At 32.9% G+C, this 72,089-nt stretch overlaps 2 protein-coding genes across 2 annotated transcripts; one reads left to right on the top strand and one right to left on the bottom strand.

The window, feature by feature from the left end:
* Positions 1–42,925: 42,925 nt before the first annotated feature.
* LOC131841587 (uncharacterized) lies at positions 42,926–48,124 on the top strand. The gene has a single exon (XM_059189908.1). The coding sequence runs from the start codon at positions 42,926–42,928 to the stop codon at positions 48,122–48,124; it is 5,199 nt and encodes a 1,732-aa protein (XP_059045891.1).
* A 7,750-nt stretch (positions 48,125–55,874) lies between these two features.
* Positions 55,875–56,780, bottom strand: LOC131841586 (uncharacterized). The gene has a single exon (XM_059189907.1). It carries the CDS (start codon positions 56,778–56,780, stop codon positions 55,875–55,877), a length of 906 nt encoding a protein of 301 aa, XP_059045890.1.
* Positions 56,781–72,089: the final 15,309 nt, after the last annotated feature.

The following is a 72,089-nucleotide window of genomic DNA, read 5'->3' as shown; positions in this document are numbered from 1 at the left end:
TACGATGCAATTATTATTTTATTAATGAAATATTTATTAAAATTGTAGGTGGTAGGGAGATATATCCTTTTTGGAGGTATTTATCCCATTTTTAGTTGTATACTACCTACATTTAATAAAATATTCTGCAAGAATTTCATTCTTATATTACCTATATTTAACAAATCCTATCCTTTCTGTAATAATTTCGTCGTAATTCTACCATCTATTTTCACGTGAAAACTTAACACACAAACGGACAATTTTCGTCTCGTTTCCTTGTTATTATATGTATATATTACTTTATAATGAATAAGAAGTAGACATTGGTAATTAGTGAAGGATACAATGGCGTCTATTTACATTATATTTTAGAATATTCTTACATAATTTATATTCTCAGTAATTTTGTTGTTACATTGTAAAGTATTCTTAATGGAACATAGTAGCTCATTACACAAGTACAGATTTTTCTTCTATAGGTACTTGGGTCAGCCTAATTTCTGATTCCTTATTATTTATATAAATATTAAACTCGGCTACATGTACGATTTTTTTTAAGTGGATGAAATGCATTATTTTGACCTCCTATTATTATGTTTAACCGCTTTACTTCCGATGGTCGCGGTTTCGATTCCTCGCTACTGTGCAAACATTTGTATTCATGAGTATGATTGCATATATCGATTTGGGTGTTTTTATGTACATTATATATATTTTTACAAAAAAAGAAAAATATGTAAGTATTTATATCAGCTGCTTACCATGGGACTAGAAGGTGCTGTTTTAATTGTCGAGGGTTATTTATTATAATTATTCAATATTCAATATAGAGGTCTAACCACTACTACTAGAAGTGTTATGACTTTACTTATTAATGATTAATTTCCCGTTATTATTAAATACTAAAATTACTTCTTAATGCAATAACTAGAAAATAGTTCAACATAGATTTGGAGGACGTAAAAATATAATACTGACATGTCAACATTGTAAAGGTTGTAAATATATAAAACATAAGACCTTATATCTCCGGTGCCCTAACTTAATAACTTGAAATTTTACACTGATATTTCACTTATGTTGAAGGCTTCTACTAAGAAAGGATTTTTGAGAATTCTCATGGGAATAGAAGAAAATGGGTCAGCGGAAACATAGCTGTTGAGTAGCTATTAAATTATGAATGTATCTTAATTTGCTCTGAGAATTAAACCAACGTATACACGTTATATAATCAAGATATTTATAATAATAATATTATTAAAGAGTACGGCTCGACTTATGACTAATGACATGAATATAGTTAGTTACCTATTACGCTTTTTATAGTAAACATAATTTCTTTCTTTTTTTATGTGACAACCCTATAATTTAAAAACAGCAGGCAGGCATATTACAAGAAAAAGTCACATTACGAGAAAAAGCAGACCTTTAAACCGCGAGTAAGGACCAAACATAAGTATTTCAACCGGTTATAACATGGCAAAACAAATTATTCGCCCGCTTTTCGAGCGGGTAACGGGGAAATACAAATAGGAAAGTTTACTCTTAATTTTTTTCGCACTTCACTTGCAACCCGCAAATATTTTCAAAGGAGAATTTGCAACGAGGCGGAGTAACGATGTACCGTACCCTTGTCAGCTTAATGAGCTACCCATTATCCTCAACGGATTTGCAAAACTACTGTATTTAGATATTTTTATCTAACCAAATAATGAACAAGGATTACTGTGGGCAGTTAATAATAATATACCTGTTCTGATGAAGAAATACAAACTTAACATAACATTAGAGAAAGATTTGGTTACTTTTTTTTAATTTAAAGTAAATTAAAAGTAAAATTGGAAATAGGAATGTTTCTATTTTTTATTGTCTGTACTAATATTGTAATAATGATGTATCGCCCCTTCTTCGAGTACATTAGAGGTTCCTTCAGAGTGGCCCCTATTGTGGAAAAAGTAAGAGAAAGTCGCTTACGTTAGTACGGCCATATTCAAAGACCCGAAGATGACTACATGGTTAAAAAAGTGCTCAAGATACCAAACCCGACCAGAGGCAGTGACAGGCCACGCGCTACTTGGTGGAATAATATTAAGAAGCAGATGGACCAGAACAACCTTAATATACAGACAACCCAGAACAGAGTTCCCTGACGCAGATGTTCAGGGAGACCCGACCCCAGATAAACTGGGAACATGGGTTGGACAAAGATGTATCGCCCCTTCCATGGCAGATTACCGTTGACAGAGCTATGATCACGAGATCAATTTCAATATATCAATATATTAGTTTTATAATATTCATTAACATGTATGTTAGTCTATACGGTATTTATAATATACCCATATTATAAATACCGTGGTAAAATAAATAAAAATAAAATAAAAAATAATGATATATTTTTTTAGAATTGTAACGACAATCAAGCAGAACTCCTGATGACCAGGTCGTACCACTCACACATTTCCGTTCTGCAGGACACAAAGCTGTAATTTCACGATCTAATCCTTACCTAAATCAGAACACAACTTACAAAGCAAGCTGCTTTGCGGCTGAAATATGTGAGACAGAGATACATATGTAAACGATTTTGTATAAAGTTTGTATGTTTTTATAGTATAAGGGACAAACTAGCTCGGTAAATGATTACTGACATCCATGAACACCCGCAGCAACGGGAGAATTGCAAGTACTTTGTCGGTCTTTTAAGAAGGAATAAGCTCTTTTCTTGAAGGTTTCAATATCGTACTGGATTAGAAATGCCATTTCTGAAAGGTGATTCCACAATGTGGTTGTGTATGGCAGAAAAACGCATAGTGGAGGACCGCTCAGAATTAGATGGTATTTTAGTTTCTGGCGGATAGTGCGTTGTTGAAATTCAGCAGCTAGTATTAAGCGTAATAATTCTTCATGATATTTGCGGTGAAAATAAAATATATGATGTGCTTATAATGGATATAAAATAGAAATTATAGAAATTATAGAAATTATAATGGTCATAACTACACGACCGATTAAAAAAATATTTTTCGTATACAAACTTACATTACACGCAAGTATCATTTCAACGCGGAAGGTGTCCACTGCTGAACAAAGGCCTATCCCAAAAATCTTCACAACGCGACGATCTGTCTTGCGATGCTCCCATCTAACGCTTTCCAGCGATCATGACCAGTTCGGCCTTCCCATAATCTTAATTTTAATTTTATATTATAAACGTAAGTTTGTAAGTATGGATATATGTTACTCTTTCACGCAAAAACTACTGAACGAATTTTGATGAAACTTTACAGTAATGTTGCTTATATGTCAGAATAACACATAGGCTATATTTTATATTAAAATTTAGGTATTGAAATTTATCGCAGATGAGACTGCAGGCACAGTTAGTATAATAATAGAATAGGCGAGAAAAATTGACAGTATTTATTTTCTTTACTGTCCATAAATCATAGATTTTATCCGTATTAGCACATGTGACGTCATGCGCTTGTAATGTCGACACTTTTAAATTTTTTTATGTGTCTACTCATTTCTGCCTAAAATATGAATAGCGGAAAAAACTGGGCGGCCCCGAACGTTTGCGAAGCAATTTGCCCATATAATCTCACAAAAAGATAAAACTGTGCAATATGTTGGCGTAGTACACGACCGTCCACGGCCGTGACAAGGGTAACGGTCGATGGTGGATCTAATAGAAAATGATTTATATCTAAGAGCTTTGGGTCTTGGATTTGTACTGATATCCTGTTTCGTGAGTATTACTTTTTTTCTATCGCGATAATTTAATCGGAAAAATTTTGCATAATCGTGTAATTTAATAACCTAATTATTTCAGTATTCCGTACATTTTTTTTTATATTTTCATTCTTATTCACTACTTTGTCCTGGCAATTACAAATTTACAAACAAACAAAGGAGTTAAATATGTGCCACAGTTAAGTGATGTGCTTATCTACTTACTGTGAAATGAGCGAGATGAATATATTATTCAAGAAAGTAAAAGAAAAATATGTATGAAAATGAAATAGATGTTCCCATCATTCTTAGAAATCTGCCAGTGACACTTACAGCAATGTTTCAATTATTAGTAATGGGGGCTAGTGACTTTGTAATTATATATGTATAGTCCACACAGTACAGCGGTACTGCGTGGACGACTAGTATAGTTTTCTAGGGAGAAAACAGTATGTTTCTGGGAAATAAAGAATCATGGGTTATAAATTTATATTGAAAGATAAGATTATAAATAGAACAACACTTAAATATGAATTGAAAAAATAAATAACTATAGACCGACGAAATCTATTTTGAGCGTAGTATTAATTAGTTAATTGCTTTTATCTGTGCAACTGTTTAATAGTAAACATCTATACTATACTTTGTAACGTTACTTACGTTAAACAAAACAAAGTAATTAATTAAAAGTTATTCATTAGTTAGTGGAAATGTTAAGTATTTCCTACTAATCAACTGGTGTTTGCAATGGAGGAATATATAAACTTAAATGAGTATAAATGTAATTGTTAGAGTTGTGCCTTTTTCCTTTTCTAACACCCAACACAAAATAGGGTGTAATAAGTTTGTGACTGTTTGTGTATCTGTCTGTGGAATCGTATTTACCAAACAAATATATCGATTATGGGGGAAAGGGATTGTTAGTAATGTAGACTAATAACCCCATTGCTAGCAATGTACCATGTCAGGTTGACCTTCACTTCTCCTCCTTGGAAACCATAGCGGTAAATTGACATTTGCCAAGATGGACTATCTGATCTCATTTCTTTATAATCTTCCACTCTTCAAAATCTTCTTCATTTCACACATCCGTTTAATTGCTAATAAAAAGCAAGATACTGCAAATCCAATCTTTTCCAGAGCTATTAATTCAAGATTTAAAATTTCACCAACACAAAAGAATACGTGTTTACTGCTGTTGTTTTATAAGGACAGCCAAAAGCAACTTTGATTGCATAAGTTAACATTAACATTCGCCATAAAATCGACATTAACGTGTCAGGTAGAAATGCACTAAAAACCGGACAAGTGTGATTCGGAAGATAAAGAAGGCCCAGTAGAAAAAGAGTAGTAAAAAAATTAATATGACTATTTTTAAATATAGTTACACTGCTAAATCTTGCTCTGTACTATTTTTATAATGTTAATAAAATGATAAGATGAATACTATAATAATGAAACTGAAGTTACCTATTGTAACAATTTCATACGTAAAATTGTTACCAAAATTAGGTCACGTGGCAATACCACGTGATACATGTTATACGTATATTTTTACAGAAGACTTTTCGATCAAAATATATTTATTAAGTGTCTATTAGGTTATAAATGGCGTTGAAATTATTATAAACGCCTGTTATCAATATAGAAAGTAACCGAAACAATCCGCTTTTATGGGTTTAAAAATAATAAATAAATTTCTTTAAAAATTAGAGGAAAGCCCTAATGTAATTTTGAGCTTGATAATTTTAGACATTTTGTAACGGTTTCTCTTTACGTATAGTATTACATGGATTGATCGAACAAAACATAATATCGGATGGTCTGTACAATGTTTTTTTAATGAAATGATTGGTTGCCCGCTTGGGCTAATGGTCTACGTAGGCGGGGCACCAGTAGAGGATGATAAGATGAGCATGAAGTCAGGTCAATTAGCTGACAAATTTGCGACAAGCAATTTATCACGTTAATTTCCAGAGGGAACCGGGTGGAGGTCAGCCTGATATAGTATATTGCCTACCCCAACTGTACTACTATATGTATGTAGTTTTTTCATTATTGGTACGGAACCCCAAAAGTAAACAACTTAAAGTGAATCACTACCATTCGGTATTGGTATAACACGAATTTATGGCAGGAAATCGTACTTACAGTTACAAATTGTCGTTAAGCCACCGTTCGAGTGTTTCGCACAAGTTAAACCATATTATAGTACCCGGCTTAAGTTTTGCACCCCTGCGTGTGAATATGTACTAGGTACAGTCTGTTGCAATATTATTGGAGAGATTTCCTATTTTTCATTTTTTTACCCGACTACGGCGCAGCAAAAATATTGTTATGATCTTTTAATTTGATTGTTTTTTATTCTTATTATATTATTTATGTATATATCTTGGTAAGATCAGTGGAAAGAGGTGTATGCGAATAGCGCAGGACCGATCGTTGTGGAGATTTTTACGCGAGTCCTTTGGTCAGCAGTGCACGTCTTCCAGGTTGAAATGATGTTGGTTGTTGATGACCAGGTTGATGATCTGATTTCTTTTAGATAAAATATAGCTAATGTTTATATTCCTAATATATACACTAGCTATATTTTATCTAAAGATAACAAGGAATACTTTGTAAAGAGTCGTCTATATGTGTATCAGAGTCTTACCTATTTCAGGCACAAAGCAGATTTTTTTAAGATAATATTTTATCAAAAACACATCTACTTTTACTGCCACCAAGACAGTAACGTATATTCTATACCTTTGCAAAAGACTTTTGTAAAAGTCTACGTCAGTAATGCACTAATCATTACTCGTCCCATAATTGGGGACAAATAAACTATGTAAAAACAATCAACTGATTAGAATATGAGTGGAATTTTACAGTCAATGAATAATATTCTTTTCTCACGAGACTACAGAATGGGGCTCTTCAAGAAGGGTATATTAAGGTTTCTTAAGGGTCGGCAATGGGCACTTTACACTCCTGGTGTCTCAGGCTTATATAGGCTATGGTAACCGTTTACCACCAGTGGTCTGTATGCTTGTTTGCCACCACCATAGTAATAAAAAAAAAACATTATTATAAATTATCAAAATCATTGCATGGAAGCAATTAACAATATATTTCCGAAACGATTCTCTAATGTCGAGTTTCCTTTTTTTTATCTTGACATTTTCACTAATTACTTCTTTATAATGAGTCTTGTTTTGCGACTCATTCTATGAATTTAACGTTGAAAATGTATATTTTTCTTTTTCACATTATCTAGATGAGATGTTAAAATATTGGAAAGATTTTTCTTGGCTAATATTGTAAAGATGATTTTTTTTAAATACATATAACTAAAAGTGCCAGCGACTTCTTTCGAGAGTTATAGTGACCTTGACCAAATAGAGAAGAAAGTTTCATCGTTCTAGCTTCAAAAATGACGAATTTGTATACAAACCATCCCCTATTCATCCCCTATTTTATTTTACCATCTTAAGGGTCACAGTTTTACAAACGTTGAATGTCATAATATGTACATGAGCACCACACACCACCGCTCGTTGGTGCTACGTACTGTTGCCATTCCTGAAGACTAAGACGATATAGACGCATCTGTTTCTTATAATTCCACTGCCTTATCTCACACTTCAATAAAAACTCAATTTGCAAAGCAAACTCTTTGTTGACATAAATATGTAGGACAGAGAAACATATGCAGACAATCATATCCAATAGTACTGGTACTCTATATATGTTGTCAGAATCCTCTATATATTACGAAATTTATGCCAGAAACCTATCAGTAAATATTAATTCTTCAACCGCCTGTTAAACGTTACTAAGCCGATGTAATAGTCCAATTTCGCTACGTATAGCTTAACCTGCCACTGTCGCTTCTTAAGGAAACAATTATTCAATATTACAAGTTTATGTTTGACCCTTCATTTACATTTGGGATATACGGTCCTTTAATGTGATCGTACACGCTTCGATTAATCATTATAACTGTCTATATAATTTAATAAAAGTTTAAAATAAAAATAATTACCTTTTAACTTATATTATGAGGTTTTTCAAGAAGGATTAAGGTTTCTTAAGGGTCGGCAATGCGCACGTAACACCCCTGATATTTCAGGCGTCCATAGGCTACGGTAACCGTCTACCATCAGATAGGCCTTAAGCTTATTTGCTACTATCGCAGTATTAAAAAATGCTCTTTCTTGTAAGTGCATCTGAATTTCTTTTTTATTTCGGACTATTCGAATGCTGTTGGCCGCAGCTGGCCTTTACAGCTTTACCGGACGATAGGGGGCTGAAGGCTGAACGGCTGAAGGCCAACTCTCGCATGACGGATACGACTTTAGCCTGAGAGCACAGCTAGGAGTTCGATCCTTGGCTCAGGACGTCGTAATTTCGATCCCCGTTTGAATTGGACGGATGATCTATTTGAGGGTCTTAATTTCTTACCAGGTACACGAGAAAAATCTTTAGCTAGTAGCTGATCACGGATGCATAAAATTTAGTCAGCAGTTTATATTCCACATGATGACAGCTGAGGTCACTTAAGTGAGTTATAAATCATTACACTACGAGTCTAGTTTTTAATTTTTCAAAGATATTAAAACTTAACATTAAAATTTTCTTACGACACCATTATACAATTTACATATTATGCACATCAAGCGACACGTGACACCTAAGTTATATGCAAAGTGATGGTACGATGCGAGTGTAGGATAAAAAATATTTTCGGACGTCCGTGATATATTCATGATAATCGGACGGGGGCCGGCGAATAAAACTTTATGTGTATTGTTCATTCTGTCGGATAGACATCATAAACGACAGTTTGTTTTGCAATAACTTGTGGGTAATATTATTTTATTAAATCTCTAGTGTTTGAGAACGTCATCTAGTGGTGAATTATATGAATTATATTCAACGTTATAATTATATTAAATGGTATATAAAGACTAAAGAGATTATCAGGATACTAATCTACGAAGTAATATGACTACCTATATATTTTAATATATATCTATATACTTTAGGACACTGTCATCTGAGCCGAACTTCATAGTTTTGTAATTTACATAAAATTTTGTTCATTTGTCTATTCAATAAATAAGTAATATATTGTAATTCATATAAAATTTTACTAATAATTTATTTATTTTTATTTATTTATTTATATGTTTATAAACACAATATGAATCCGTGTGTTTGCTAACCCTTCATTACTAACACGATAAATATCGATCTATCACACAGTAACAGGTTATTTGCTTAATTACTTTATCTGATTTCTTTACCTCTGTAATTTCTCTAATTTGGGTGTTTCTCAAGGATTTCTTAATAATACGGTTTATTTTGAATGTAAAAAATTAAGTCATTTTCTAAACAATACAAAACCTTTTTTAGAATTGTGACTTGCGGAATTAGAGTTAGGTGAAATAACTGATATTTAATTACTACTACGATATTACTTTTTTTATATAATAAAGGTATAACATATGAATGTGGATGGTTATAGAGGAAGTCCAAAAAACAGATGGATGGACTGTGTGAAAGGTGATATGGTAAGAAAGTGAGTAAATAACGAGATGACTGCGAACAGGGATGAATGGAAGAGAAAAACATATTACTACGACCACAAATAAATGGGATAAGGAAGAAGCAGACGATGATGATGATGATATAGCATAATGAACAAATGAGCTTACAGCATACGTGATTATAAGTGATAATTTAACCCCTTTTGTTATGTTTGTTACTTTTTCACGCACAAACAACTGTATTGATTTTAATGAGACTGTAGAGTAATATATCTTATATATCAGAATGACATAGACTATAAATTTCATGCAGGTAAAACCGCGGTCACAATTTGTTTAAAATACAAAACTTTATTATTGTGCTGGTATCAAACCCGCGACTACCGCAATATATAAAACTGTTAAACCACTAAGGACTTTATACATTGAGAGTACGTATTTATTATCTAGTCTTAAGTAGAAGAATCTCATTTTAAGATGAGGGCAAATAGAATATAGCGAGATTAACGTTTAAGTTGCTTTTTTATATCATTATAGCATCTCTACAAGGGATTATTAACTGCTCAGGGAGTAATGCTTGCCTGTCTTATTTATGTCAAACGCAAGGAAAAAAACATAGTTTAACGACACTTGGTATGTTTCCTTGAAGATTTATTGTATTCTCGGCCTAGATGGTCTAGTGGTTAAGCACGCCGTCTTACACTCCGATGGCGGAGATTCGGTTCCTCGCACGATACAAACGTTTGAATTCATGAATACGATTGTTTGTATTGATTTGATTGTTTTCTATGTAATCAACAAAATATTTACATCAGTTGTTTAGTATCCATAAAACAAGCTATGTTTAGCTTGGGACTAAATATCTGTGTAACTTGTTCTGAGTTATTACATTTAAAAAAGTCTCATTACATATCTATTTCAAAATTGTCATGAATACTAATGCAAAGCAGGTATTCAAAGGAAAAATACTTGCTTTGAATATCTGTTTTGCATTAACGTTACGTCTCATTTATGAGTATCCACTAGTAGTAGAATTCTGCGATATTGAATAAAAAATACAAGTTAAGTTTTAAAATAAACTCTACGAAAATTTTCGCATTTTCTTTTGATGCAATATTACATTTTTTTTTTAATTTAAATTAAAATCGCTGTTTTCATATATCTTTTTCTTAGCTTACTTCCTCCAAAATTCGTTACGGATTATAATGCAGTTTTTACTGTATTTTACCTAACTTATTTTTCATGTAGGTCAGTTTAGCCGCTTATAACGTGACGTATATTGTTTTTATTACATTTTTTTTCTCCCATTTTCAGATAGTTTACGTGTATAACATATGTACATTGTAAGACATGGATATTCTATACATATAGCGTCATGTATTAAATATATACATGCAGATAAGCCGTGCAAAGTTAGTCCGAGTCACTAATACGCTAATAAATTGAGAAAAGTATATAAAACTTGTAAAATTACCCGATATAATGGCCGAGAAAAATGGCAAATATTCGAGAAGATCGAAGTTCAGTAACTTTCGATAGTGGTGTCCATCGTGACATAGTGTCGTGATCGACAAATGGCTCGCTAGTTCCGCTCACACGGAAAATCTGCTTTTAACTCCCCCGGGGAAAGGGTTAACCGTATTTGTCTTTGTATCTTTTTCAATACTTTTATATCTTTAAAAGGTGAACGATAATCTATGCTATTAGATCCATGGATACTCTTGATCATTATGCATAGAAGCAGTTAATAAACGAGTTTAGTAATTAATATAACAATACTTATTTCTTATACTTTAATAATAAAAGATCTCATATTCGTCGTACAAATATATTCGTTCCTTTTTTTTGAGGAGTATCGTCTGAAGAATTTGAACTTGAAACGCTAATAACAAAAAGAGTTAACCTTATTTGTTTTTGTATCTTTTTCAATACTTTTATATCTTTAAAAGGTGAACGATAATCTATGCTATTAGACCGATGGATACTCATATGATCTTTATGCATAGAAGCAGTTAATAAACGCGTTTAGTAATTAATATAACAATACTTATTTCTTATACTTTAATAATAAAAGATCTCATATTCGTCGTACAAATATATTCGTTCCTTTTTTTTGAGGAATATCGTCTGAAGAGTTTCGACTTGAAACGCTAAAAACGGAATGGCTTGAATGAAAACAAGCTGACAGTGCATGTGATGGTAAGTGATAACTGCCGTCTTTATGAACAATCATTCATGCGTTGCCATATTGGAGTATTTTTTTTATTGGGGTTTTCAGACTATTGTCAGGTACTAAGACCTGTGAAACTGCGACCTATATAGATTTATTGTGCTCGTTCTTTTTTCAAAGTTTGCTGCCTAGACCCGTAAGGGACAAGAATTGAAGAAATTCTTAGGACCAATAGTTTTCTTCTTCTTCTCCTCAACTTAGAGTGTATGCTTTCCAAAGGAGATATTCCGTTTATGCATGAGTGGGCTACAACTACATAGGATGTGTAGTGTCGTTTCTTCTGCTTGCAAAATCTGCAAATTGTTGTTAAACTAAGGCCTAATTTCGCCATTTTACTAGCTTACGAGATAACCGCGGTCTAGTGATTTAGCAACTGCTTTACTTACAATGGTGGCGGGTTCCATTCCTCACATGGTACAAATTTATATCAATCTGAGTGTTATCTTGTATCTTCTGTATTTACAAAAATATATATATTTATGAATTTATATTAATTAAATAGTACCTGTAAAACAAGGTCTGCTTAGATTGGGATTAGATGGCGCTGTGTATTTTGTCCTGATACACATATCATAGTGCTTCCATATATAAAAATACACAACAAAAAAAGACCGAAGGAATGCCTTCACGGTTTGTTTCACGAAAAATATGTGTTATTGTTTTCGGTGTAGATAGTGCAGACAACTCGACATTGACAAATGCCAATACATTTGTCGTCACGTGTCAATAACTGACGTACCTACATCCTGGTCCTTTGAGGATCACACTCTCATTAATCACACCGCATTAGATATCCACTTAACATCATCAATTATATCACAATTTAAGATCGTAATATAAATATGACGTCTGTACTGTAATATCTTTCAAGTATATGCGTAGTAAAAAGTATCTACATAAGTGAAATAAAAATATTTTATCATTTACCGGAATACATCAAATCACTGGATATAAACTGGAGAATTTAAGAGAGCCCTAAAAATTGGGTATGATGTAAGTGCTTTTATAACTTGTTGAATATTATCTTAGATGAAAAGAATTAGTTAGCAAATTGTTTAATGTAACATTATGAGTTGTTTTTAATTTTGTCGACGACGTGGCAACGGCTAAACTTGTGTACTTTAGCTATTTCCATAGCATTATATCGTATGGTATTTTGTTATGGGGCAAAGCAGCTGATATAAATACAATATTATTACAAAAGAGGGCCATTCGCTCCATTTATAGCATGGGTTCCAGGGAGTCTTTGCGAGAGTGCTTTAAGGATTCAAATATCATCACTGTTGCTTCTCAATATATTTATGAAAACATCATGTATGCCAGGAAGAATATAGACAGTTTCAAAAGAGTTAGTGATTGCACTAATAAAAGCTTACGTAACAATAACGAACTGATTTTACCTAAATGTCGTTTGGCTAAAGTTAGTAATTCGTTTTATGGCAATTGCGTAAGGTTTTACAATAAAATACCAGAGTCTGTTATAAATCTGCCAGAAAAAAGATTTAAATGTCAAAATAAAACACTTCCTTTACAAAAAAGCTTACTATAAAATTGAAGAATTCGTTAACGATAATAATGTTTTTGTAAAAAAAATTTAAAATTAGCACTGACAATATTATCTGATTACACTAATAATGAGTGCGTAGCGATTTCTATGTTGATTGTCGCATGCCTCTTACTTGTTACACTGTAATTATTTATATAAAAAAAACATCTATTAAAAAGAGCAACACACAAGTTTCTTGGTCATTCTTCTTGTGATGAATCTGCATTCCGAATGAGCGGTAGAATCAAAATATGACTATTCAAAAGTGCTTGTAATGAGTTTATTTGAATAAAGATTATTTCTATTTCTATTGTCTTTGAATTGTACTTCCGAAGTGAACAAACTGTATGTAGAGTCTATAATATAACTAGATTTTAAAGAGTAATTTCAATTAATAATTTGATAAACATCTCCATTGATCGTTTTAAATAAAGACTTTATAAACATAATTATAGAACTCAGATAGTAAATAATAAGTTGTAATGGAAGGATTGTATTTTAGTAGAAATATTAATTATAGGATTTTGTTGTTAGCAGTTCTTCACAACTGAGGTAGCTAGCTAAATTGAATCAGTGATAAACATTTAGATATCTAACATGATTAATTGGCAAAAAGTGTCGTGTCTGTATTATACTGATTTTTTTTACTTAGCTAAAATGGAAAACATGCCGACGGTCCACCTGATTGTAAGTGGTAACAGCCTATATTTACGATCAGTAGCACGGTCATCACGTTATCATGCCTAACACCTGTGATACCAGACATCGCTATTCCGGACGACTAATCATTCCATGTCATGCTTCCTTACTCTATAATGCATTTCTTAACCAAAACATATCTTACAATCGTGCTAGAATAAATAATGAATATCACAAACGGTACCCAAGAGTGCGCGTTTAAAATTACCACTGTAATAATACCTTTATATGATTGTGAATGGATCCAATATGAAAGTCGTAACTGAAGTGTCACGTTCAGCGTTCGGCCCTAAACCCCGAGGGCGCTCTCAATATTATCATTGTTTCAGGGCCCCACGGAGTTCCTTCGACATTTCCCTGAGTCACGCAGCCATCTGTAAAGATATTCCAGATATTTGTATTTTGATAATGTCCCAGGGAATTCCGGGCACTTTCAATACTATCTATGCAGATTGGATTGGTACCCCCTTATATCATTCTATGTTACGACGTTGGGTTATTTTGTTTTGCCATTTCTTTAATAAAAGCCGGATATTTGTGTGTTTCGTATCGCTACTATTTCTTTATAAAGCCATTAGTTAACGGTCTACCATTAATATTATTATATCAGCCTATTATTTCCAAACTATTACAGAAGGTGTGGTTTAGCAATTTGAAAGATTTTAGTGTATTTTCGATTAATGAGTTTTAATTATTGTTTACTTCTAAGTTCTAATGGTATTTTAGTTACAATAAAAGTTAATTCGATATGAAAAAATATTTTTTACAAATTTGTATAATAAAAAAAGTTATATGGCTATTCCTAAACTAAATAATGTTTGTTCTATGGACAATGTATAATTTATATAATTTATAGATACATTTATTTCTAAATAAAATATACACATAGTAAATCACTTCTAATAGATATTACATGTACACGCTTATTTTATAAAGTCCAGGAATCAAACCTAATACCATCGATATGTAAAGCAGTGTGTTCAACAGTTAGGTCGCCGAGATAATAATTTTTATATAAATCGATTAAATTAATGATTCTATTCAATCGATTGAACGATTGACGTGACCTTTCCTAATGCTACGATATAAGTCATAAGCAACTGGCTGTACCAACAAACTTGGATATATTCTAAGAACTCAACAATAATACCTAGGAACTTTCTATTTACCGCACAAACTTCTATTCTAAAAGCAACAAAGAAAAGCTGGAACATAAAATAAAGAAACAATTACAAGTCCACTCGCAGTCTATAAGTTCAGCAACATCGGACGCTTGTCAATGGTTATATTTTTCTTTGCAAAAGTTGTTGGGAATCTTCAGCTAGGAGCGAGACAACAGTTATTAACATCAAAATTAGAAACATTGTTTCTGTGTAACTAGAAGGGAAGACAAACTGAGGAACAACATCGAGAATCTCATAAAATATGTTTGACGCTTGTGGTAATAATAAAATCAAAATGACACGGAATTGTTATCATTCCAGAGATAAATAATGTACTCTGTAATATCACTTCCGTATCTGACTGAAGCAGCTTATAAAGCAAGCTGTTTATCTAAATTCGTAAGAATTTTATTTTTAACTGAACCGATATGTCTGTAACATATCGGTTCAGTTACAAATAGTGAGCATTACTCAATATTTTAGTAAACATGATGGAATATATTTAGATAACCTAGTGTGTGTGCCACAGCTTTAAAAAGTCGCTGATAGTTGTGGAGCGAGAGATAGAGAAACAGAGTTTTGCTACTTGAGTGATGGAGCATCACTCAAGGCGCAAAACTCTAATTAAAAATCATCATCATCATCAATATGACCGCGAGGATAAATATACTATATTTAAAATCTGAATGATAAGAATATACAATTAAAAAACAACAAATGAACTTGAAATTTAAGACACTACAATAAATACTTGTTAGATCTTGATCTAATTTGTTTTTTTTATACTACGTAGGTGGCAAATACGGCCCATTTGATGGTAAATGTTATCGTAGTCTACCTGAAACACCAGGAGTCACGTGCGTGTTGCCGACCCTTAAGAAATCTTAATATATCATAGATACATAAAAATTACAATTGAATTGACAAATTCATCCTTTTTTGAAGTCGGTTGTAGGATAATACTTTGTAATATAAATCATAGTTGTACAAAATCCTCTATCGATAGACAGATGTTATTAGCCGGTCCATTATCCAAGAGACAGTGGGACTCCCAATTGTCGCTTAGTTGATTTATTAAGACTCGTCCCCCCATCTGTTTTAAAACTTCATCGGCCTCCCTCGTAAGTCTTAACTAGAAATCTGTAATGGAAGTAGATATTTTCCAGTAACATCTCGTTTAAATCTTTTATTTCCTCCTTTTACTTTATTTTGTTGTAGACTTAGACTGTACGACATGCATTCTTTGTTAAATAAAGTGTGTGTTTATTCCATTGAGTATTAAGTAATTTTATGTTACTGTATTTGTTATTATATATTAGTATTTTGATAAATTTAAAAAAATCGTAATTAGTCTCCCTTACAGATAGTTTCTATAAATCTGAAAATAATGTGAACATTTTCCAACGTCTAGTTTTAAATCCTTTATTTTCTTTGCCTGTATATCTTGCTGCATTACTTTTTTGTTTATGTTCTGTATCAGTCCTTATATTATTCTATTCTATTATTCGAGGCGGTGGATCGTCACTAAAATTCTGATAATAACTCAATCTGTCTGTTAGATTACAAATCCCTATAAAGAATAAATAAATATAGACAGTGGACTGTATTAAAAAAAATATATGGAAGGAGAAATACGATTTCGCCCAAGAAGAACATCTTCCATACTACGAATACTCGAAAGTAAGCAAAATAACACCAAACTTACTCACCTTCGCTTAGGAACGTCCCGATGTATAGTACTGTTTAGTGGCCATGCACTAGACTGTATATTTTAATAAAAACAATTATATTATAATAATTAAATCAATAAAATTCTTGTTTTATATAGTTAAAAATACATCCCTCTCGTCCTTTTTCTTCTAGTTCTTATTTTCAATTGTTTTTTTTTATTCTATATTCGAAATTTAAGTGGCCACATGTTTTTATTGGTGGCCAGTATTATTAAACGTCCTTTGCTCCAGTAAACATGCCGGTGATATAATCCACTTAGACTAAGGATGTTCGGAATACGGAACACTATCGATAAATCATTGTCGGATTTTTATGTTATTAGATAGAACAATAATGGGGAGTCCTATGTCCAGCAGTGGACGTCTTTCGGGCTGCGATGATGATGATGATGATGAGAACAATTATATTAGTAATGTCGTCACCTATATACGTGAACAGCATCATGAACATTGTATATTCATATAACAATTGTGGGAATGGTGATGATGATAAATAATTATAATCTCAGAACAATTCACACAGCGCCATCTAGTCCAAGTATAAGCTAGCTAAAGCTTGTGGTATAGGTTCTAGATAACTGATACAAATATATTATTATATATATACATATATTTTTTTATGAATACACATATTATACATTGAATGTGGATAGATAGATGATAGCATGAAACCTTAGTTTCCAGAAATAACAATGAGGAGTTTCGTTCCCATTTCTCGAAAATAAGGTTTCATGCCTCCCTAATTACAGGTTAATTACAATGTATTTTTTCTTAAGAAAATAAATACTTTCCTTGATATCATTCTTCCAACCATTACTTTTATCTTAAATTTTTCTATATCATCTGCCATCTTCCCGACCTCTTGGAAAGACGCGCTTATAATTCCTCTCTCCAAAACCAAAAACCCGCTGAATTTTTCAGACTATCGACCCATTTCCATTCTTCCATTCCTCTCCAAAGTTTTAGAACGGCTTGTCCATAAACAAATATACTTAACTTATATAATTTCCTTTCTACAAATAATCTTCTAAATCCTCTTCAATCTGGTTTCCGTCCTGGTCATAGCACGACTACAGCTCTGATCAAGATTACCGATGACATTCGACTTGGTATGGACAAATCGCAGCTGACAGTGCTAACATTATTGGATTTCAGTAATGCGTTCAATACCGTAGACTTTGACATCTTACTCAGTTTGCTACGTACTCTTAACATATCTCCAACGGTGATTGAATGGTTTCGTACTTACCTGTATGGGCGCCGGCAGTGTATTCGTATTGATGATATTAGTTCATCCTGGTGTACAACGACTGCGGGCGTACCTCAGGGTGGCGTATTATCTCCTCTTCTCTTCACTTTATTTATCAATTCTATCACACTTCATCTTCGTTCATCCTACCACCTCTATGCAGATGACCTTCAAATTTATTCACAAGCTGATCTGCCTAATATTAGCGATGCTATTCACGATATAAATCTGGATCTCGCCTATATATCTGATTGGAGCAAAGCTTATGGCCTTATATTAAATCCTAAAAAAACACAGTGTATAATTATTGGAAGTTCATATTTTACTTCTAGATTAGACTTCAATCATCTACCACCAGTTACCTTTGATGGCCATGACATTAAATATTCCGTTCAGGTCAAAAATCTTGGAATTCTTTTTGATGAAAATTTGTCTTGGTCACCACAAATTTCACAGTTGAGTCGGAAAACGTTTGCAGCCGTCGGAAGCATTAATAGGTTGCGGAACTTCCTACCAGTGGATACCAAAACTGCGCTCGCAAATTCCTTGTTACTTCCAATCCTAGATTATGCGGATTCCTGCTATGTAAATCTCACTGAAGAACAATTAAATAAACTTGAGCGACTCCAAAATATGTCCATACGATTCATATTTGGTCTCCGTAAGTATGACCACATTTCCAATTTTCGCAATCAACTCAAGTGGCTTCCCATTCGTCTTCGCAGGAATTTTCACATACTATGCCTTCTTTACACCATTCTTTTCCATCCCTCTACTCCAGAATATCTAAAAACAAATTTTTTATTTCACTCTAAATCCCCCGGTTCTGCTTTGCGTAGCACCAGAAGCCTTTGTCTGACGATCCCTGCTCACTCCTCTACATATTATTCCAACTCTTTCACTGTCCAAGCCATTCGCCTTTGGAACTCTCTACCACTCTCCATTCGATCCGCTCAATCTCATACAATATTTAAAAATCGTCTAAGGTCTCATTATCTGTCCCTATAGCAATTTTTTTTTTTTTTCCTATTTAACTTTGAAATCTTCCAATATGTTGAATATATGTATATATGTATATGTATATGTATGTCTATTAATTAGTTTGATAATTATAGTGTCTTGTGTGTGCCATCTACCTCTTCTGTGTATGTTAGTCCTATCTTGCAGGTTGTCTGTAAGAAATTGCTTATAGCGATAAGACCGCCTTTTGTTCATAATTTTCTATTTATTGTTTTTGTTTTCTTATTGTATTTCTTCTATGTGCACAATAAAAAGTTTATTATTATTATTATTTATTACTTTTTTAATACTCATATGCCGATCTTATAAAAAAAAATGCCTATTCTATGTTATTAAAGGTATAACTAGAAAGCTGAATAGAAAAAATAGTTTGCTTGACAAAGCGGAAATGTAACGCGAATGTTTTTTTTATTACCACCACTGTAGTGACTGCATTTTTGTAAAAAACTCTCATATTTCGGTATTCATTACTGGGTTTATTTGACAATGTTTATATATACTTACTGTATGCTATACAGTTAGAAATAATTGCTTATTATTCTTATTAGAATATTGTATTAACTTTCTCAATACTTGTTACTTATTTTTAACGGACTTAAAAAAGGGAAATGTTTTACTTTTCGTTTCTTAACTCACAACCTCATTATTCATAAACTGTTTGAAAAATTCTTTTTTATATATATAAAAGGTTACAGGATACCTAAGTGGTCAGTTTTTCAAATTAAGAAATTGAACAAAATATGTATTTCTTTAGTGCCACTAGAATAATCTTAGGGTCTTCTTTTAAAATCGACATGTAAAACAAGTATTCGATTTTATAAAAAATCGAACTAAACTTATATAAATGTAAAAATAATATTACAAGAATAATCATGTTATTTAAGAAAATAGTGATGGGGTAATCTGTATTGTTCTAAGTATTGCGTACCATGAGATTTGCGAATAAAAGAAATTAGTGAATTTGGATGTGATTTAGATGGATTTCTTATTACATACAATATTTGTAACATTTTTATTGTCCAGTCGACAATTGAATTGATAAATAACAAAGTATAATGTATATTTAGTGTAATTTAAAATTTTGTGTTTAAAAAATGCATTAAAATTGTGATTTTTCTGTATGTTTTCGAACGAAAAAATTGCAAACAAAAAAAAAAAGAAATTTACCTCTCGTGAATAAATCTCCTGTGTCATAGAAATACCCAAACAAACCTATAAAATACGATATCGCAAACCAAACAACCTCATCTGTATTCAATCTATATCTCTACTGCGCGGTAATAAAAACCAATTTCCTCTTGAAGAACCGCAAACGTAACTTTGCCAATGTAAGTTATAAATATGAAACGGCAAACTTGATTTTGCAGTTATGGAGTCTGTATTATTAAGGTATAAAGTTGGTATTCGACTAAATTATCGGTAAGTGGTGAGTTATAAAAGCCTAAAGGGTACCTATAGACATTGTTTCGCGCGTTTTTGTTAGCTTTAATGGGCTTCGATGGATGGACGAGAAGAATATAATACCATAAATATATATAGTACTATGGTGAGCCCATATTGTGCTGTGATGCCTGATTGGAGGGAAAAGTGAGGGGGGACAATTAATTTTCTACCCCTCCCAATTTACCTCTTATGCCATAATAGCCCCCCAAATTTGGACATTATTGGTAGAACATACTAAACAATCTTGGGATGCATACTACCTAAAAAAAATAAGAGTACCTATTGGAATTGCTATTGTTAAATGAGGATTTTTTTTCATAACCTCAATTTTAGGGGATTTTAGGCAAAATTTGAAGAGAAAGGAAGACGATGATATTGTCTACCCAAAGTATGTTTGAAAACTTGTGGATTATATAATTATCTAAATAACAAAATATCTGATGATAACAGATATTTTGTCTAATCTTTATTACCTAAAATTAATTGTTTCATATTCCAAATACTACTAAGAACTAAGGAATTAGGCAACACAAAAATGAATATAATTATGATCATGTCATCATACTAGTTTTGATTGAGTTTGATTTTGAGGTAAAGTAATAGGTGACACAAAAACGGATTTACGATCATGTGATTTTACCAAAAAATCCAACCAAAGCAGAAAACCGTGTTTCCGATAGAAGTTTTAACTTAATTATAGAATAACGAATGAACAAACAAGGATAATTTTGAACACAATAAATCGATACTAAAAGCAAAGTTTTACAGTCAACGCTGAAAACTTTCAAAGTGCCCACTTACTAACCCAAGTTACAAACTGCAGCGATTAGGAACTTGTTGACGTATTGTTGTAATTATACATAAACAATTATAATTTCATTTTTTTATTTTAACTAGAATGAAGACCCACCTAATGAAAAATGTCACCAAGGGTATATACGACCATACGATGATCGTGGTACCTATCTTAGTTCATACTAATCTCACGAACATCTAAGTATGAGATTAGCTTGGGACTGAGTTACCCTGAGGAATATTTCCTGAGAACTATATTGTGTAACACTGTATTTCACAAATAAGAAATCGGTTACAAACCAAGTTACTTGATGTCCTGTAATTTCACTGCCATATTCCCTTCAATTAGGAAATGAGCTCCCAAAGCAATCCAGTTAATGGTAGATAGAGAATTATAGATGAAATAGAGATGCCAAGTATTTTGTACATTACAAACCTCGATCAAAACTAAACAGCAGTCTTTTCTGCATTGTATTGAGAATTACCAGATTTCTGAAATACAACCATGTGAAAACATCTTATTAGCGCCATTTAACATTTTGTAGTAGTATCTAGTAAACAAAGTATGAACTAAAATTCCCCAGAAATATAAATATCCTAAACACTTTGTACAAAGTCATCTACCTGGATATCTTTGTCTCACATATTTCAAGTATTAATCAGATTGCTTATTATTGTAATAATTCAGTGTCCTTCAATACTTCTGGATTGGCATACGCACAAGTGGTTTTAATAGTGTCATACTATGTTGGACTGTTCATAACATCAGCATACTTGCTTGTCATTATATTTGTTAAATAAATATACATACATATGTGATTAAAATAAACTAACTGCGTAACTGGTGCATATTTTAAATCAAGTTTAAATTATATAAAACTGGAAATAGGTCTTAATTTAAACAACATGAAATTTTATAAGGCGATTAAGTATGAACCATTTAATAGTTGCAGAATTAAGGTAAATTTTTTAAGTGGTTAATATCTTTCCTGTTTCACATTACAACAATACAACGTTAATCTGGGTTACAGTTAAATTCTTATGAATTGTCCCATTTTCCCGAAAAGTGGGCCAAGTTGCCTCAAAAGGTTTAAGCGTAGATTTAGCCTTCGCGAAGTCTGGAAATGGAGGTTGGGTCTTCAAAGTACATTACAGCTTTTAGTGCGGTCTATAGAAGGTTGAAATTCCCAAGCAACATGGAATCGGATGAAGTGCCTGACCAAATAAAACCTTGTTAAAAATGCGCGAAGAAAGTAGGCACTACAAATCTAGCAGCTTGGTATAGACGATGGTGTTTTTGACATTTTACTACAGTGGGATCCGATATATGATGCCAGACAACAGTTATTTCAATATATTTATGTACAGACGCGAGTCCTTCACTACTTAATAGATTTGTATTATTTTGTTTTATTCCACTATCATTAGCATGTTTTAGACCACAAATATTCAGTGCAGTGACTTGATATCGCAACTGGAATCTTTACGGTTATCCAATAGAGAAGGTCGTACAGTAGGTAGCGAAATTAAACAAAATATTGTCATATAAATTCATTAAGTAATATTTCTTTTTGAAGTCGGTAAAAAAGCGTTGCCTTCATAATAAATGTGAATATTGTATTAGAAACGTAGGGAACGGAAAATTATCTGAGAAAGAATGATAATAGGTAATACATTTACTCGTTGAAACTTTGTAAATAAAATACAAAGTAAATTAGATTTCTTAGCGCACCCCTTACATTGTTACAGCAATGTAAGGGTGCCCCAAAGAAATATATAAAAAAGAACATGTAGGTGTGTTGGTTACCATGTGTATTTGGTATTCAAAAATATTATAAAAAGCAATTACAATGCAGAGTTATAATTTTTGTTCATTAGTGAGTCTGGTGAGTGGGTGAGGTACACCCACCAGACTTATGAATGAACAAAAAAAGGTTGGAGTAACAAACTTATTTACAAGTAAGAATATTAAGTTTTTAATACTTAAATAAATACTTCTATAATAAAAAAAAATATTCTTCTAGTTCTTTAATTAGAAGATTCTTTAAGAATCCATTTTTACTACTTGAATTGGTAGTGTAATTAATTAAATATCGTATATAATTCATTCATTCAATCATTCATTAATTAAATATTGTATTTAGTCAATTTTTATGTATTTAAGTTTAGTTATTTAAGTTTAATGTATTTAACATTAAGACTGGTAGAATATGCATTTAGCTTGAAAGACCATTTTTTTTATAATATTAAACTTGATATTATTTTTTAAATAATATTGTATGTTTTTATTGTTAAATATTTTATATTAAAAAATACAATTATTATATGTATAACATTTGTTCATCGTTATTATATATGACCTTCAGTACTATATTATTAAGTAAACAAACTCATATCACACAACTAGTGTTGCCGTATATATTGAGAAGGCCCAAAAGGGAATAATACATTTTCATTTGAAAAGATAAAAGGGGCGAACTTTCAAAGTAACCAAAACTTTGTTAACTGGCTAATCTTAACAAAAACAAATGCTTTCTTAGCAAATAAAATGGTACTCGGTCTCTTTTCCAATGTACATTTACAAATATTTATATTTATCGGTTTTTTTTTAATTTAATTAAATATGTAAAGGAAACGAAGGATATTAATCTTTTAGAAGAAAATGAAACAAAACTAAGTTCATCTATATAGAACTGTTACCTATTGTTGTTACATAACTTAAACACTAGGAAATAGAAACAGAAATAATAGTAACAAAAAATCCATTATTCAAATAAACTTATATTAAGTACTTTTTGGTCCTTTTAAAATTACATTTTTGTCCAGTAACCATTAATCCAAACCACTAAGCCATGATACAACAAGCGGAGAGAACAAGAGAGACAGAACAAGCGGAAAGATACAATAAGAGGAGAGACCGCTCAAATATCTGAAAATAAATAAAGAGGTGTGAAATAAGTTAACTGTGGTATCCAAAATGAAATAAAAGATTATGAGATCAACATGATAGTGGCGTCCATTCATAAATTAAGTAACAGAATACCAACAAATAAACTCTTTTATCTTTGAGATGATAAATGTAATTTCTAAAAGGTATATTTTAGATGTTGATAATCAGCTGATTTTATCTGATGTAACATTTTAAATTAACCTTAATAATTTATATTCATCTCAAACTATTACGGGATTTAATACAAGACGGACGATGGTAAACTTGATGGCCTCGGTGGTCTAGCGGTTCATACCGCCTTACGTTCCGATAGTAATGGGTTCGATTCCTTATACAATGAAAACATTCGTATTCATGAGAATTGGTTTGGGTGTTTTCTATGTACATTATTAAAGTATTTACAAAAGCAAAATTAAGTATTTTTGTCAGTTGTCTAACATCCATAACATTAGCTCTGCTTAGAAGCTAAGTCTATATTGGACTGTGGGTTGTTCAGGGTTACTATTAATATTTTGTTTTTTTTAATTAATAATAATAATAACCCTTATAAAAAACAATGTATTTACATACATACAATCAGTACGACGGCAACGAATGAAGATATCTTTAGAGTTATCTGAATTAATCTTTATGAATTAAAATAGTCAATGCAAGTTTGCGTCGGAATACTTGAGCAGTATGGATATATAATTGTAGATATACAAATTATCTATTTTAATATTACTAAAATAATAAAAGTAAGAAAACTAAACTAATAGATCATTACTAAAGAATACAACACTAAATGAGAATATTCTGAATATAATAACTAACTTTTAATCATGATAAAATAATATAAACCAAACAAGGATACCAAACAATAAAACTAAACAATAAAATTATATAAATCTTGTTGTGCTTTATCAACTATTATTGGTGATATTTCTATTAATTGTAAAAGGAATAATCAATCTGCTACGATATACCATAAAAAAAGTACAATAAAAATAGGGACCTCCGCGTTTTTAAACCGGTTGATAATAATGTCAACGATACCTATAACCTCAAAGACCAAACAAATAAAACCGTTCACGAAATGTGATCTTTCATTAACGTACCAAAAAAGAAATCGAATAATAAGTGTTAACACTTAAATTGAATATAAGCTGTATCTGATTAATATCGTTTTACACGAGAAGCGGTCGATAATCGATTTTGGTGCCAATCTAATCGAGTAATCATATCTGGTAGCTTGGGAATAAACGGGTGTCGATAATGAATCAACCATTTTTTTCTGGCATCTATATCAATATATATATAAAGAGTAGTTTATATAATTCACTGTCTTACTTTATTTTATTAAGAACTAGCTGTACTCGCGACTTCGTTCACGTGAAATTTGACAAAAAAAGTTAATTAGAGAATTTTTATAAAATAAAAGTAGCGTAAGTTATTCCTTATTACATCAGCTACCTTCCAAAAAAAGTCCCGTTAAAATCGGTCCAGCCATTTCAGAGATTAGCCGGAACAAACAGACAGACAGACAGACAGACAAAAATTGTAAAAAACGGTTATTTCAATATTATAAACAGACACTCCACTTTTATTTATATGTATAGATGATAAACATGTTTTCAATTTTATATTATTATTATAAACGCAACATTATAAATTATTTGTAATTATCACAATCCCATTCTATTTTCGAAAATTTAGTTAAAACTACTGACTTTCTCTCCGCCTAAAAATCTTTCTGTAATATGTTTTGTTATACATCTATTTATTTATATTTTTTATTTATGTATGTGTATTTTATTTCTTTACTTAGGCATGTTTTATTTATGTATCTTTTAATATTTGTATGTATATTTAGTATATGTATTGTAAATACATATACTAAAGATACATACTACCTACCTTTCCTTCACTCAACATTTCTACATCTCAGGTTGACCGATAGAGATTGCTTCGAGAGAGTCGCCTTTTGTTAGCATTTTTTTTATATTAAGTTCGTTCATTTCTTTCTCTTTTGTATTTTTTTTGTAACTTGAATGGCAAACGAGCACTCTAAACTTATACCCCCCTACTTGATGAAAATAATAATTGTAATTTATAATATATATAATAGGTAAAATAAATATTAGTCAGAAAATAATAATTGTATAATCTATAATAGTATTTTTTTAGAGTCGTTAAATTTTATCATTATTACGATATTTTTTTAACTATTTTAATGCTGTTGACAGCAGCTGGTCTTTACAGCTTCACCTAACGTTTGGGGGCGGGAGATGTCACCCCAAACGCGCGGTAAGCAGAGCATGTGTTATAGGTACTAGACAACTGATATAAATGCAAAATATATAAGTAATATATATAGAAAACACTAGACCGATACAAACGATCATACTCGTGAATACAAATATTTGTACCGTGCAAGGAATCGAACCCGCAACCATAGAAAGTAAAGAGGTGTGCTAAACCACTAGACCACCGAGGCTTTCATGCGTATTAGCATACTGGACGATGGTGTCATTATATTGGAATTCTTTAAATCCAATGAATAGGTATATTATATTGAATACTGTCAATAAACACCCACACACTATGTTGAATTCGCATGTCTCTCATTTCGCAAAATTCTTGCCAAAAATGGCAAATTAACAACTCAGTGTTAATGTTTATTTTCGTTAATCAAAATACTTTTTTTCAATAAACCCAATTAGCAATGTAAATAAAAGAGTTTTACTACTTGTCGGTTCCGTCACATATAGCAGAGGATTTAGCTACATATGAAACGATAATTATCATAAAATAAAGGATGTTGAAGCTAAAATTCTAATTATTTATTTATTTATTTGTTTTAAACAAAGTAACTGTATTTATTTTTATTACTGTTTATTTTTCAGTTTGTGCCAATAACATATTAAAAATAATTAAATACGAGAGTATTTTCCTGGAAATATGAAATGTATTTTTCTATTATTAAGTATATTTTATTTTTTTCTATTTAAAATTTAATAATAATATTTTTTTATACTAAGTTTCTTGCTTATTCTTCTTGTGACAAATCTGCGTTCCGAATAAAAAAAAAAATGTTATTCAAAAGTACTTATATTAGGTTTATTTTAATAAAGAATATTTCTATTCTATTTTCTACCCTATTTACAAAAATAGCATCAAAGATGACATAAAACGACTTATAACCCTATGAACCTATAACTAAGTTGTTACACGTACCCTGTGACTACTGCCATGTCTTTTTAATTGTAACATAGCAAAGAAAGTTACTAGCGACAGAATTAGATGAGATACAAGCACACAGACGACTTTGCACAAAGTCTCTCTCGGGTTAATTCCTAATTGTACAAAGAACATTATCTACTAAGTATAACTAATGCATCACAGTATCAACCATTGTTTCTCTTATATTACAATCCGGCAATGGATTGAAGTATATTTTATTCATGGTACAGTACTCGTAAACAGAGCCATGTGTCGGGTCGCTCACATACTACTACAGTTTTCTCTGTAGGTAACATTTACAAGGATGAACTATTCAAAATAGCAATGCCTACACCTCCCTTTAGAGTAAAAACTGAAAAACTACAAAACTTCTCAGGTTTTATATTTTGAAACTGATACAGTGATATAAAATGCAATAAAAGAGAATGTATTAAAAAATACAAGTATAAAATAAAAAAATAATAAAAAAAAGTTATCAAGGATTTCCCTGCAACGGATATCACGCAACTTATCCAACCCCTCTTTTGGAATAAGTCTATATCCAGCAGTGACCTGCAGTAAGCTGATGATGATGATAATGATGATCCAGCCCCAACAAACATAGTAGTTTAGTTCTGCGCATCACGGTAATTAAATTTTTATTTACTTAGAAGTATATTAATAGAAATGTAGTATTTCAATTTATCATAAGTCGTGGTTGCCTAATCGTCTAAATTCGACCATAAATAATTTTAATTATAAGTTTGAACATTATTAAAGTTTTATTGTACATACAGGGTCATACTATACAGGGTCGGTGGTGAGAGTAAACATACAGTAGTGTTCGAATTGTATATTGTGTATTTTGGTTCTAACTTATTGATACTAACTTATACTAGTCTATTATTACTATATATATTCTACGCAACTTAATTGACGTTAGATAAAATGACTTATTTACAAGTTAGATAAGTCACTCTGTCTAACGTCACGTCACTAGCATAATCTATTATTTTACGTACTGAAATACAACTACTATATCACAGGGGGTTAAAAAGTGCTTCAATAGTCTATTCTTCTATTATATTTTATTGAACAAATGTACGAAATTTTACGCTATATATTTTCTTCCATTGATTATACAATTTATATATATATAATGTAAGAAAATATCATTAATGCTATTTCTTTTTGTCGAGTGGTGGTTTCACTGAAAGTCAGCGCTGCAGTGACACGCTGCGATACCAGCTGAGTGGAGACCCTTTCGGCTCATACCGCGATATTAGCTTTTAAGATTTTCTAAATTTCCCTCTGTATTATGCTACGCTGAATAAATTATTATTATTATTATTATTATTATTATACTCCTTACTCTCTCTAGATATATGACATTCACTAAGACAAATTCACGGCATACAGCTAGTATAATAAATAAGCTACTTACATCCTTATATCAAGAAATAATGAGCAAAAGAGATGGAAACAAGCAAAGATAACTCTCTATTTGGGAATTGTTCAAATCATAACGCGAGAGAGGGATACAGTGACATTGACAAACGTCTCAGGCCTCCTGAGACGTGAATTTGTCGTGGTACAAGTCACAAGAGATGTCCGAATTAAATATTAAATACATACTTTAAACATTTAATTAACTAAATATCTATTTAACAAAAATATATCGATTTTGTATAAAAAGACTAATAGATATACTCAATACAATGTGTAGTTCATACGTATTATCAAAATGATGGTAAAATTACAAAATAAAACCATATACTTAATATAATATATACCTTATATACCATCAAATTATGTATTTTCCTATATTTAGAACATGAATTTTTTATGTATATATGTAAAAAAACATTTCCATAATATATAAATTAAGAAGTTTTGTATTTCACATCTATCTCTAAACAGCTTTGATTTGATTCCCAAGTGAAGTTATGATTTCATTATCACTATTTTGACGTTATACTCTATTAGAATTTCATCTTATTTTGGCATATTTTACAATAAAATAACGAGATTATTTATGTACAGCAATGTTTTTAAGACAACTCTGATATTGTAATATGGTATTCAGATCATGAATTTTTTTTTTATAATTGGTATACTACATTTTTGACCCAAACATATATTTTAAAACCATTTGAGATTTGACTCTCTTAAAATCTTAAGTCGTTGGATATAAAACTATCCAGCATAGTACTTACTCCAAAATTACTAAACACTTTTGGGTTATATTAAAATAACATATTTAATAACACGAGTTCTTCTTGTAACTTGGACCAAATATCAAACCATATTTCTTCGGGAAAACATCTTATGTTTCAAAGGAATCTAGGATATGTTCATAATTTTACATTATCAAGTGATACAATAAAATTTTGCGCGATATTCCAAAAATATACGCAATATTATGACGAGAAAAATATTACGCGCGTGTTCATTTTGTATAGAGGAATAATTTTGTTTGGTCCTATAAATAAGGATACGCGTTAATCCTGTTCGAAATTACCAAAGGAAAATTTATATTAATTTTATTTTTATAGAAACATATAATATTTATTAACTAGCTAGCCGCCACGGTTACGCACGGGTGTACATGTATTATACATATAAACCTTCCTCTTAAATTACTCTATTTACAGATATAAAAACTATGGTAAAGACTAAATATCTAAGCAAACAAACAGCAGAAGCGATTTCATTTCATACTATGTAATGATTTAAACGAGCAATATTTGAGTATAAACATATAACTATCTATATATAAATTAACGATAATTATGTTTTTAAAAAGCACATAGATAATATATTTTCGAATAAACTTTATTCGTACAAAGTGTGTTTCCAAAAAATGTATTGATACTACAATTTTATAGCATAGAATCAATCATTTGATAAAAAAAGCATCAACATTCAATTGTTTACGATAAATAATTATTTGTAAGTAATATAGATAATTTTATCCTAAGTTTTATAACCAATTTTATGTGAAAGGTTAAAAAAACAAACAAACAGACGAAGACTTTTCGCCCATGTTTTATATGTATATATAGTAAAGACAAAGATTGCTTGTATTAATTATTATGACATAATTTTGCTAATATACCTTAAAACGAATTTACTGTAGTACATATATATACATATAGTTAGATATATGTATTCATAATTAACCATTATATTAACTGTATCTTACATATATCTATGAGAAGCTCCTATTTCATCTCTGAGCGAGTAACCTAACCCTAAAACGCTGCGGGTGGTAAACTAATACGAGCATACAGGATCCCACAGGACTAGATGTGACTGTTTGACGTGTCAGGACCCTTTCAGGCTCTCCCAAGCGATTTGAACCTTAACCCTTTATGTTTTCGGAGATATTTCCCGCTTGGGATTCAAATAAACTTTACGCTGCCTAAGTTTGGTATATTATGTGGTAAAGACATTGAAGTAAATGTACCAAAGTAGTAGAGAATGAGGCATCCGTTGGGGAAATGGTGAAAGTTGTTAATTTGATTCGCTTATATTCTTTGATTTATTACAATACATTGTTAAGTTAATATATATATTAGTTTACTAAGTAATACTAAATTAAAACTTAATTTTATTATTTTATTCATTTAACTTTGAACATTATCAAAGCCTTGTTACACCGAATTTTTATGACGTTGGAAGATTCGAATTCTACCTTCTAAGCTTTTTAGGTATAAGTGAAAATTGTAAACCAATAAATCAAGACGCTACGAAATTTCTAAACAAACATTTCGAAATTCATTTCGTTCGTGAAATCGAATCCGCGACCATCGGAAATAGTGCGGTATGCTAAACCGCTAGACCACCGCGGCTGTCTCATATTAAATGTATTCCAATTACCTCCCATTTTCTTTATGTACACGAGTGCAAAGCTGGTTGGGACTGATAGAGTAAAAAATAATAATAAATTGAGGAGTGATTCGATAAACTATGATTAAAAAAAAATAAGTGGCTTTTTATCCGTGTTATTATTCATCGGGACGAAATTACTGGACGTAAACTGCAAACTCGAAATTGCTTTCCGTTAAAAATGTTTGCGCTATATAGGATTTATTACTTTATTATCCTCCCGTTGTATGTTAATAATTAATCATTGTGATTTTACCTTTTTTTAAACTTGTATTTATCATATGGATTTATCTGTTTTAATACATAATACCATCGTGATATTTATTAGTATTTATATTACAAAAAAGTAGAGTTTGTGAGTTGGGATGATGATGGTGATCTGTGGTACTCGTGACCAATTTTGAAATTTCTTTTAAGTATTGGATAGCCCATTTATCGAATAAGGCTATATTGTTATATAGACTTCACGCTATGACTAATAGAAGTAGAGCAGCAATCAGTGATGCAAAAACGGAGAAAATGTGATACAAATGAAGTTTGGTCTGCTAGTAGAGAATAATTAGCTATAGTGATTGTTGGCTAGGATGATTTTAAGTTTTAGGTAGTTGGTTCAATAAAAGAGCTAACTGCCCATTTTTATTTTGTACTATTCTAATGCTGTTGCCGCAGCTGGCCTTTACAGATTCACCGAACAGTAGAAGGCGAGTGTAGATGGCATTCCAAACACGCGGACAGACTTATGGAGCGGCTTGAGCAACTCCTGCCTAACGGTTACGGTTTTAGTCTGCAAATATCGTTAGGGTTCGAACCTCTGCGCAGGCTGTCGCAATTGCGATTTCGGTTTGAATTCGACGGGGTTTCGATCGTACTATTCGTGGTAGGTCTCATGCGTTGTCACTCAGTAGGACTGCCTTCGCACTCAGTGCAATATTATAGCCTTGTGTCATGTCATACGTTACGCTGATAGTGTCATTCTATGACAATGGATACTGTCAGTCTATATGTCTGTCAGTCACATGTCAGTCAGTCACGCTGTCATTATATCTGTCATATATAATATCCGTTATTGTGCGTAGTTGGGTTTTCGTTACATGGAGTTAAAGGGATGTAACAAAGATGTTATTTTTAAATAATGAATTAGCCATTTATGAGATAAGAGAATTGACTCACACCTGTGATTTCACTGGCATAACTCATCCTTCAGAACGAAACTAATTAATATCAGTAACTAAAGTCTACTTGAAGACATAAGTAGGCATTTTTTTAAACATAACTCGTCTTACGTCAATACTTACAATTCCCTGGTTCAATGTATCTACTGAAGTGAACGTACGGACAAGCAATTTCTTGTAGATATTCTTAGAATGAGGGATTACATAGGAAACAAAGGGTAGGAGGCGTACCCTAAAAAAGTAATAAGAAAACCCTACAGGAAATTGATAAAATGACGGTATTCTCTGTACATACAATGTATTTACTCTTAACAAATAATACATAGCAGTCCGGACTCCACTCGACATATTTTATAAAAAGGACTTTCTGAATTCGACTATACTTTTTTTTGTTTGTTACTTTAGAACTTTTTTTATGTGAATTGATTTTGAAGATTATTATAAGCTGATGCTTCTCATATCATTATCCTTATCATTACAGTACTATGTAAGCGTATGTACAGCGACTTTGTTTTATACTTAAAACAAAGTCGCTGTCGCTGTCTGTCCCTATGTATGCTTAAATCTTTAAAACTACGTAACAGATTTTGAAGTGGTTTTTTATTATAGATATAGTGATTCAAGAGGAAGGTTTATATATATAATACATGTACATCCGTACGAAGCCGGGGTGAATAGCTAGTAGACTATAAGATATACAATTAAATATATCTATACAGGCAGAAGTCTATAAATAAAACACATTAAATAGCAATTAAAAATCAACCTAAGCAGCTTACTTTTTGATATATGTTTTGCGGCTGAAATAGGTAAGACTGAGGTGAAGATACGCGGACGACGAAACATTTGTATTCACGAGTATGATTGTTTGTATTTGTCTGGGTATTCTCTATGTATATTATAATAATAATATATAAATAATAAATAACCCTGGACAATTAACACAGCGCCATCGAGTCCAAAACTAAGCAGAGCTTGTGTTACGGAGCAGAGCAGAGCTTGTATTAATTGTCTAGGGTTATTTATTCATTTATTATAGTTTGTAGTTACACATATAGTATTGCTGTTTGAAAGTACATGGCATCGTGTGATTCGTTTAGTAAAATTTATTTATTTATAACGTACATAACGAATAGCTAATAATGAATGCTTTAAACTAAAATGAGTTCTTGTTATCGTCTGTTCATTGATTACAAATCAAATCGAGAACAGAGCAGTCTTCATTGAACATGAACATTGAAAAATACAACAACATAGAAACCTCGTTGGAAACGAAAGGAAACCATTTTCAATTTACATAATAGCTGTTTCTACTTTATTAGGGTTTAGTGTTGGTGATGGGCGACAGCGTTTTCCAATGAATGATCAAACTTCTTCTTAGCACCTGATAAGTGATTACTGCCAGTATTGCAGATGAGTAGCCGGCCTTTTAAGGACTAATAAACTCTCGAAGCTTCCTCGAAGGTTTCAACATCGTTTCGGAAATACTATTACTGTATAGTGATTACTCAATATGAGTGTGCGAGGAAAAAAGCTAATAGAATCACATTTGCAATATTATTGCAAATGTGATTTCTATTACGATCACCAAAACATTTGATGAAGTTTTGGTGATCGTAAATAGTCAAAAAAGTATGTCTTTTATATATACATATCATATTATATATATGTATAGTTTATTTTTCAAATAGCCATTAATACAAAGGGTAAACATGTAAAATGTACACAATAATAAGTCACTCCAGTCTCTACAATACAGGCCTGCGAGCCTAGTGTAGAACTACAGTAAATTAAAATGTAAATGTGTATTATGAATAATAATAATTATTATTATTATATATTATTTCTCAGCTACAGCTGGTATTGTAGAGACAAGGACGGTTTTTTTGCCAAGTCACTTGTTCTCATATTTTAATTTAATTTAATCAGTAGGAATGTTTGTAATTGGACTATTTAAAAATTTTCTAACTACAGAACATGTATCTAATACTGTAGATTTCTGGAGTTCAATGAAGAATGTTTTATTAAGGTGTAGTTTATTTAATGAGTTGTGTAGAGAATTTGGGATAACGCCAGTAGAAGAAAATTTATTATTATTATTATTGTCAATATACAAAAATTCTCATCTCCCCTCTTAAGGAGAGGAGATGGCAACTTACCCTCGGCAGAAGCACAGTCGGCCGGGGTTCAGGTTCAGTTCATTATTAATGATAAACATTATTATTATTATTATTTATATTTAATCCTCCGGAATGGCAACGCAATACGTGATAACCAAGGTCTATTGTATGTTATGTACATACGATAGACCTTGGTCGTTATAAAAAAATCATATCTATGATTGATAATTATAAAATAAAATAAAAGTCCTTTCTTCTATTGTTTACAATTTTGTTAAAACCTTATTAAATATTAATTTCCATCCTCAGCAAAGATTGCCTCAAAGGCATAGACTTGCCTTAAGAAAAAATAAATTAAAGAACTAAACGACGTTCCTCTTCCTCTTCAAAGCAGGCTAGTACCGTGGAAGAGTCAGACCACAATCCCGTAAATAAACTTTGATGACCTCGGTGGTCTAGCGGTCGAACACACCGCTTTACGACCGATGGTCGCGGGTTCGATTCCTCGCACGGCACAGTCATTTGTATTCATGAGTATGATTGTTTGTATCGGTCTGGGTGTTTTCTATGTATAGTATGTATGTATTTACAAAAAATAATCGATGTATATGTATCAGTTATCTAGTACCCATAACACAACCTTTAGCTAGCTTAACTTTTGGGTATAGATGACACTGTGTGAATTGTCCTGAGATTATTATTATTATTTAAACTTAACATGATTAAAGCAAGTCATGTTAAGTTTATTAAGTTTATTATAGATACATAAACATTCGTGCCACTAAATAAACTTAACTTACTTTAAACTAAATAAACTTAACATGACTTGCTCTAAACATAACTTACTTGAATTTTAAATATATAAATATGGTTGGTAAATAAGTTTATAACTTCTGCCAACGTCCCATTACTGCATGCAAATGGGTAAAAGACTTAGATTTCAAAAAATAACATAAACAGGTCCAAAGATAACTGCTGCTTGCTTTTTAATTGTGGTTCTATGTATTTTTATAAATATTATTAATTTCTGTTTAAGATTTTTCTCAAATTACACTGTGATAATTGATTCATCAACGCCCAGCCTAAACACTTAGACCTATGAAGCTGATCTTAGAAATAAGGTCAGTAGAGTTTATGTTATGGGTACTAGACAACAGATAGAGACAATGAAAAAAATTTTTTTTAATATGTTTATGTCTATAAATTACAAATGTTTGACGGCCTCGGTGATCTAATGGTTTACCACACAGCTTTACATCCGACAGTCGCGGGTTCGATTCCGCGCACAGCGCAAATATTGTATTCATAAGTATGATTGTTTGTTTCGGTCTGAGTGTCTTCTATGTATATTATGTATATATTTACAAAAACAAAACTAAGTATTTATATCAGTTGTGTACCTATAACACAAGCTCTGTTTACAGTGGGATTCAATCGCTTGGTCGCTGTATCTATTGTTCAGGATTATTTATTTAATTATAATACATACATAGAAAATACCCAGACCAATACAAACAATCATGCTCTAAAATACAAATGTTTGTACCATGCAAGGAATCTAACCTGCGATAATCGTGAGGAAAATAAGCGATGTGCAAAACAGCTAGACCACCAAGGCCGTAAAAATGTAAAATTAAAACTAAAACATAATTAAAATGGCGCTAAATTGCCTAAAGTACAGTCTTAAACGACAATATATTCATAATTACGTACATCCTCATTGTAACATAACGTCTAATTGAATTTTAATGTCTACCACGAAATTGCAATTATCATAGAGAATCGCGGAACCCGTGAAATTGTTATCAACATAACAGATTACGTCTGCAAAATGAAAATAAATTGAGGTTGAATTTTCTAAGACACAAATTATGTTTTGTATGTAATTTTATTGTATACATTATTTAACATAATTTGGTTTAAAAGGATGATAACATTAATTACATATTGTACAGTATAAAGTATTGTAGTGACGAAATGATAATCATCATTCCATTTCAGCCTTAGTTTTTGGGGATGAAACGGGCTTATAGAAAAGAAAACATGGGGAACAAAATTCAAGCACAATGAAGAAATGGGAGAAAAGCTCTTAATATATCCTATATTCGAAGCAGCCTGGCCAGAAGATTTTTATATCTAAAGACAGTATAGACCCAGCGCGACAATATGTAATTATGATCAGAAGTAAGAGAAATTACTTGTATCTTTAAATTTGGAGAATAAATTAGAATAATGGAGAATCTTTTATAGATTTGGTGTAATATGAAACTTAAATAACTTTGAATAATCACTTTAATTTACCCGTCAATTATTACATAAAGTGACCATTAAAATGGAAGCAGTTTTTGTTGTCTTTAAAGCGAAATGGCCAATGATAAATATTGAAAACATATCTCATAATAATAAGAAGTATCTTTATTTGAACCTAATCAGAATACTAACACTAATCTATTTTTCTAGAAACTTCTCTAAAACTAGCGCAAAACCATTAAAACAGAAATTGAAAGCGCTCTCAACGAAAATGGAGAGATGACAAAAAATAGTTCTAAACTGGCTAAATCTGTCACGATTATTCTGACTGTATATCAGCGAATAATAAATCAGTTGGGCCGACGTTAGCGCGGAGTGAATTTGTCACCAGTCGCCATTTCGGCCGTGATTCCGCGGCAATCGGGCTCATTAGTGCGTTTCCCATCCCTATTCAGACTGCGTTTGTACTGGAATTAACGATTTGTCGACGAACAAAATTTATTTACTGACGACTTACTGCTGTAATTGCTGTATTAGGGCTGTACAGATTCGAAGATTGAGACTTCGCTGAATGAGCTGTCTCGTTTGTTAAGTTTAGAAATTTTAATGGATTTCGTTGTCATCAAGTTTATTAATTTGCAGGCTACATCAATCACTATAAACGGGAATGATATTTCCATTGCTTAGCATTTAAATGTAATAATAAAGTTATTACTGATTTTTATATCACAAGGCAAAAATAATGACGGATCATCTGTTGGGAACTGGCAACCATCGTCTAAATACATGAACATCACCACGGACATCATGTAATGCCCATGATACTTAGATAGATAGATAAATAATAAGTTTATTTAAATTCTTACAAATCACACACAATTACACTCACAAATTTGTACATCCTGAAGTCTGAACTGACAGTTGACCGTATTATTATTAGCATTGTGTGTGGCCATATGGGGTCCACGCGGTTTCCATTGGAATCCATCATGATAAATTCCTGGTGAATATGTCATGATGGGCTAACTGACCTGACCTTTTACTGGACTTATCATCCTCCAGTGGTGCCTCACCAGCGTAAACCGTTATACGGGAGCAATATTCTTATAAAAAAAAATGTGTACGTCAGTACTTCATACTTTGCTATTTCGAATATATGCCTTATATTCATGTGTAGCGGATTATAATCATATTTATATCGCCATGTCTCATACCTAAAACCAAGTCACAGCTTACAAAGCTAACTACTTGGTGGCTGAAATAGATGATACAAACACACCCAGATGACTTTGTATAAAGTCAACTTATGTAAAAGATCATGATGAAATCGTATACACATATTCAAAACGATTTGTTCTAACATTGTGCTTATAAGTTATAACGTAAATCCGGGTAACGTAGGAGTGTGGGCATTACCCGGATCACCCGACGTGGTGTTAACCGGGTCCGCTGTCCTGTTCTAAGCCAGGTGGATAGACAATATCCTAATGCTACAGGTGGTGTCTTGAAACTGTCTCGTTCTCGCTACAACTACTTTGTATAGTGCTGTCTCGTTCTCGTAATTTTTCAGACGGGTAGCACTTATATGAATGTAATTAATTTAAATTATTTGAGTCATCATTTTAGAAAATCTTTTAATGTAATAATAATAAACAAACGCATAGAAACTAGCCTTGGTTTATTATCGTGTAAGGAAACGAACCGGTAGACCTACGAGGTTGCCAAATGAAATGATAAAAAAAAATTCTCTACTACATGTTCCTAATTCAAGCAAATTTTGGAGAAATTTTAGTTTATTTTGTGGTGTAGCAGTTTACAATTAGCTCAGTTTCTGTTGGTCGTAGGTTCAATCGCCACTGCTAATGAAACTGATGGCCCGACAAATTGTAAGTGGTAACCGTCAAATATCTACATGAACAGTACTACGAACATCAAGTTATTATGTAACAACCGTGATACAACTTATGTGTTGCCATTCCGGACATAAGGACTAAGACATTGTAACTCCATAGGCTGTAATTACAGGATATTTAGTCTTATCTCACCTTCCAACCAAAACAAATTGGTAAGACAGAAATACCTACATGTTATTATGTAACGACCGTGATACAACTTATGTGTTGCCATTCCGGACACAAGGATTAAGACATTGTAACTCAATTTTTTATAAAGTTCTACCTTATTTTGTATTATATTATTACAATGTTTATTTTATTAACTACTAGCTACTCGCCGCGGCTTCGCACGGGTGTATATGTATTATATATATAAACCTTCCTCTTGAATCACTCTATCAGATTTAAGCTTACATAGGGACGGATAGACAGCTACAGCGACTTTATTTTATACTATGTAATGCAGATAAATATTCGGTAATTACAAATATTAATTTTTATCACATTTTACATGAAATATTACCCCAAAATGGTTGCACGGGCTGATTTATGTGTGTGTATTTGTATACATTTGGCTGAGTGTTTCGACAATTCTCCGAGGGGATATAAAAGTTACTTGGGCATTTTCCCGGAAGTTTAATATCGGGGACAACCTTGGCTCTATCTGTGGAAATAATATATCAAAATACTCGTAAATTATTACAAGAGACATGCTCATATTTTGTGTGTACGCACTCGTAAGTACAGGGGTAGTTACTAGGGGTTTACTAACCCCGACTCGACCGGAAAGGTCATGAAATCGAATCTGGCGTACATTAAAACTTTGTCAATTTATATTTCCAACTAACTAAAAATACTGATAACAAATCAAATAAATAGGAGAGACAGCAATACATTACTCCCCCTGATTCATTGGTTATAAACATACGTAGCGAAATGTGGGTATGTCAATTGTATTCTAAACGACAATATTTTATAATACCTCTGAGTACCGCACCTGCATTAAAAGTCTTGAAGGTATATCACCAAAAAAAATATTGAATTCTATTTTAGTGTTAAAAGTTAAAAGACGGTCTCAGTGGTCAATCGCTATAGCCGCCTTATTTCTAATGGTCGCGGGTTCTATTCCTCGCACAGCAGAAACATTTGTATTCATGAGTATGATTGTTTGTATCGGTATTGGTATTTCCTATGTGTAATATGTATACATTTACGAAAGAATACATATCTATGTATTTGTATCAGTCATCTAGTACCGATAACCTAAGGCTTATCTAGCTTGCTTGGATCTAGATGGCGCTGTGTGAATTGTCCTGAGATTATTATTATTCTTATTATAATTTAGTATAACTGGACTATTCACACAGCGCCATCTAGTCCCAAGTCCAACAGAGCTTGTCTTATAAGTACTAGGTACCTAACTGATGCGAATACTCAGATTTTTTTGTAAATACATTTATAATATACATAGAAAACACAAAGACAAAAATAAACATATTCATGAATACAAATGTTTGCGCTGTACGGCAAATCGGAACCATCGGAAGTAAAGCGGTGAGCAAAACCGCTAGACTACAGACGACATCAGTCTACCTACTAACATTTGTTTTAGTTATTTCAATTTATACGTCTTGTGATACGAAGTTTAACTATGCTTAAAATGGGGGGAAAGGGAATTGTTAGTAATGTGGACTGATTGTCTTTCTGCTTGCAATGTACCATTCAGGTTGATCTCCACGTGGTTCCCCCTGGAAACCATTGTGATAAATTCTTGATGACTTTATCACGAGCTTGAGGTCAGGTCTTACTGACCTGATCTCAAGCTCATCTTATCATCCTCCATTGTTGCCCCGCCAGTGTAAACTGTAAGCGCAGGCGGGTGCACCACTACATTATCATCCATATAAAAACTATGCTTAAACTAAATAATGTCATAAATATTGAAATTGTCTATTTACCTTTTCAAAGACCTATTTATAGACTCTGTAATAGATTCACCAAAAAAACCTTATTATCGTTTGTCCGGAGCAAATAAAATGGATGTAACAAGTGTTTCTTTTTACTTTGTGCTCGATGTTTTGTACTATTAATACTAAAGTAAGTTAGTTTATCTGTTTGTTTCCACCTTAAAATTTTAATTTCTTAATTACCATGAAATTTAGCATGTGTTAACATTTAGCATTATTATTATAGACTGAGAAGTTCCTGCTCCTATTTTTTACCTCTTTTGTTTTATGGAGTCTTCATTAAGTAAGTTACTGGTAAGGATACAGAATGATATAAAACATGGTATGGACGAGTATGTGTATTAGAAAAAAAAAATGCCTCATAATATGCAAAGAAATATAAAGTAAATAATTTGATTGAATTAGAGAGTAGAAAAACAATTACTCTAACGTTATTTAGAACCATATTGAAAACATATACATGTATAAATAGCAGATAGTAATCACCGTTAAATAAAAAATGAAACATTAAAATTTTATTCAAAATAATAAGCTTATTTATCAATCTGGTAGTATTTCGTCTGAAATGTATCGTCTATACTATTGTTTAGTTCTATATTGTATCATTAATACGTCCTTGTAAAAACTATTAAAAAAGCAAGGCTCTGCTTTTGTATCATAAAACTGTTCTGATAAATAAAGAAGATTAGTGAATCATCCCCTAAGGCAATATTTTCGTGTGAAAATCACTTAAATTAAAACTGTTGTGTTGGGTAGTGACAAAGTTTTAAGGTGGCCATGTTATCGATAGTAAATTTCGGATTTTGGATTGACTTCGTAATAATTTTATCGATATCGATAAACGTATATCCCCTCTTTGTATTAAATAAATAATCAAAGTATAAGGAAAGTGAAACGAGCAAAATACATTGTAGTAATATTATTATGTACAAAGGAATAATATAACTTTTCTGTTCACGACATAAAAATGAAATATATATATGTACCGTCCCAATCATAAATTGTGCATTTTTTATTCGCTTACCGCGCGTAATGTTTGGAGCGGTCACAATCGTAAGTTGGTTTGCGCGGTGAACCCACGCATGCACTTGGCTCGACATACGCGCGGTCTGTCGTCTCGCAAATCGTGATATTACCGAATAACCAGGATAAATCCAGGAGAATACTCTTCGAAGCATCTCGTTGAAATTAAGGTGGAACCAGAACGTCGCACAAGACTCCATCCAAGTAAGTGCACGTATCCTTCTTATTTATTGTGATCGCTCCTGCAGTGATACCAGAGTGTGGCAGACGATCGAATTCCACCGCCTCACGGTGTCTGCTACATCTCTTTTTGGTGCCGAAACCCGGGATAATCGTCGGTCGAATTAAAACCCGACCAAACGAAAGTTCATAGTTCAGATCAGCTGTATAAGTTATATTGCACTGGGACGTTACATATTTCAATTAAACATAGAATTATATACATATATATATATATGTATATATTTACTAAATACAATTATTTATAAATCGTTAAATATCATTAAATTTCATTATACGAATTTGGTATCCATTATTCCTAAAATAAGTGGGTATACGGACGCAGTTGTAACTCTCTGTTTGCCATTGTAATGAGTAGGTTTGGTTTGAAGAATTAACTAATAGTTTCACCTGGTTTTGTCATATCGATATTTTATGTTTTTGTAAATCATAAAAACAAGCTTATTCATATTGATGTTTTTATAAATAGAATTCGGCTTGCATAAACATTAAATATAAAATTCCCAATCTGGTTATTATTACAAAATCGTTATATTTAACAATTGTGTGGAATCATATAAACAATCTTATATTTAATCGGTGTTTATATATTAGTATCGGTTCACGTAATTGTTGAATGTAAACTATCGAATGATATCGTAATAATTTTTCTTATAATAAAATTATATATCCTATACAAACAAGACAGACAAATTCTTAATTGTATTAGTAGTGACAAAAGTAATCATTACTAATAGGAATATTTATTATATTTCTTATGCACCTTTCGTAATAGTGAGAAGTAATAAAAACATTTTTTTTTTCTCTGGCATAACATTTAACTATCCTATAATAGTAAAACATTTGTAAGGTTTTACATTTGTTATTAATTTCACGGTAACAGTTATCGCGACGTACATATAATTTAGTCGTTCCGTTAAAGAGAGTTGTTTACGTGATAATTTAGGTCATCATACGTTCTATTCATTACTACCCTCAAAATTATTTGTTTTTTTTTTGTTTGAATATTCTCGAACATTACTTGTGAGCTGTTATCTATTCGTTTCCATTAGTTTATAAATAGAAATAAATCTTTTCTTTGTTAAAGATGTCGCTCACTACTAAACGTAAACTTAGCCTGTCAAAACGAACTAAATCGAAACATGACGAATATACAACTCGTGATTTGCCTTCCTTGCGACGAAAACGAACTATTGCATTTAACCGTTTATCTAAAGCATTACAAATAGGTAATGACGCGAAGTTGGATGCAACAAAGTTAGATCTATTTTTATCGTATTGTGATGAATTAAAAAAAATTACTACCGATTTCGAAAATGCGCATCTTCTTATTTTAGAATTACAGGATGATCCTGAGTCGGATGATGAGGGTGTCCGTGAAAGTTTTGATGATATCTATTTTAACATTTTGGCTTTGCAACGCAATTATACAAATTCAAATTTACCGTCGAAATCGGAGCAAAAGACCTCTTCTCATATAAAACTTCCAAAAATTTCATTAAGAACGTACTCAGGACATATAAAGGAGTGGGCTGAATATATCGATATTTTTAATTCATTAATTAATGATTGTCCGTCTTTAAATAATTTGGAAAAATTCCATTACTTAAGATCATCCCTTTCAGGCGAAGCTTTAGCGTTAATACGTTCGTACCCGGTAACCGGTGAATATTATCACGATGCATATAGCGCACTCGTTAATCGTTACAAAAATAAGCGTGACTTAGCATTTACATGTTGGCGCGAAATTTTAAATGTTGAATTTAAAATTAATAATGTTAAAGATTTTCGTCGGTCGCTGGATATGATTGATGAAAACTTGAATATATTAAAACAAGTGAATTTGCCAGTTCAACAGTGGGATTTTATTCTTATTTACCATTTGTTGTCAAAACTTGACACAAAGATGCGACGTGAGTTCGAAGAAAAATATTCGAATATCGAAATTCCTTCTTATAAATTAGTTAGTGAATTTTTGCATTCTAAGTGTGAAGCGCATAGTCGTGATACACATTTTACCGAACAGAAGCCACATTCAAATTCTCGTGACTTGTCGAATGTTCATGCCGGTACTCATACAAGGCGCGTGAACGTTTCGCATACACTCGTAGCAACTAATGAGTCTAAAACCGGTATGGTTACTGGTGCATCGTCGAGTGTCGTTAGATCAGTGTCGTCTAGTTGTCCATTTTGTAGTCAATCACATTCAATTGGTTCATGTAAATCGTTTCTCGAAAAATCAGTAGATGAAAGAATGGCAATTGTAAACGAGAAAAGGTGGTGTTATAACTGTTTGAAATCGTCGCATCAGTTGAAAACTTGTAATTCTGTATTCACATGTCAAAAATGTAAGCGTAGACATCATACATTGTTACATAGGGAAGTAACAAATTCCAGTAACACTTCATCACTGTTAACACAAAATTCAAGTGTTAACACAACTGTCTTGTTAGCAACAGCTCTTGTAACGGTAAAGGACAGTTTCGGGAATAACAATACTTTTCGAGCATTGTTTGACACCGGCAGTCAAAATAATTTTATTACTGAAGAAGCAGTAAATCGTTTAAATCTTAATGTGCTTTCTTCTTGTTCTTCAATAAGCGGCTTGGGTGACGTGTCAGCTTCCATCAGTGGTTTAGTGCGTGGTATCGTAGGAAGCTTATCGACAAATAATACAAACGTATCATTTGAACTTGACATGCACGTCATTCCTAAGATCTGTGGTGACCAACCAATCGCGAGATTGAATACTTCTGGTTGGTCACATATCAAATCGTTAGATTTAGCGGACCCTGGGTTTGATGTACCCGGACCCGTGGATCTGTTGCTCGGTGCAGATATTTTTGCGGATTCGTTACTTACAGAACGACTTAAGGGCGGTCCATCACAACCACCTGCATTTAATTCAGTATTTGGTTGGCTATTACTAGGAAAGACTTCATTATCAGGTTCGTCATTGGTTGCGTTGCAATCAAAGATCCAATATGATGATCTTACAAAATTAGTGGAGAAGTTCTGGGAAATCGATAACGTTCCTCAAGCCAATTCATTTACCCCAGATGACATTCTTTGCGAGAAGGAATATATCGCAACTACACATCGGAATGAGCACGGTCGTTATGTGGTACACTTACCGTTCAAAAATTCTTGTGAACCCGTGTTCTCGGGATCTCGTGATATTGCTGAGAGGCGGTTTTATGCTCTTGAACGTAGATTATCGCGTGACCCTGATTTAAAGCGTCAATACGTTGAATTTATGTTTGACTATCTTCAGAGTGGTCATATGTCATTGGTACCCACTTCAGAAAAGCGTCGCGGAAAATATTATATCCCGCATCACTGTGTTGTACGGCCTGACAGTCCCACCACCCAATTGCGTGTGGTATTTGATGCCTCCGCAAAGGATAATCTTGGTCAGTCGTTAAATGATACACTGCTAATTGGACCAAAATGTCAAACTGATATCACGAAAGTTCTTTTACGTTTTCGAGAACACGCTATTGTCTTTATGGCGGACATACGCCAAATGTACAGGCAGATTGTTATTAGTCCAACACATCGAGACTACCAGCGCATCTTGTGGCGTTCAGATTCACGACAACCGGTATCAGAGTACAAACTGAACACCGTTACTTACGGTGTTTCATCGGCTCCCTTTCTCGCCTGTCGAACTCTTCAGCAGCTCGCATGCGATGAGGGCGACACATTACCTTTAGCAAAAAGGGCGATTACATACGATATCTATGTCGATGATATTGTTACTGGTGCTAACAATATGATCGAAGCCCGACAGGTGAAGTCACAAGTTGTTGAATTACTCAAGTCTGGGCACTTCGAGTTAAGAAAATGGGCTAGTAACAAACCTGAGCTACTGGACGATGTACTGACTGAGCATTGCCTGGTTGAAGCTAAATCGTTTACTGATGAACAACCATGTACACTGAAGGTTCTCGGACTGAAATGGGATCCATCCCATGATGTATTCGTCTTTCATGTAAAACCTCTTAATAAAATGTGCACTAAACGATCAATTCTGAGTGAGGTTAGTCGGGTGTTTGATCCTTTGGGATTTCTTTCCCCGTTGACGATTCACACCAAAATTTTAATTCAACAACTTTGGGTGGCTGGCATAGGTTGGGATGAAACACCACCGGATGACATAGTTCGCACATGGAATGACTATATTCAGCAATTACCATCGATTCAAAATTTATTCGTGCCTCGTCGGTGTACTATCGATCACGCCGTGTCATATGAACTTCACGGATTTTGTGATAGCTCAGAAAAGGCTTATGGTGCTGTGATCTATTTGCGTGTTACTGATAGTAGCGATCGTGTACACACGTTTTTTGTATGCTCCAAGGCTCGCGTAGCTCCTTTAAAGAAGCTCAGCTTACCACGTCTAGAATTATGTGCGGCAGTATTATTGGTGAATTTGCTCAAATTCGTGGAAGAGGCATATGCTCCGCGTATTAATTTCTCTGTCACTCTATGGAGTGATTCGACTGTCGTTCTCTCTTGGCTTAGATCACATTCATCAAAGTGGACAACTTTTGTTGCAAACCGAGTTAGTCACATACAAGGCATTGCAACGATTGAACGGTGGCGTCATGTTCCTACAAATGATAACCCTGCAGATATTTGTTCGCGAGGACAGCTTCCTCGACAACTTATTAACAATTCGTTATGGTGGGCGGGGCCCACGTGGTTATGTAAACCACACACCGAGTGGCCATCAACCCCTGTATTCGTTAAGGAAACAAATGACAGTACGGTGCTTTCAGAAGTTAGGCGAACCGCGACTCTGTTAAATCAACAGATGGCACATCCTAATCTCGATCCTTTTTTTGAGGATTTACTCAATAGCGATCTCTCGCTGGATGCAATAGTCGATAAGGTAGGCTTCACTATATTACGAAAATCTGAATTTTCTTCGGATTCAGTCTTGACTAGTGAAGAACGGTACAAATCACTTTATATTATAGTAAAATACGTTCAAACTTTATCATTTCCTACTGAACTAGAAAGAATACGTTCTGGTCAATCATTACCAAAGTCGTTTCGTAAACTCAATGTATTTATCGATGACCAGGATGTACTCAGGGTGGGCGGCAGGATCTCTCGTTCTGGGCTTGAGTATGAACAAAAGCATCCGGCGTTATTATCATCGAATAATCCCTTCACATCTAAATTAATACAATCGGTTCATTTGAGCAACTGTCATTGTGGCGTAAATACTACACAATATTTAATACTGCAACAATTTTGGATTATATCGGCTAAGCGCGTTATAAGACGATGTTTATCCAAATGTTTTAATTGTTATCTACTCCAACCTAAACCGTTACAACCGTTTATGAGCGACCTTCCAAAATATCGTGTAAATGAAGTAAAACCTTTCTCTATTGTAGGAGTAGATTATGCTGGTCCGTTTCGTATTAAAACTGGACCATATCGTGGAGCTAAAATAGACAAGGCTTATCCTTGTTTATTTGTATGCTTAGCCACTAAGGCTGTACATTTAGAGACCGTTTCCAGTCTTTCTACAGACGGATTTATTGCTGCTTTACGTCGTTTCGTTGCTCGGAGAGGCAGATGTTCCACAATACACGCAGATTGTGGTACAAACTTTATCGGTGCTCGTAATCAACTCGTGTCTCTCACTAAAATCGCGTCTGAGACAGAACGGATCGAATTTAAATTTAACCCACCCTCTGCACCTCATTTCGGAGGTGTATGGGAAATTCAAATACGAGCTGCAAAAACGCATTTATATCGAGTTGTAGGTGATCAGGTGTTGACATTCGAGGAACTAGCTACACTTTTTAGTCAAATTGAAGCAGTCCTGAACTCGCGGCCTTTGTATTCTATGAGTTCAGATCCCAATGATTACCAAGTCTTAACACCAGGACATTTTTTAACTCTGGAACCATTGACATCTGTTCCAGATGTGGATGTAACTCACCTTAATGTCAACAGGCTAGATCGCTGGCAACTGATTCAGTCGTTCCAACGATCGTTTTGGAATCGATGGAGAAACGAATATCTCCACTCGTTAAATTTGCGAGCTAAATGGACAAAAGAGTCGAAGCCATTAGAATTAAACTCAATGGTCATTATCAAAGACGATAATCATCCACCTTTACATTGGCAAATAGGGAGAGTTGTAGAATTACACCCTGGACCAGATGGTCTGGTTCGCGTGGCTACCGTACGAACAGATAAGGATAATTTGATCAAGAGACCTTTGGTCAAATTATGCCCATTACCCAATGAACCGTTTTAATATTTATTATTTATATTTAGCCATCGTAGTTTTACATCGTAGGTATAGTTATAGCATTAGTGAGTAGTTCATCTGTATTTCTAATAATAGTTTTTTTTTTATTAGTATCGTTTATATGTATATTTTTATTTAAAGAAATGCCTATCGGATTTCGGTGGGCGGAATTATGTACCGTCCCAATCATAAATTGTGCATTTTTTATTCGCTTACCGCGCGTAATGTTTGGAGCGGTCACAATCGTAAGTTGGTTTGCGCGGTGAACCCACGCATGCACTTGGCTCGACATACGCGCGGTCTGTCGTCTCGCAAATCGTGATATTACCGAATAACCAGGATAAATCCAGGAGAATACTCTTCGAAGCATCTCGTTGAAATTAAGGTGGAACCAGAACGTCGCACAAGACTCCATCCAAGTAAGTGCACGTATCCTTCTTATTTATTGTGATCGCTCCTGCAGTGATACCAGAGTGTGGCAGACGATCGAATTCCACCGCCTCACGGTGTCTGCTACAATATATTTATCAAACGTTAACAATTGAGTAGCCATTAAAGTAACACAGGAAGAAGTCTATTATTATATTTTAATATATAAAAAGGATATTTATTTTGCGACAAGCTTTATTTTGGGTTCTTTGATATTATTTTTCCTAGCAATCGGAAATTGGTATAACTTTCAATAAAGTAGAAACTATGAATATGGTACAAAGACATCAACAGTTTCATGGATATGCTATTAACTTTATGTATCTAGACAATAATACAATACCTAGAAGTTTAACTCAATAATTAATTCATCCGGTGGCCATTATTATGGTATAGTGTTGTGTGCTCGTAAAAAAGAAATATTATAAAATCAGAACAGTTGCCTTTCAGTTTGATTCTAACACATTAATATATTATTTTAAATAAATTTATAATGAATACAATGTTAAAAGTGATATATCCTTGGCAAAAGCAATATACTAGATATATACTTTTTTATTTGTTGTGTCTGCGCAATACCTTTTTTTATTATTAGAATAAATAGAGGAATACGAAAGTTATACAATAAACCATTTCTTGAACAAAATAGTACGCAAGTCTCAACCTGCAATAATTGCACAACAGCGAACGCAGAACACATCGATTACAAAAAAAGTTAACAAAATAAATACAGTATTAGGTAAGTTATGATTACTATACAGACAGTATATAATTTTACTTTTATATATATATATATATATTTAGAATTGTTTGTAGATTTTATCGACAAACATTGCACCACTATCGGCAACACTATTTTATATCTTATCACAAAAGCTTTAGGGAGAGTCGACCTATTAAGGAAACCTTTTTTGGAAATGTCCCATTCTCCTTTTCAATTTTCGACTTTATTCAGTCGTTGTAGTGTTGGAAATTGGTTGTTAGACTTGATATATTGTTGTGTTTTCCTTAGGCCGTCGAAGCACGTGCGGCAAAATTGATTTATAACTCAATGTATCATAGTTTCAGTGAGTTCGAAGCGACTCTGGCATTCCTTTATATGTGTCACAAATTTCAGTAGCCAATATTGTCCAATCGTTGAAATGCTTACTATTTTCGCTTTGAACCTTTTTCTATATCCTGTTTACCTTTCGTTATTATTTAATCCTTTTTCCGCCTAATATATTTTAATCAATAATTTATATAAATATTTTTTTGTTTTTTTTTATAATTTAGAGTTAACCTGTAAAGTTAAATCACTTTTATCAAGAAACAAAATTAAAATAAATTTTGTACTTGTCATATTAAATCACACGCACAGCGTAGTTCTATTCGGAATTTTTAAAAATAAATTCAATTTTTGCTTTGTTTTATTTCATGAAATGTTCATGAAATGTCATGTTAGGTAAATATCATCACAAGCTTTCCGCCATATACAATTCACGACTAGAGCAGTATATTCTGTAGAATAGTCGATTTTTTTATAACTATTAAAAAAAATACCAATAAATCGGAAGTTGGAGTTAGACAGTATATTAAAGAATTTGATTTATGAGATTAATTAGTTACTAATATCACTTATAAGTGATTTCATTATATTACCGTATTTAATGTTTGGATTAATAATTAATATAACTCATAATTTGAGTTTTTCTTTTTTCTAAGGTTATATGTTGGAAATATAGTTTTATATTAGAACCTATTCAAGAAATATATAACGTATGTATACTATTACAATTCTTGTTTCTTAGCCAATCTAATAATACAGCCGGTTTATATGAACCACAAAATGGATCTTAATCCAATTCGACCACAACTAGGTGCCACGGAAATGTTATTTCGCTGGAAAAGTGACTGTACCTGTACCAAATTAATCGTTATATAGAAAACGTAAGGATGTCCGCACACGATACGATTACACGAATTTCGTATATATTTTTTTAGACCAAACAGATGTTAAGTAGCCCCATTGCTGATGTTACAACATATAGTACACTATACTGTGTACTACAGATAGTACACTAATTTTAGCTATACGCTTCGGCTTCACATGGGTGTACATGTTTTATACATATAATATAATATAATATATAAACTTTTCTCTTGAACACTATATCTATTGCAAAAATCTGCATTCAAATCCATTTCGTAGTTTAAAAGATTTAAGAGACAGCGTAAGAATCTACCAAACAATCGAAAGATCTAACAGACAATGGAAGTGACTTCGTTTCATACAATGTAAAGATTTGTTATTTTGATAGATAAGAAATTCATCAGGAATTTATCATGTTTTTCTCCTAAAACTCTACTGGCGTAGATGTAAATCTGATACGGTTCATTGTTGGACTATAGTCTTCATTACTAACAATGCTCATCACAAACTAACTTTGGTTGACCGCTGCTCCCTTTGGATACCATCCATATACCAGCCACCACCCATCATGCTTATATCTTGACAAATTCGATTGTATGTGACCTGACTTAACATCATACGCCATCTGCGTAAACTGCAGTCGATTCTCATTATAATGATCATAATAGTCTATAAAAATGTAATAAAATCTCCCGTTACATTAAGGAATTCATGACGAATTCATTTAAATTCCAATTCCTTATTTGGCTAATTGATAATTATTTTTGTCTTATGAATGTTTCGTTAAAAGTTAGGAGCAATAATTTATTAATAAAATTAATAGTATCTTTAAATAATATTGATTGATACTTAATGGAAATAAGTGTTATTTACCTAATTTTGACAGATAAACATAATTTTGATGTTTCAATTATTAATTACTTATTAGTTACTATTACCATTGCTATCTAAAGTTGCAAAAAAAATAAAACGCTAAAATAACATTCTTTTAATATATATAACATAATTCAATGAAATAAATACATTCAATTTAATTTCATTCTAAAAGCCCAGCCCTACTGGTCTACATACAGACTTTTTACAATATGGAGAAAACCACGAATTACAGCTTATAAAACATTATTCTTAGTTATAAAATATAAAATTTCTCTATGGATATAAAACTATTTAAATTCAGCCATTCATTCATTTTTGACAAATATATAGAACCTGAACTTCATTTGCGGAAACCCTAAAAGAATTTCCTTTTAGGGGCGAGAGGAAACGTCTTTGCCCCGGAGCGGGGAGATAAAAGAAATTTATTGTCGAGATTAAACGGGACCACCCGATTGTTTGGTGCTGTGTCAATCTGGACCAAAGAAAACGTTTGGGGTGCCGCGGACGTGCAAGCTCGCTCAATGCCACAAAATTGAGGCGTCTTCGACAGGTTTTCTATCAGCAATAGAAATAAATTTTGTATTTATATAAATCCTCTACACTAACACAAAATACCCAACATCATTATGCATACGTCCTTTGCACTAAACCCCTATTACACACACCTAGTACTACTTACCATTCAAAACAACACTCATACTTTCTCATATACATTCACTAATCCATAAATGCATGCACACACATACACAGGCACACATCCATACATACACACACATATACACACACACACACAAAAGCTAATATAATAAATTAAGTTTACTAATAATTTTATATGTCAATTAAAGGTGGGAAAGGACTGACTCCTGATATATAGCTGACGCTAGTTTGGGAGTCAGGACTTCTTAACATATGACATACAGCATATGGTGGGCAGCTCTATTCTCTCATATTGTAAACATGTACAACATTTATGTAAAAAGAATACGAGCTGAATTTCTTCTCATCTCGAAATAATTCCGAACTGACGCTAGATTTGACATATCATAAGAGTCTGTAATAGACCTACATGAATAAAGATATTTTGAATTTAAAATCGAATTTAATTCAGACTGTACACTGATGTGGGTTTAGATAAATTAATATTACTATATTATTTTTTGTCTTAATACGTTAAGGTAATACACTACGCATACTCTTAAATATATACGTCAACACTACTAACAAGTTTTATTTACAGTACATGTTACAAGAGAGCTTTGATTCCTATATCACAGGTATTAGATGTAACAGGATTACTCGATTTTCAGCCATTGGTTACCTAGTATAAACTTTGAATTACTGTTTATTTATATGAATATGACAACGATTCTATCTACCCCAAGTAGAATTATAGTCAATCACAGATAAGATAGGCATCATTTTATATTATTGAGGTAGACATTATACGAAGTCATCTGCCTTGGGCACAACTGTTTCAGATTGCTTTAAAATGTGTACTGATTAAAGGAATAGTACAAGACAGTTACATTGATGAAACCATGATAGCGAAAGTTTGTGAGTATGGATGGGTGGAGTTTGTTATTGTTTCACGTAAAAACTACTGAATCAATTTTAATGAAACTTTACAGTCATATAGGTTATACGTTATAATAACACATAGGCTATAATTTAAAAAGATATTATTTAAATTGGGCGAAATATAGTGTGATAGAGATGAAGTTGCACGGGTCAGCTAGTTGTATATAACTTTCATTGCATATATGTAGATTGCATTTGAAATACTCGGTTATTGCATAAATAAACAAATGTTTTATGATATTTTACAATTTTGAGGAGCAGTGTAGCAGTCGACCGCAGAGCACTTGACATTTTTGTCGAGTCAGCATCTTACGTGAGACGAATACCGATCTGCGAAACACGTACAAACTACTGCATCTGTTCGAATTGAATTTCCAATAAATCGTATTTAATACATCTTATTCTTTTTATAATTGGATTTCTCGTATTTTTTTATGACACGTAGAAATCCGTGGCAAAGGAATGAAGGACCGAGATTGAAATGTTGCAATGATAAAAACAATATATAATATTACTGTCGGAATTATCTGTAGTTTTGAGATGATTTTTATAATTTTGCAATAACTACATATAGGTAATAATTGTCCTACATGAATAAACGTTTCTTACATTAAAAAGAAAGAAAATAAATTACACCTACTATATAATTGTTGCAAAAATGTATAATATTATTATACTAATGTACTGCTATGTATGTATTATACATAAAAGGGAGAAAATCTTTTTCTTTCTGGTAAGACAAACAAGCTGACAAAACCCGGCGGTAAATGGTATTTTTTTTTTTTTATTGGGTTGTTTGGGCTATTGTCAGATGTGTAGCACCTGTAGCACTGCGACCTACAAAGATCTATTGTGCTCGCCCTTTTCAGAGTTCGCTACCTAGACCCGTCAGGGACAAGAATTGAAGGATATTCTTAGGAGCGATCGTTTTTATCTCCTCGGGAAAGAGTGTAAACTTTACAAAGGAGATATTTCGTTTATGCATGAGTGGGCTACAACCACATAGGATGTGAAGCGGCGTTTCCTCTTCAGTTTGGCAGAATCTGCAGATACTAGTCGTGCATAGGCCTAGCTTAGCCATATGCTTGTTCAATTTGCAGTGTCCTGTGAGGGCCCTAGTCATCATGCATATGTTGTTTTTACTCAATAGCAGTAATCGATTGGAGTATTTGGTCGAGAAGCCCGATATAAGGTCTTTTGAATGTATTAATCCTGGCATTTCTTGCCAGTGATTCAGTGCTTCTCGTTTGGTTATTAATTTGAGATGTCCCAGTTTTAGGCAACGAGGCACACCACAGAAGGGTTCGGGGCCCAGTTGGACGGTTTTTGCCCCTAACTTTGCCAGATGGTCGGCATTCTCATTGCCTTCAATATTTGAATGCCCGGGGACCCATCTCAGAATAATATTATTTCTGCTTCCTACTTCATTTAGTAGCAGGATATAGTTTCTAATAAGTTTAGAACGGATTTCGTACGAGTTAAGTGCTAGTAGAGCAGCTTGACTGTCCGAATAAATGTATATGTTCTGATTGATGTAGTTGAGGCTTAGGATTACTTCCAGACATCTAATTAAGGCGTAAGTCTCTGCCTGAAAGATTGAGGCGTATTTTCCTAAGCCTATATAGTTGCAGATTTTGGGTTTTACACCACATATTCCACATCCTACATCATCTCCTATTTTGGACCCGTCTGTAAACCAGACTAGGTCATGCTCTGAGTGAGACGGTGTATGGTTATTTTGCCATTCGTCTCTTCCAGATATTTCGATTTTGTAATATTGTACAAAGTTACACTCTGGTGCCATGTTGTCTTCAGGCATTCCCAGAATAGGATCACTCATAATCGAGTCTTGTATAGTTTTTATGGCCAGGGAATGCCAAGATATCCTCCTTTGGGAACTTATTCTGAGCATATTGGCTTTCGCCTTTTCCTGTATGAATAAAGGAAGGGGCGTCAAGTCCAATAATGCGTCTAGAGCTGCTCCCGGCGTGGTGCTCATGGCTCCTGTAATAATCAGACAAGCAATTCTCTGTAGGCTGTTTAGCTTGGTGGCGGCTGTGGATTGGAGGGTTTTCCTCCACCAGATAGCGCAGGCATAGGTGGTAAGCGGTCTCACCACTGCTGTGTAAAGCCATAGGGCAATTTTGGGGTTGATTCCCCATCTGGGCCCCGCTACCCGTCGGCTTATACCTAGGGATGTTTTCGCCTTTTGAGTTATGTTGTCTATGTGTGTGTTCCATGTCAGTTTTTGGTCGAAGGTTACGCCCAGGTACTTGACTTCTTTGGAGCACTCTAATATTCTTCCATTTACTTTAGGCATGACAAGTTTGTCAAGTTTCTTCCTTTTTGTAAACGGAACAATTACTGTTTTATCAGGATTTACTGATAATTCATTTTCCTTACACCATTTAACTATGATGTTTAGTGCTCTTTGGATGCGGTCTGATATTGTTGTTGCACAGAACCCTCTAACCATGACTACTAAATCGTCTGCGTAGCCTTGTACCTCAAATTGGTTTTTGGTCATAACATCTAAGAGCTGGTCTACCGTTAGTAGCCACAGCAGTGGCGATAAAACGCCTCCTTGAGGGCATCCTTTGGTAGGTCGGATTTCTAACGTACTGTTGTGAAGAGTAGTTTTAATGGTTCGATTAGAGAGCATTGCTTTGATCCATTGAGTGGTGGTTTCATCCACTTTCTTGCGGATGAGTCCCTGTGAGATGGTCTCTATGGGCGTGTTATCAAAAGCACCCTCAATATCGAGAAATGCACATAGAGCTATTTGTTTGTCCTCAAAGGCCTTCTCGACCTTGTCGGTGAGTTCGAGCAAGGCGGTCTCTGTGGAATGTCCCTTGCGGTAGGCATGTTGATTCCTGTGCAGGGGAGCATTTTCGAGGATTGTAGCTCTAATGTGTTGGTCCAGAACCTTTTCCATGGTTTTTATTATGAAAGAGGTTAGGCTTATAGGTCTGTGAGACTAGGCTGCGAGTAGTCTCTTCGACCGGTTTTCGGTACGTAGGTAACTTTGACCTTCGTTAATGGTTCTGGTATAAAACCCCAGGCAAAGCTGGCTCTAAATATTCTTACCAGATAGGGAGATAGGATGTCAAGCCCTTGTTGTAACAGGGCCGGGAAAATTCCATCTTCTCCCGATGATTTATATGGCTTGAAAGATTTTATAGCCCATATAATTTGTTTTGGTCGAAAAATCCTCGCAGCTCTGTTCCACGCCTCATGGTTGGGCTTTTGTAGATGTGAGCTTGGAGGATTCTCCTTATCTCTTGAGATATGAACCGAACCAGGGAAGTGGGTTGTAGATAGCAGCTGTAGAGTTTCTTCCTCTGATGTCGTATAGGTACCATTGGGCCTTTTCATAAGTCCAATTTGGTTATTTGGCGCCTTGGCAAGCATTTTGTGTAATCTGGATCCTTGGGGAGTCTGAGTTATCTCCTCGCAGAAAGCACGCCATGATGCTCTTTTGGCTTTCCTAATTTCGCAGTAGTATTCCGTTTGGGCTTTACTATATTGGGCCCATTCGAAAGGTCCCTTTTTAGCCCTGTTGGATAATTTGCGAGTTTTCTTCCTCAGCTTTTCTAGACTCTTATTCCACCAGGGTGTTTTACATTTGGCGGTTTTGGTTTTGATGGGACAGTTGTTCTGGTAGGCACTTATTATGTCACTTAGAAGTATGTCCACAGCGAGTTCTAGTTCTAGAGGAGATTTGATACTCTTCGGAAGGTCCGCAATTAGGCTTGTAAGACTGTCTCTGTATTTAGGCCAATCTGTAGCCTTTGGGTTTCTGTAGAGTATGGGGTTTGAGTCTGTTGCAGCCTCAATTGTGAATCTGATGTGCTTGTGATCAGACATGGAGTTCTCATTGCTGACATGCCAATGAGTGATATATTCGGCCAGTTTGTCGGTCGCGAGTGTTATATCTAGTACCTCTTGTCTTGTGGCAGTGACGAACGTCGGTGTGCACCCTGTATTTAGGATTTGAAGACAGTTGGTTAGTATAAAATCATCAAGTGACTTACCTCTGGTGTTGATGTCAGAGCTTCCCCAGTTTAAATGTAACCGTCGCCTATATACATGAAAAGCACTACGGACATCAAGTCATGTGACGCCTGTAATATCCGTCATACGTTTCCATAAGGCACATTGATTTTAGAATAAAAAGTATAATCCACCACATTTAAAATTAGAGTTCCTGTTGTTAAGTAACTGTTATATTATGTGCAACTGTAATAAAATCCAGATTTTAGAATTATATTTCTGCTATATATTCACTGAATATCTCCATCAATTACATAAGCGTAAGTGACCTTATTTACCACTAATCGTTGCGCACTTTAAAAGAATAGGATGGAATAGGATGGAATAGGATGGAATAAGATGTAATATGAATATGTAATATGAAATAATGAATAGATCGGAATAGAACGGAATAGAACAGAATAGAACGGAATAGAATAGAATGGAATAGAATGGAATAGCATGAAATAGAATGAAATAGAATGGAATGGGATGGAATAGAATAGAATAGAATAAATGCTACACTATACGCTAATGCGTAAGTTGTTATATTATCTTATTTACCACTAGTCGCTAGAAAGCTGCTGAAATAATAAATATGCGTGCAAGTCTTTTAGATATTATTGTTATTTTATAAAACAAAATACAACTTATCGTTATTACATAGTATAAAATAAACTTGCTGTCGCTTTCTGTCCGTCCCTGTGTATGCCCAAATCTTTAACATTGCTTTTGAGGCAAAAAAAAGTACAGACGGACTTGTATATCACTTACTGTGTACGAACAGAAAAATATTGTCATTCAGAATGCTTGCTCCATCGAATTATAGGTCACGTTTTCGGAATTCACCTTGAGAACTAAACATGCATTTAAATAAAATTTAGGGAGTACCTGCATGCAGTCGCTCTTGTAATATTTTAGCTGACATCTGTATTTTACAGTTTTCCACAATTTTTATTTATTTTTTCTAGCTCTCTATAATTTTTTTTCGATATATTACAATAATCAAGCACAAAAATTGTCGTCACCTAGTGTCTTACTAGCCTGAATATCGCGCAGGAGGTCGTAAATTCAATCAAATCTGGTTGACACAGATTTATGTGTATGTCTGTCAATTTATATTTCTGACTGGCTCTCTGCTAAAGAAAACACTAATATTAATCCTAGAAACGGTGGAAAGCTCGTCATTCGAATTTAAATATGCCGAGCAAAATATGGGCATTTCAAGAGTTACTTTGACTACAACATCAACAGTTGACAATGCCTTGTTACCTTATCTGGTATAACTGTATTGACTGTATAGTTGTTACATTTTGTAATTGCTTAATAATAAATCCTTTGTTGCTAGAAAAATTAATTAATTTAAATTAAATCCTGCTATATTTCCTATTCCAACGCCACCTTGTGATTATAATATTACAATACGATAAGTAAGTGAATTTATTACGACTTAGTCAATAAACAAATCATTTTATAAATATATTTTTTATGTAATTTGTCTATAAAATATTACACTTATTTTTATATATAACAATTTAAATTTAAAAGTTATAGTTTGTAATATAATTCATTTAATGTTCTTTAAAAAAGTGCCGTCAACACTAACATGACAGCGTACAAATTTGAACAAAAAAAATACTGGCAACACGAAAATAAAATGAGCTCGATCCATTTTTTAAAATTGACCTACTTTAGAGTAAATTGTGTGAAACAAGAATAAGGCTTTTAACGTTTGATCTCGGCGTTGTCTACAATGCTCTTTTCATCCTATAAAAGCTTCATTTGTCTTCCGAGGAAAGCGTACGTGTAATCTTTTTGTGTTTTTTGTCGAATTTTTGCCGTAAACTGTATAGTGAAACTCTTTTATACTTACTTGTCTCTGGGTGTGGGAAATATTTTAAAGTTAGTATTACAATTTAAATGGACATTATCCACCTATGCACATTGACACTTATCTACATATACTTAATAGAAATGTATATATTTAGAATATAGATCATTACATTACTTATCGTCCATTTTATTTTATATCTATTTGTTAAGATGTTTATTTTAAACTACCCGCCCCGGCTTAGAACGTGTGTCTGTATTATACATATACGCCTCTTGAATCTCTCTATCTATTCCTAAAAATTTAATTAAAATCCTTTGCGTAGTTTAATAGATCTAAGAGAACAGACAGTGGAAGCGACTTTATTTTATACTATGTAAAAAATTAAAACTACCTTCCTGTAAGTATCTTAAGTCTTAGTTTTTTAAACTGTAAGTCCATAGACTTTTTAAGTTAAAATATAAAATATATCTAAGGAAAGCATGAGATCTTTAAATGGTATATTTTGTTATATTTAACTGTAACTTTGGTGTTGAGTTAAAGTTATTGATCAATCACACTGCAAATTCTTATCAAATTAGAATTTATTGAATACATTAAATGTGAAGAGATGTATGTCGTAACATAGTGAATGATTACCATGATTTGAACCCGAAAGTCGTGAGTTCATTCATTATATAGATTGTGACATTTGTAGTACCTCGTATGTGTTGTTATTCCAGAGGATTAAGACATCATTCCACTTTTTTATGGACGATAATGGAATGGTAATATGTAATCGGTGGTCCACTTGGCACAGGATAGAGATACCTGGAGAGATGTGGTTGGAGAAAGCATTCCTGGTGATGAGAACCCTCAACCTTGAGAAATCGACAAAGAAGAAGAAGAATGGTGCTTTCACTTGTGCTAACGACTTAAGCTGGCGGTGCACCAATGGACGGTGTAATGTAATGTGGACTCTATTTTCCGCATTTAGCATCTCATTTGGGCCGTTGTGCGTGTAGAGCCGAGACTACTAACGTAGTCAGCCAAGCTCCTCCCAGAAGCGCAGAAGACTTCTGTTGTCTTCACAGGCTTCGCGTGCAACCTCACCGTTCCGAGGATTTGTATTCATTGTGTGGCCACTGCTGCGCACTCCAGGATTACGTGATTGGTTGTTTCTTCGGCTTCAAAGCAGCCCCGACAAAGGGGACTGTAGCAGCGATTGTGTACAAATGTTTAAGGGACAGTGGCCCGTCATTGTCCCTATCATTATTTTAAGACTTTGCCTATTTCATTGGACACTATATTCAATGTGGACCAGTGTACACTGATAAAATGGAAATGAGGTCAAGTCAGTTAGCCCATCTAGAGAAATTTACCAAGAATTTATCACGATGGTTTCCAGTGGAAATTGCATAGAGGTCAACCTGACATGGTGCATTACCAGCAATGGAGTCATAAGCTTATACTACTAACAATCCTCTTTCCTCGATGTCATATCACTATACTCTGTAATTTTACTACCTAATCTCACCCATAAATCTAAAGACATTTTAGAAAAGCAACTCCTTGGCGGCTGAAATAGGTAATACAGACTCACCAATGCAGAGGACTTTACAAACTCTTTCTATGGTGAATAGTGCATAGACACGTTTTGTTGTACATGCAAAACTAAATTTACATACAATAATATCTCCCCCAGACCTAAGCATCTGTCAACTAAGGAGCACATTATTCTAATCTTACGAGGTATTAGCATATTCATCATCTATCATGCAGATGTTTAACATAACTCCGCTGATGGCTACATATACATAGCTTTTATATTCATAACGATATATCTTCAAGATCTCAGGTGGGGTCGACAGAGTTAACAACTGTCGACCTCGTGGTAAACGTGGTGAATACAACATAGCTATTTTGACTGTCTAGTGCAAACTAGTTGAAATATTGCGAAAGGTAAAACCTTATTTACCATAAAATTGTTCGTGCTAAGACCAGGGTAACAATATAAGCAACGCAATATGCCTACGTGTAATTGGGTATACTTGAATTCAATATGTCAGGGAGTAATTCACAGTCATCCCTCACCGTAATAATTTGGTTTCTTATCACAGGAAAGTCAGGCAGAATGAGTGCAGAATCAAAAATTATGAACATTGATAACTGATTATTTGATTATTTTAAAAAAGGTTACTTCTATTTCTTCACTATTTGGTATTTGGTTACTTATTACAGGAAAAAGTTAGTATACGATATATGTGACTGACATATATCGTATACTAACTTTTTCCTGTGTCTCCAAGCGATATTTATCTGAATTTACAGTTTCGTTGGGTTTCGTTTTCGTGGGACTATTCCTAAGGAGTTAATTTACAAAATACATAAAATACATATGTATTTAAATTGTTATTAGCATTTAGTATTTGTTTATAGCAGTGTTCCTAGAAATATTGATAAAATCAACTTCTCTTCTATTTATATTATGTACACATAATATAAATAGACTTGTAAACAATGATGAAAAAAGTTGCAAAAACATTGTTATACTCATTTCATTACGAAATTCAATTACAAGTAAACCAAACTTTGAGTATAAGCAAACGAAAGTGTACAAGTGTGCTATGAAGCGATTTAATATTTAAAGCACATACATTATTAAGAAAATTACGTCGACAAACTCAAAGTTTTAACTTCAAATGTACGTTAAGTGATTAAGGGATTGTAACAAGACTTATAATGGGTAACATGGGCGCTAACTTGTTCCTGTCAGTTTGGAAACGAAGTGATAAGTATCATGCCGACATTGTAAGGCTTAGGGACAAGTATATAATAATAATTAACAGAGTTTAATAGCTTTTCCTATTGACACTGACACCTATATAGTTCCAATGGTCGCGAGTTAGATTCCTCGCATGGTAGAAACATTTGTATTCATGAGTATGATTGTTTGTATTAGTCTGGATGTTATTGTACATAAGTATATATTTACAAAAAAATGAATTTAAGTATTTATATAATTTGTCAATTGTTTTTTTACGAAAAAAAGTATTTATGTATTTATATCAGTTATCTATAACAGCATGTGTTATCTCGGATATTATTATTATTATTATAGGCATAACACTTTCTTTCTTCGGATGACAACGCATAAGTAACCATGAGTATAAAAGTATAAAACAACGATATAATAATATATGTCCATGTTTCTACATGTATGTAGGCGACATTTCCCACATATCATTTGTCCGGTTTCGTCGATTATTCTTTCACCGTTCAGGCTATCAAACTTTAGAACGACTTACCCCTTCATATCAAACTGCCACGATTAGATTTGCCTTCAAACGTAAATTGCGAAAATATTATCTGAACTTGTAACCTTTTGTCCGTGTCCCCGATTTTCTATTTTTGTTTTCTAATTCTTTTTTTTAATTCTACCTTAATTATTTTTATCAATATATTTAAATCTATTTATATTATTATTACATATGTATATTATGACATGTATATATACGTAAATGTTTGTAAACTATAATGCGCCGCTTACTAACTTCTCAGTTTGCCTTATGGTTGACTGGTAGAGAACGTCCATAGGTATTAAGTTCGCCATATGTATATTTATATATTGTATTTATGCATTAAAGTTTAAAGAAATAAATAAATATATCAAAAAGGTATTTATAATGGTTAACTTATAGATAATGCCGCAAGATGTTAATTCCAACATATGTACTTTGAAATTACGTGCATTATAGTATAGTTTTATAAATAAATAATTAAGTAGGCCGGAAGACTGTTTGCTATTTGTTGTAAAAATAAATTCCTTAGGTGCGTATTAGTTTAAAATTTTATAGCAGAAAATGCTAGTCATTTCCAATTCAAACGCGCGTTCCGTTTTACAAATGTCCGTAATAAATAAACAGTCCAATTTGCTTACAAATTCGATTGCGTATCACATGGGAACTCTCACTACACACTCATTAGTTAGTTTGATGAAAACAAAGCCTATTTCAGGCGACACACTCATAAATCGTCTGAAATCAACCCTTGTTTATTTCTATGCAAATTCGTCCTTTGTTATCTGGTTTGGACAATAATTCTGGGCGGGGTGAGGTGATTTGAACCATATATATATGGGTGAGAAAGCATTGTTTTAATAGCAGAACTTTGGCGTTGCATGTTTTGCATTTTTATAGCTGTTTTTGTATTTATAAATGAAACATATATTACACGCGACTTCGTTTACGTGACTGGTATATAGTAATACTATCTCAGGACAATATACAGAGCGTCATCTAGTTCCAAGGTAAGCTTATGTTATGGTTACTAGACACTGATATAAATACTTAGACAATAGTTAAAGGATTTTTTGTGAATACATAATTACATAGAAAATACCCAGACCGATACAAACAAACATACTCATGAATACAAAGGTTTGCACCGTGCGAGGAATCGAGCCGGGGATCATAGGAATTAAAGTGGTGTGCTAAATCGCCACTAGACCACTGGGGCTGTTCGATATTTAATATATATATTACATTGTACAGAAAGAACCTATGTGGTTATTAGAAGCATTGAAGACTTTTATTAAACATTTCGCTATGTATATTTGAATTTAATGTAATAGGTGTAGAGTCTTAGGAAATTTAGGTTAATTTTCATTTGTTGACTTCAGGAATGTGTCAGCAATTCCTGCTGCGGTGATTACTCAGAAATATAGACTGATATGGAAAGTTTTTGTTATCGTCTTGATTCGAACTCGCTACCGACGTCTACAAGTCAAAGTAGTAGTCACTCTACCACGACGCTCTCAACAATATACATCTGGATATATTTTATTGTTCTATTGGTTCAAGTCTATAAAAATATCCTTTGCTGTTATTATTAATAACAAACCATTTAAGCTACTTAACTGGCAAATAGAAGAAAAGATTAAACGAAACTTTTTCAAGATATTACTTACTTTTTTATATTTACGTTGTACATTTTTTACATATATAAAAATACTACCGATAAATATGTTCAAGAGAGAGTTAAAAAGATGGCTAATCAATAAGTGTTTTTACTCTGTTGATGAGTACTTTAATTCATGAAGTTGGTAATCGTAGTACTTTGCCCAGAAATTTAAATTTAATTTAATAATGATGAAAATAAAAATGAAACTGAGAAATATGTATACTCTTATAATAATAAATGGACACTGTTAATGTTTGTTTGCCAGTTTCTGGTGAAAAGTGTGATACATAAATTATAATTTTTAAAATCCTGTAAACCACTTTTCAGGCAAAATAAAGATATTTGTATTTGTATTTGTACTTGTATATCTGTTATCTATTTCGGTTTGCTAACAAGCATAGGTCTCCTTCAACTATCTCCAGTGGTCTCTATTGTTAGCAGTGTTTGCCCAAGTACCATCGGCCACTGCCTTGACATCCTCTATCCATCTGCTGTATATTCTCTTTTCTTCTTTTCATATCTTTTGTGTATACATTATAGTTTTACTTCATTTATGTTTCCTTCTTATTGTAGAGCATACAATAGTCTCTTAATTTTTATAAAATTAACGCGAAAGTTTGTGAGTATAGATGTTTGTTACTGTATCACGCAAAACCTACTGGACGGATTTTGATGAAACTTTACAGTAAAATAGCTAATACATCAGAATAATATATAGGCTATAAATTTCATACTGGTGAAACCGCGGGCGCACCTAGCACAATATAAATACTAGAATTTTCATTACTAATTGATTTCTTAAAAAGTCTTAGAACTACTAAATGCAATCAACAATTTGTACCGTATCTTATATAGCTAATAAAAGATCCTTAGAGATTGCTATCATGTTATACAGAAACCCAAATCGCAGGTTATTGTATGTTCTCATGCATTATGCAAAACGAATGAATCAATTTGACCTGGGCCTACTAACATAATATCGTCCTTTGCTGTATCGAATAGTGCTTATGGGTAATTGGCGGATTGGGCGAGGGTAGACGACTTGATTTGAAACAGGCTGTAGTCTACACATGGTGATTACTGTTGGTAACCCCAATTTGCTATTTAGATATTTTTGATTTTCGTGATGAGGCAATACTGCAAATTCTCTTTTGAATAGTTAATGCTTAGTATGATACTTCAGTGCACTTGGTTATTGTTGGTCAAAACAACCAGTTTCCGGTGCCGTAAAATATATTATTAAAAGAAGTAGGACATCTTATCTAAAATATCCGAACTATTAATATATACATATCAATGTCACCTATTGTAGCCTCCAAGCAGCTTGCGTTGTAAGCTTGGTTTTGGCCTTATGGTGCAGATTTTAGACGGTCTCGGTTAGTACACCGCTTTACTTCTGATGGTCGCCGGTTCGATTCCTCAGTGTGATTATTTGTACCGGTCAGCGTGTTTTCTATATATATTATGTATTAATTTTAATTATTATTATATGTATTATTATTCCTCTCAGTGTCTAGTATCCATAACATAAGCTTAGGTTGGGACTAGATGACGATATTTAAGTATTTTATATTAAGTATAGTACCCATAACACAAACTCTACTTATTGTGGGACTAGATGGCGTATTAATTGTCCAGGGTATATATTTATTCAGATTAATTAGCGAAATTACAGTATAACAGGTATGGCATCTTGATCCGACGGTTACCACTAACCATCAGGGAGGGTAATTACCTTGTTTACCATTATAAGTACATGAAAAATCACGTGAATACAAGACATTAAAGCCAAAGCGTGAATAAATTGGATAATACGAATATTAATATCAAGTATTTAATTAGTTGCGAGAGTTACGCGTGGTTTCAAATCTACAAGTAGAATTTATGTATTAATACAGTATGAAATAGTCCTTGTACTAATAATATATATGCGTAAGTACGTACGGCTTCTGAATATGTCTCCTCGAGAGCGGTAGTAGAATAATTGGGTTAGGACGGCGCGAAAATAAACTTAATTATGAATTATTACACAAACCGGGACGGCCATGTTCCTACGGGAATTAGGTTCCCTTTGAGCAGTACCTTTTACTTTACCTTCAGTTCCCCTAACACGTCCTTAAGTTAAGGTCGTGTCTCTATGGATTATATATAAATTATAACTATTGCTGAAATCTATTACACGTTTGAAATTAATTTTGATATACGTATATTTATCACTATATTCTCTGAACCAGTACCATTATGTAGTATTTAAATGATCGTAGCTCGCCGTATATTAGTCATATTATAATTGATTAATGTTGTACTACAGCTACAGTTCATCCACTATAAGAGAAGCATATCAGGTTATTTATCTATCTATTACTCTGAACCCAAATAAATGGGATAAGAAAGAAAAAGAAGATGATGATCAGGTTATCTACGATTTCTTGGTATAAATTTTTGAATTCTCTTCTTGATGTCTTCTTTGGTTTCTTTGTTCAATTGTTATCTTGTGATGAGGAGATAATGCTTTATTAGTAACACTCAGTTATTTCTATTGCTGAAATATAATACAAAATATATATGGCAATAACGAATATTTTGGATCTGACGGCCTGGGAGATTAAGTGGTTTACCTTCCTATGGTCGCGGGTTCGATTCCTTGTACGGTCTGGGTATTGTCTATGTACATTATTGTGAATGTATTTCCAAACGAAAAAAAAACCTAAGTATTTATATCAGTTGTCTAGTACCTATAAGACAAGCTCTACTTATCGTAGGACTAGATGGCGCTGTGTTAATTAACCAGGGTTATTTATTATTTATTTAATAATTCACTTACAAGCCTCCTTCAAACGCATTATAATATTAGTAAAGATAAAAAATCATATTAAAATACGTAGATATATAATAACAACAGTCTGATACAAACAATCATACTCATGAATACAAACGTTTGTACCGTGCGAGGAATCGAACTCGCTACCATTGGAAGTAAAGCGGTGTGCTAAACCGCTAGACTACCGAGTGAAAAGTGAAAAGAAAAGTTTACAAGAATTATTATTACTAGGATAAAAATTGATACTAATCATAATCCAATAGTAGGCTGGAGTCATATAATATTCTCGTTCTGATATATCTACTGAGAATAATGTACTGACGCATAGAAAATGGAGACGCCCAAATATATACCAGAAAGTAATAGGATTATCTCGAAACATAATAATGATCTGATTTTCCTCCGAGGGATCGTGACGGGGAACCATAATGATATAGAGAAGGTATATTAGCCACGGTCTCAGGAAATTGGCCTCGACGTGTCATACAATGAATCAAGGAATGACATATTTTATATTCGCATTTATAATAATAAAATTAGTAACGTTAATATAACTTATACATATTTACTCCAATCTATTAATTACAGAACTTTTTAAAAAATATATATTATAATATAAGAGAAGAGAACCTGTGCTAGGAAAACATGTGAAAGTATTCCGCTACCATATTCTATTTATTCATTCATATTTTGCTGCTGCTTGCTTTGAGCTGCACTCTTTTTGCTGGAGCTTATGCCATTGCTATTCTACGATTTTCCATCAATCTCTTTAGTTGTTGATACAAATGACTATAATTTTTTCCTTAATCAGCTTGATATAGCTATGTCTTAGTCTTCCCCTTTTCCTCTTTCCTTCTATTGTAATAGTAAATAAAAAATATGTTAGCATTATTAGAAGTAACGTATTTGATTAGTTTAGGTTTTGCAGTGACTACAGAAGAAGCTTCAAGTCACTCATCCAGTGATAAACAAAACTCTAGAATACTCCGCCTTTGAATAGTAGAAAAGAAGATATCAGGAAAAGTAGCAGATGAATAATATATACTACAAGACAGAAGACGCAATGTAAAACAGCATGAAAGAGAAATGAACGGCTATGCATCAGAAGACACCATAAAATCGATTAAGAAAATAAATTCTCAAGTGGCGCTCCAATAAAGCAGTATAATGTAATTGCATTAGATGGGACGACAAACTCAATAATTGAAAGTAGCCAAGCGACGCAGGTAGTATTGCATGCTAAAGAAGTACAGTAGAAGAAAGGCAGTCAGTAAAAGAAAGACAGTCTGTGAAAGAACCTGTATACAAAAAACGATAATTAATATCTCTAATGATGATCTAATATTTACAAGAAAATTGAAACCCGACTATTTTACTACAAAAATTACAACACTATTCGTTTATATATAAGCATGTGTCAGACATTTTATAAACTTTAACGCTATCAAATGCATGTCTTACTAAACTTCTACAAAATTTGTTGTGATTTGTTACTATTGTACAGTATTATATATATATATCTGTAATTGTATATATCTATAATTACTTTATATACACACAAATGACTGAATTTAACGAATACGTATTTAGAGAATACTTTAATTACACTAATATGATATTACTGGACAATTAACACAACGCCATCGAGTCCCAAACTATGTAGTGCTTATGTAATGGATACTAGATAACTGATAAAAATACTGAGATACTTTTTTTGTAAATATTTAAATAAGATACACACAACACAGACCGTTACAAACAATCTTACTTATGAAAACAAATGTTTGTACCATACGAGCTGACGTATTTGCGAGCATCGGAAATAAAGCGATGTCAAAACAGCTAGACCACTAAGACCGTCAAATGATTAATAGGAAGATCTCGATAGTTCGTTTTAAATGATTGTTTATAACAATCGTCTCAAAATGTTTATCGTTTCACGTAATGAAAAAGAAAATATTGCTACCCAACTTGATGACATCTGGCTACATTCGGCTCTTCATTTATCACTGTCGGCTGGAGAGCGCTATAATACTACGACAAATGGACGCAGATTGCTTATCTATCGATTTGTGCATCCATAGACTTGGATGTGTTAATATTAGATTTTTTCTTATACCATATTGTAACGAACAATCTTAATGGAGTAATGAGATAATACTGGATGATTGAACTCTTTAATGTTAGTGATTTCTGTATTATATCTGAATGGTAATGATTTGCTTAGTATAATTGGTGTCTCTTGTTTCATTAAGGTATAGAAAGCAATTTCCTTTGATATCTAAAAATGTTTTCTATTTCTAACTGTTGTGAGGAATTCTCTAGAGGTAAAAAATCATATACGTGGGTACCCTAGTTTCGCCTATTTCAGCCGCCAAGCAGCTTATTTTGTAAGCAGTTATCTGCGGCTACGCAATTAAATTATTGTATAAGAGGCTTGATATCTTAGTCCTATGGAATGGAAGACAAAAGTGGTATCGTGGTTGTCACATGATAGTGTAACACACATCACTAATGTATGTAGAGTTATAAATGTACGTACGCGACAGTTAACTCTTACAGGTGGGCCGTCAGCTTCTTTGCTATACTACTATACTTACATAAAAAATACATATGTATATTTTAGATCGAAATCTAACTAAAAAACTGGAATAGAAACATCATTTTTATTTAAATACATTTTATACTGTATTGTATGTTTTAAAACATGGTAACTTTATGTGTCGAAAGTAATATTAGTAAAATTTCACCAAAAACAATTTTGTTTGGATAATATTATATTATTTAACTTACTTTAAATAATGAATTTAACATTTAAAGAGTAATAACATATATATCATCACTAAGAAAGGAAATACAAGATAAAAAAAGAAAGTTTTATTCGCAACATTAATATTATCCAGACAGAATTGTTTTTGGTGAAATTTTAGCAGTAATAAAATATATGTGTAGCCTCAATTATAAATAATTTCTATGCTAACAGAATCTATAGAATTATTTTTATGCAGAAAGTAAGAGTAAAGTATCTAGTTATTTACAAATATATACTTTTCTTTTAGTAAACAATACATTTTCAATTACAAAATGTGAATGGACATTTAGCGCCATTATCCAAATGAGCGACACAGTTCGTACACTCTTTGAAATGTTAATGAAAATCGCTATAAGCTCCGCTTTCCGCTAATTTACATGTTCTGTATTCAACGCGATTTCAACGCTCCTGCGGTCTGTTAATCTTTTAATGGAATTAACCCGCGCCAACGATGTCACTAGCAAAATAGCGAGCACCACAGGTCTGCACACACCACTGGAAAAGACAGTGAAGCTGTCTCTAAACTTAAGGATAATAGTAATAATAATAATGAATGTGACATAACACCAATCACATAATTGAAAAGGCTCACTATAAGTTTGCACACACTCACACTCACACATACACACTTACACTGCACTTACTTGGTTTCGGCCCGTCAGTATGGTATACGCTACAAAGCGAAAAAAAACAGCAAAAGCTGAGAAATTAAGACAACAGTGGAAATAATAATAATAATAATAATAAATATTTTACTATGTACACAGAACAAACATTATATGAAAAACAGTCTACATAAAAATTTGAAAGATGAAATTAAATGCTATAGTCAGACAGAAATGCATCCTTGCGGATCTTTTATAGTAACTGGCTACTTTAAAATTTTCAGATTTTAGACAAAAATTGAGGGCTTCAGTTGCCCATCTGGGAACTCAAATCAAAAATCATTATGTAGTACATTTTAGCCGTAACTTTTTTTTAAATATTAATATTTTGCTTACCATCCTCTTCAGTGTACAATTCAATTGAGACGAACTGGCAAGAAATTCAACTGTTTGATTTTGATTTGGGTGTCTATGTCTAACATTAAATGAAGAACCCACTATTGCCATCCACAATTGTTATTTAAGTAATCATCTAGTGATTAATAGGCTTTGTTCAATAAATATGATTTAATAGATGTTTCAAATTTATTTAAAGGCAATTACAGTATATCTTTTGGTGTTCTATTGTAAAATTTTATACCCATTGCTTTAATTTATTGCAAAATTGTCTTAAGTGTAAAATGTCTTATATAAGAACTAAGTCTCTAAGATTCCCGTAGTCACATCTAGAGATCATAATTCCATTCTAGCCTAGTAGATTGTTTCGTTCCTTGCATAATTACTTAGCTTTTGTTACATAATTATGGTGAGAGTAAATGAGCTTTTTAGCACAATGGGATGAACGAGCTGGCTGATTTATGTTCTTGCATTTCGTGGTGGAGAATCGCTAAAGTCCCATCTGGTTAGTGGATTGCGTTAATTTTCAAAAAATGTAATTTGTTTAATTATCGCACTTGTGTAATTAGATTAAAGGTATGTTTTCGTATGTTCTGAAACGCGACTTTCAAATATGATTTTAATTGGTGCGAAGTTCTGCCTGTTGTCGTTGCAGTATTTTTTATTTCTGCGTCAGTTTTGTTGTTACTACAGTATATCATACAATTGGATATGTACTAATACATTAAGTGATTCCAGTATTGAAATTATTAGTTGCATTTCTATTTCCTTATTATTTTATTATGAACATTCAGAATAGGGTGATACTAGATGATACTGTTTTTGGTATATACAGAGAGTTTCTTATGCACCTTATTACGCAGCTTATTACGAATTTTTGCATTATTGCACTATTGGAAATATTCCAAAACTAACTGAATTCGCATCTCACTCAATTGTAGTACTTTTTTCTATTTAAACAGTTTCGAATAAAATTAATACTAAAATTTAAGTGTAGCTTACCATACATTAGTGAAACATAATTGGTTGTGGGTTTCAGAGATTAGCGTACACAAACGCATAGTCAAGCCAATTAACTAACAATAATTCTAACTGTCCACCGCGGTATATGTAATTTTTTAATTAACTAAAGTAATTTAGTATCATATATATTATTTAGTAAAACTTCGTCCTCGTACAGAGTACTCCATAAATATTTTGTATTTCTTTTCTGAAATATTGCTTCTGTGGTAGTTAACTTAATTTGCAAATATACGTGTGCATTGCAATTTTGTAGGGTGATATGACCCACGCCAGGGGTAGCTTTGATAAAAGCTCTCCAAGGGACCGTCGCTACACTTGTTAGTGATACACGGGTAGCAAATGTTGCAAGCAGTATACTTAAAATACGAAAGTGTATCTCTAGCTGTCTCTGTCTGGCTGTTTGATGCCTTTTCACAACCAAACGGCTGGACGAATACTAATGAAATGTTATATAAAAGTTTTACGAAGATAAAAATATATCTTTTATCTAAAAATAATCTAGAAGTAATCTAGAATAATCTAGAAGTGATATAAGGGATGTAAGTTTATATGAGAAAATAACTTACAGCTTAATATGAATTAATAGAATTTGCAATAAATTAAGGAAATATTATATCTGTCAAGTATTTACCAGATGTCTGAATATTTATTATATTATATATCAGTTGTCTAGTACCCATAATACCAGCTCTACTTAGCTTGGCACTAGATGGCG

This window comes from Achroia grisella, unplaced genomic scaffold, assembly GCF_030625045.1.
Source record: "Achroia grisella isolate CSIRO2021 unplaced genomic scaffold, CSIRO_AGI_Agris_v1 utg1847, whole genome shotgun sequence".
Taxonomy (NCBI): domain Eukaryota; kingdom Metazoa; phylum Arthropoda; class Insecta; order Lepidoptera; family Pyralidae; genus Achroia; species Achroia grisella.
This window is presented reverse-complemented; position numbering and strand designations above follow the sequence as displayed.

Bases quoted from the DNA above. Each gene is read 5' to 3' on its own strand.
- LOC131841587 (XM_059189908.1), top strand. From the start codon at position 42,926: ATGTCGCTCACTACTAAACGTAAACTTAGCCTGTCAAAACGAACTAAA.
- LOC131841586 (XM_059189907.1), bottom strand. From the start codon at position 56,780: ATGTCTGATCACAAGCACATCAGATTCACAATTGAGGCTGCAACAGAC.